The 72,089-nt window shown below is 32.1% G+C and overlaps 1 protein-coding gene and 1 pseudogene across 1 annotated transcript; one reads left to right on the top strand and one right to left on the bottom strand.

Annotated features, from left to right (window-relative positions):
- Positions 1 to 7,173: 7,173 nt before the first annotated feature.
- Positions 7,174 to 22,115, bottom strand: LOC149555864 (putative disease resistance protein At5g47280; annotated as a pseudogene).
- A 695-nt stretch (positions 22,116 to 22,810) lies between these two features.
- On the top strand, positions 22,811 to 23,815 carry LOC149555865 (putative UPF0481 protein At3g02645). Its single transcript, XM_089829591.1, has one exon. The coding sequence runs from the start codon at positions 22,811 to 22,813 to the stop codon at positions 23,813 to 23,815; it is 1,005 nt and encodes a 334-aa protein (XP_089685717.1).
- The last annotated feature ends 48,274 nt before the right edge of the window (positions 23,816 to 72,089 follow it).

Raw genomic sequence — 72,089 nt, forward strand, 5'->3', positions numbered from 1 at the left:
CATGGCGATCATGGCTACGCGGAAAACAACCATTAACTTTTTTCAGCTTGGAGCTCTCCCCTGAATAAAATGATTCAGATCGCATTGCATGCATAGTTGGAGAAGAACCACCTGTTCTCACCAACAGAGAAGAAATCTGAGGCCCTGCCATGCAAACAATAAAATCCCAATCCAAAATTGACTGCAGAAGATTTCGAAAAACACCGACGCAAATTATGTCCAGTAGCTAGCAATCCAAATAGAACAGAAAAATAGTAAAGATCCAACACCAAGAATAGGCTAGGGGAAAAACCCTAGCCCGGCCGGCAACCAACGCTTCTCCACATTCTCAGAATATCTCGAGGACTAATAATACAATAGTAAAATGCGCCTGGTAAACCTTTTATCGTGACCGGTAGCGCTGGCACGAAATGCCCACGAGTACCACGAGGACGGGAGAGACTAGAACCCGTGACCAACCCCCTGCAACAGGGAAGATTTAGGCAACCGAGCTAGGGCCCCCGCCCAATTGTTTTCTTATCGATATGCATGCAAAAGCATAAAATAAAGTAGAAATGTTTTTAAAAATAAAGAAATATAGAAAGGTAACATTTAAGTATAGATTTCAATTTTTTAGTTTTTAATTTATGTTGATTCATTTTGAGAAATAGATATAGAACTTTGTTTAGTTTTAAAATTTCAAATGATTTACAAACTAGAAGAAAAATTAAAATATATGTTACACAAATTTATTTCTATTTTAAAATAAAATCATTTCTATTTTTTAATTTAGTAAGTATTAAGATAAAAATGAAATGCATGCAATTAAATATTGTTTACATACATTTAATAAATTGAGAGATTTTATTTGTGTCTAGGTTTTAGTTGTAAAATTATAGTTTAATTTTATAATTTGAAATTTTTTACATTAAAAGGATTTGAAATTTAGAAATGTTTGTCTGTAAATTAATTTCTATTTCTTTTTTATTTTCATAATTTTCACAATTATTTATTTATTTAAAATAAATTATTTTATTTTATTTCCAACGTGATACATAATATAAGATTTATTTACCTATATTATAATAATATATTCTAAGATCATCATATTCTCACAACTTATAGAGCTATCCATTATGTAAATCCTAGCAATAACCATAATCTCAATCCTAACTATAATCATAATCCCAATTTTAAAAATAATCATTTTCCCAAACCCTTAACCCTAGGCTAAACCTTAATCCAAACTTTAACCATAATGTAACTACAATGTGACAAGTTTATATACTAGTCTAATTTGCTTGACAAGTTTATCATAATAATAAGTACATAATGAGTAGTTACAAAATGTATGCATATAGATTATAACAAGTCTATATATTCGTTTCAATTGTTTGACAAGTTTCATATAGTAATAAACGCATAGTGAGAAATTACAAAATGCATGCATATTGATTATAGAGAAGTTGAGGAAGCAAATAGAAATGGTAATACATGCATGACAAAAAATAAATATGAACAAGATTAAATCATATTAGTTTTGTTTCAATTTATATATTATTCAAATCATTTTTGATAGCCTCGATTTGATTTGCAAATATATCCATTTCTAAATATATGTACTCATAAATCTGTGTTATTTATGAAAGATCTTAAAAATCTATTATTTTTATTATCAAATATATTGGCAAAGATTCATATTTTTTTCAATAAATCTTAAAAATAATAAAGATAGTTAATTTATATACACATTTTGATTTTAAAATAAAAAAATTAAATTATCTTAAATTAAAACTTGAAATGCATAAAGTAAATAGAATACAAAATTTTAAAAGATAAAAAAAGATTGCATTTGTATCTAGATTTTATATTTAGAACTATTGATTAAGAAAAAATATTGAAAGTCAATTACAATTTGAAATTATATGCATGCAAAAATATAAAATAGAATACAAATATTTATATTGTTAAAAGATATATAAAGTTCGTATTAAGTCTAGATTTTTTAGTTTTTTGGTTTTAAATTTAAGTTGGTTCATTTTAGAAAATTGAAAATATAATTTAATACAATTCTAATTTTTTAAATAATATATCAGGAAGAAAAAAAATTAAAATATATATATCTAGCACATATATATTTATATTTTTTGGATTTAGTAATTACTAAGATAAAAATAAAATGTATGAAAAAATGTAGTTTACATATCTTCAATAAATATAGACATTTTTCCTTTGTAAGTAGATTTTAGTTTTAAATTTGTTGTTTAATGTTATCATTTGATATTTTACACAAAAATAATTTCATATTTAGAAAAGTTTGTTATATAGATAGATTACTTTCTATATTTTTTATAAATTCTAAGACAAATGTTGTTTAGAGTATAAATATAAAATAATTGTTTTCTTATCAATATGCATGCAAAAGCATAAAATAAAGTAAAAATATTTTTAAAAATAAATAAATATAGAAAGGTAACATTTAAGTATAGATTTAAATTTTTTAGTTTTTAATTTATGTTGATTCATTTTGAGAAATAGATATAGAACTTTGTTTAGTTTTAAAATTTGAAATGATTTACAAACTAGAAGAAAAATTAAAATATATGTTATACTAATTTATTTCTATTTTAAAATAAAATCATTTCTATTTTTTAATTTAGTAAGTATTAAGATAAAAATGAAATGCATGCAATTAAATATTGTTTACATACCTTTAATAAATAGAGAGATTTTATTTGTATCTAGGTTTTAGTTGTAAAATTATAGTTTAATTTTATAATTTGAAATTTTTTACATTAAAAGGATTTGAAATTTAGAAATATTTGTCATATATGTAAATTAATTTCTATTTCTTTTTTATTTTCATAATTTTTACAATTATTTGTTTATTTAAAATAAATTATCTTAATTTAATTTCAACATAATACATAATATAAGCATTTATTTACCTATATTATAATAATGTATTTTAAGATCATCATATTCTCACAACTTATAGAGCTATCCATTATGTAAATCCTAGCAATAACCATAATCATAATTCCAATTTTAACAATAATCATTTTCCCAAACCTTTAACCCTAGGCTAAAGCTTAATCCAAACTTTAACCATAATGTAACTACAATGTGACCTTAACTATGGCTTAAACCTTAAAAATAATCTTAATCCTAACTTAATTCAATATTGTCTATGGATTGAAAATTGTATTCACCTACTAAAAATATAAATCCATCTATCTTAATAAATTAACCATTAAACTTTATTGAATCATACTTAGAAATTGAACCCTTACTCTAGAAATAATGAGTTTTCAATATTGTCCAAAATCTTCTCCAATAAATTAAGCTTTTAACCTAACTTGAATACTTACACATAAACAAGTTAATCCTAATCTTACACTATGTAATTGATTTTAAGAAATGTTAGTGTACTATTGCATTAATCCTAAGTGATATTAAAAATTTAGGATATATTTAAATCATAATCCTAAATCTAATCTTGGCCAACTTGAAACATGTAACCTCAAACTTAACTCTAACCCTAATTAAATATTAAGTTAAATTGTAAACCTAATCTAATTATAATTCTAAATTTAACAATAATAGTTCTTTGTTTCTTTTCATTCAATTACAAAAATCATTCCTATCGCTAATCATTGCACGTACATAAATGCGCAACAACTAGTTAATTTCATCTTTCAAATCTAATTGAAGTATTAATTCAATTAAATCTTCTAAAATCTGAAAAATTAATTTTATGAGAAATTGAAATTTAAAAATTAGAAAATCTTCATAAACTGAAAATTCTATTTTTTCTAAAAATTAAAAATCAGAAATGATTCTGAAGTATCAATTTTCAATTTTTGGAAACTTTGTCTCTCCAAAATTGAAAATATCTCAAATTTTATCCTTTGTCTTTTTCAATTTAAAATTGGAAACTTTCCAATTTTTCCTCCAATCCCTTTCATCCTTGTCCATTCATCATGATTTTCCCAAATTGATCTCAACCATTTATGGATTTCCAAAAAATCTATATAAACAATTCTCATATATCTTAATTTCATAACTAACTTTTAGATCGAACCTATGCCATTTTGCTACCAAAATCACAGCTGTGTGCACACTTCATATGACCAAAGAGAAGTAACAAAATCTTGGAGTATTTGATTGGTTTGCATATTTTATTATGTGATTCCAATTATAGCTACTTTTGCAATTCGACAAGTACCCATTTTCTATAAAGGGATCTCATATAAGATTTTAGTCTTTAATCTTGAATTTGCTCATGGTAACTTGCTTTTGAGTTCTTTTGTCTGCCTACATTTGAGATTTGATTTTCTGCTTATCCAAACATCCCATCCATAAAGCTCCATTGACATGACAAGTAACCCATGTTCTTGGATACCTGCATGTTTTTTGAAGAGTATATAGTGTTTTCCAACCTCCTTTATCTCTCTTCATCCTCTATGATTCCCAACTAAGCTTTTATTATTTAAGATTAGTCCTATGCATAGGTGTCCTTATTATGTCATGATCTCCGTGGAGCTCCACATAAGTGTGAAAGTTTGTATGTTACCACATTATGTTCCTTTTTAAGTGAAAAGACCAACATCTTGGTTTGTTGACGTTTAGTTACATCCATGTTTCTTTGGAAAATAGATGTGTTCCTTTCAAATGGTCAAGCTTAAGCAACACACTAAGCTTTGACTGCTTAGGTGGTTGTGGGCTCGTTTCTTCCCCTTGCTTCATTTCAGTTTATAAAATAATTGTCATTAACGTTTGAGTTTGTACAATGTTTTGTTACAACCTGTTCAATTGCATAGAAAAAAGCGAATTACAATATATTGTCATCTAACTTGCCACTGAGATATTTTCAAACATTTCCTACTTAATGCAATGAATACAAGCCATGGGTGTCCTAACAATTCAATCACATCAACAGTTTGGTTGGATGCCCTGTGGTCTCATGAAAGGGTGTAGTTACAAGTTGCAGGTCATGGTTTTGGTCTTTGCATGGAGTAGCATTTATCACCTTTTTAAATATGTTTTATCATGTTTTATTCATATCTGACTAATCTAGAAATTTTTTTCTATTACAGAGTAAGTATTATATTATATTTTATTAGGAAAATGATCTAAGGTAAGGTAAGTGGAGAGATAGAGGGGTACTGAGAAATGTTGTTGGTAAGAGAGACAATATTAATTAACAACAATCAAACAAGATTACTGATCCAAGTCATAATCTAAGATTGAGGATGAAAAAAATGTCAGTGTATGAGTTGTTATTCTTAGAAGAAGCAGAGCCAAGGATTTTATTCTCTAATCAGTCAGAGCCACCAAAATTTAATAAGTGCTTGCAAAGTGTGACAATAGGAGGGAAACAATGCAAGAGAAAATGCATCCTCTAGTGGCAAATAAAACTTGTGATTTCCTTTCACTTCTCCTAAAGCGCTGAGCTTTTAAAAATAATTAGACATTTTGATTGACATAAGAAGACAGGTAAGAAAAGATACAAAACCAAATTGATTGCAGAAGGCATTGATCAGTACAAGGAAATTGACTAGGGTTCATAATTTTAAAATTAAAAATTTTGATGTTGAAAGAAGATTTCTTCCTATTAAAAAGAGAGAGTTGCACGGGGAAGCAGACGTCGTACCATAAGATTTGCTAATTGGGCCTCATATTAGAAGAAAGGACTTCTCAATTTTTAATTTACAGTGGCTAGTTTTGGGTTGAGGCTAGAAAATCCCCTACCAATTTAAGTGTTGTTTGTAAAAATGATATGATTTGAACACACCTAGTAGATTTTGGGTAAGATATAAGTCCCTAGAATAAAATGATACAGAATATCCAGATTGATGGAGGCTTTTTATTCCCAGAAAAAATACTTTTAGCCCCTAACAAAAATATAGCAATCAATAAGAATGATGAAATTAGTCAACATAAATAAATTTTAACAATAAATCATTTTCAATTTTGGACTATTAAGATATTTCTTTTTTTTAAAATTAATTGTATGCATGTACATTAATTTGCAAGGACTAATAACAATGTACAAAGCTTTCTAGAATAACAAAAAGATTAGCTCACCAACATTCAAATATATATATATATTCCACTAATTGTCAAAATAATTTAAAAATGTTAATACAAAACTATAGTATAGTATAAAATTAAAAAGTCAAATGTATTATTTATTGAAATAAAATAATAGTATATTAATTGTAAATGAATATATATACAAGTCCCTTATTCAATTAAATTATCTAAAGTAAAACAATATTATTAAATTTAGTTACATGATAATAAATTTAAAAACTTTGTACCAATCAAAAACTTAAAAATTAAAAACTATCAAACATAAATATAGTCCAAATTGATTTTAATAATATGTTAAACTTTTTATAAAAGTGGTTCCTACTTTTAGAAGGATTTTGACTTTTGTCATACATAGAGTCCCACATCAGAATTTTTTTGGCGAAGGGTGTGATAGAAATTTTGCATGGAGTATTCATTTTTGTCCTCACTATGGATCTTGTTGTTCACTTGTATCTTGATGATGGATCATGTAGTATGATCCAAACAATTGATGGTAAAAAAAATCTACACAATCCAATCCAGAAATTACGTACTTATACTGATGAATCATGTACTATGATCCAAAACATTAATGATAAAAAAACTCTACACAATCAAATCCAGAAATTACGTACTTATACTGATTCTGTTTGTTCTCCACCATCTCCCAGATGTATGTTAAGGCTTAAGAATTTATAAATTCCTTTCCATTTGCCAGACCCAAGAAAATGTAATATGCGGAAAGGAAAAATTTTGATCTACTAATTTCTTACTCTAGGAAAACACGTTAAAGCATGATCGAAAGGATTTAATTGTTGCTCAGGCACAATTTACCATGAAAAGAACATTGCAGCATGATCACTCCTGTGTCTGCTATAGCTAGGGACTAAAACCCTTAATAATTTAAAAATTAAAACATATGACATAAATACAATATTGACAGTAGTGCTAAGCACTCTGTGATCCTTCCATAAGTTTAAAGTGCATAGATAGAACTCCAACCCCAATGACAAAAATGGTCTTAATTTCTAACTTCGCTTCTAAAACTAGAAAGAAAATTACTCAACCCATGGTCCACAGTCACTGTTCACAATATAAATGATTGCCGGAGCAAAGTTATGTGTCCAGAAACTCTAAACTAAATGTTGGTTCTGCAATTATCACATTAATCGACTCACAAAAATGAGACCACTCTTTTTTCAATTTCTCGTCGCAGATCACATCTGACAAAGATGTAAGGCCATTAACCATTCTGGAAAGTTTCTTGATTTTTTTGCAGTCACCCATGCTGAGAATTTTGAGTCTCTCCAACTTTTTGAAGTCACGTGGAAGAGCGTCCAAGCCTTGACAAGGAAATGTAAATTTCCAAGTTCATAAATTGAGGATAGCAATTCTTTGAGATTCAGACAAGCAACTAAGCTCAGCACTTTAAGAGATCCTGCAAGCTTCCCTAGATTCTCAGGAATCTTCCGAAGTTGATGGCAATTTGTTATAGACAGTGTTTTCAGTGAAGTGAAATTGCAAATACCAACAGGAAATTCCTCAATATCCCCACAGCAGTCAATATTAATCTCTTCAAGTTTAAGCAGCTTTGAGCACACTTCAATGTCCAATCGTCCCTTATCAGTGCTGCAGAGACTCAGTGAGAGCTTCCTAAGATTTTCTAAATATTGAAAATAATCTAGATCAGGGACAATCAATTTTTCAAGCCGAAGGCTCTTTAGTTGAACCAATGAACTAAAGGTTGACATGCTTTCAATTTTAGCCCTACAGGATTTCTGGTTGATTATGATAAGAATTTTCAAGCGAGACATTTCCTGTATAAATGGTGGAAGGAAATATTCATTTCCATCAAATATTAATACAAGGGCACGGGCCTCTAGAAACTCCAACTTAGGCCATTTATTCTCTTTCATTGGACCTACAAAAGTATTCAAAACCTTTTAAAGAAGGAATATATATATTTTGATGGGCCTGACTCATTTTCTTGAAGCCTGATAATTGTGAATATCAATAAACCAATTTAAAGCAATCAACCTGTGCGAATGGCAATAATCTCAGCGGTGTTTATATCTCCATGTGAGGGATCTTCCCAGAAAGAGAATGGAGATAATCTCAACCTTTTCCGTATCTTGTCATTTTGGTTGTTGTCCGCAAATTATGCACAATAAATAGCCAAACGATGGAACATATCATGTTGAACTGCATATATCTCACAATTGCTAGGAAAGCAAGAGTAAAGATGCATTCAATCTTCAGTAAGACATATTTTTCAAATTTTCAAATTGAAGTAGCAACATTTCAATGGTTACAAATTTTGATTTGAAGTAAAACGATTACATGTCCAAACTCCATTTAGATCATGCTGGAAGAAATGGGAGATTTACTCTTTCCGCTTGATGATCACTATCTATATCTTTTTGCTACATATTTCAATGCAATTTCAACAAAAGAATCTAATAGAAGACACTCACCTTGAATTATGAGTTAGTTGTACCAAATTTAAGAGCCCTCTTTTTTCGAGATCAACAAGAATCATCGACGCATGCTCTAGGCTTCAGTCGTGAACATGAATCCAAATATCAAACAAAGCATCAACAGGGATTTTTTTAACTTCGGGAAACAATATCAGGTCCAAAAAGCATTTTTTGTATCATTGTCCAGATCTTCTATGCTCAGTGCTAGGCGCTTGAGAACATCCTCTTCATAAGATCTAACATTGATTCGTCTTCCTTGTGAAAGCTGCCTTTTGGCATATTCCCAATATGCATTTTCACTGTATTTATGTAAATAACATCCAATCACCTCCAATACAAGTGGTAATCCTAGACATTCTTTTGCTACCTGTTAGTACAGACTAATTAGCCCCAATATAAACTCGAAGGGTGGCCTTTAGATCTACACATATTGAACTAAACAAACCATGCTTCTTAAATTGCAAACACGGAATGGATAGCAGATCTACACAATATCAGCTAGCAAAAAATAATGTCGTATTATGGAAAATTTAGCAAACTTCAGGTTCACTAAAATCAACAAATGAGATGTAGATAGACATAGGTATACCTCTTTGACTGGTTGCTTGTTGATCCATCCATCTGGAATTCTTTCTTGTCCAAAGGCCCAATAACAAAAGAGGGATAGAGCATCTTCCTCTCCAAGAAAAGGCATATAATGAGTGCTGTCAAGGTGTATGGAATTGACACTGTCCCTGACTGTAACAAAAGTCTTGCATCCCTCTGCTTCAAACAACAATTCTTCCAGATTAACATTCGGCCCCATATCATCTAATATGACTAGAATATTTTCTCGCTTAAGCCTGAGTATTTCCTAAAGAGCCTCATGAATGCTCGAACTCTGAGAATTAGGCAATGGTTGATCCCCAGTAATCATTTTCCATATGTTCTCAAGAATCATCTTGTTATCTGGTTGCCGTGAAACTGTTTGAAAAATTATCTTGTCTCCAAAACGTTCTGAGAAGAAGAATGGAGAACGTAAGGTCAGGGAAATCAGAAAAGAACGCAAGGGTCATTTCCAATAGATAGACATGTATAAGTAAGGTCTCATTAGTAATTAATTAACAAATATAAATAAGTTTATTTTCTAAATTGCTAATTCATTGAGTCTGTATCTGTAATGCCTCGCCAAGGGATCCAAAGAATTAACCTAGAATTTCACTAAGTTTGGTAACATTTTTTTTTACATGAAAGTAAATACCATACATAACTTATTCACAATAACGGAAGCAATAAAAATGTCCATTTGAAAAGTAAACATAACATACATAACAGATTACATTCTTTAAGATCCCTTAACGTTGAATTACATACATGAATCCATCTAGTACAACAACTACATGAAATAATAATGATAAGTCCAATGTTCATACATTACATTTCCAAATGCTCAATCATCCATTGTACATGTCACAAGGTATGAAGGCTTAAAATAATATACATACGTGAAATAAGGTACATCATCCTATTCTAATCCAAGATACATCAAAGACAATCACATGATACATCATCATAGAAGACATATACATCCATCATAAAGATCAAACAAAATAAACTAAGTGCATGGTTCCTCCCAACTATAAATAGCATCATTAGACTATCGTAGATCCTAGCCATCCCTCCGTGCGTAACATCCCAAATCACCGAAGGGATCATCGGTATTAACATAGTAAGAATTTCACTCCTAACATATACAACATCATATGTAGAAAGTAATCTAACATTAAGCATAAGATAACATCATCTAACATATGCTAATCATCAACGAAAGGATACATATCCACCATTATGAAGGATGCATCAGCCACGATGTCTCGATGAATCTCAAATGATAAGAGTGGAAAATACACTACCACCCAACTACGTGGTACCTAAGTGGTCCACTCGCACCGTGCTAAGGAGATAATCTCAAGTCCCAAATAGGCTATCCATAACACATAGCACAAATCTCTATAGTCTAGGAATCCTAAAAGTATACTAACTCAAAGGTTCCAATCATGAAACTGACATCTACTTCCCAGAGGCACACAATGACATGTAGGAACCTACTATGCAAGCGGGAAAGTGTCATCGAAATTATCACGTACAAGTTACCCTGGTAGTTAGCTAAACTCCACGGGTCCATACTGATTTCATGCGGCCACTAGTATCCTCTCATACTGATGAGGCATACTATGGAATGCAAGGTCGCAACCATGTATCTCACTACTCCCATCCTAGCCTGTACAAGCACTCAAGGCATGGGCGAGAACAAAACACTTATCTTTTTAAGTTCATTTTGTTAGTATTAGGTGTGAATGTTATCACTTATTAATCCAACTTACAATGAGTTACCCTGGCAGCCTCTTAGGGCCCTGGCCCCCATTGCAAGCCACTTCCTGTCACTACATGCAGATATCCTACCCTAATGCTCATGGACTCATAAATCTCAAAATCACAAAAGATAATCTATAAAATCATCAAATATGCATAAAAGCATCGAATCTTCATGAGCAAACATCCATAGAAAAACATGAACACAATAGCTCTCTATTGGCAACTGAAGTATCCCTAATAATCAAAGTATCCAATGGTTCTCAATAACCAAAATATATACCTCAATCATATTGATCGAAGACTCCAGAAATGGTTGAGTCAAACATGTCACAACATGACATCATCAAGAATAAATCTACATCTCAGTCTCATTATGGCGACTAAAAAATAATCAAAGATAACCGATTGATAACTCAAAAATGATTAGTTCAAGTGTCTCATACACATGCATCTCAGCTTCACACATGAAGACTGATGAACAAATACAATTAGTAAATATAAACATTGCATAGAGCATACAATCACATTACCATGGTTGGGCTTATAAAGATCGAGACCAAATAAGATCAACATGCCAACACATCTCATAACTCCCGAGCCTCTGGTAACAACCTAGGACTGGTCAACACTAGTTAACCCAAAACCCAAAACAAGAAGCATATAGAATACACGATGCAAACACATGTTTTGGTTTTGCTAAGTTTTCAAATTTGAATTTAAAATTCTCAGTTTACGTATTCCCAAATTATATTAAGTGAAAAAATTTCACGTTTTTCCTAACCCATGTATTTGTTTGATAGATAAAAGTTTCTCCCCAAAACTATTAGACTCCATTTGCTAATTGTACTAATAATATTTTGTCTATGTAAACATTGTTTGAAAAAGATCCCTATCACAAACCAATAAGACTCATTGTAGATTTTAACATGAATAATCTCCAAACTCTTAACATTATCATCTTCACTAAACAACTCTAAAATTGTTTAATATATATTAAATAGTATTCAATATACCTTATAAAAATTCCACTATATTAAAATCTCTTTTCTTTTAATTTTCTCTCATTTAAAAATCCATTTACTTAGATTGACTAATAATTAATTACACTTCTTCTACTATTAACTAATCTTAATTAAATTTGATTTAATTAGATTAGATAATAAACCATATAAAACTAATGCATATTAATAAGATTCTAATAAGGGAAGATTGCAATAATATCTTTAATACATTCCATGCTTTGGTATATTATTTTTTTCTTGTGTAGTTTTAGCATAAAGAACTCTTTGTTATGGGAAATGGAGAAATATCTGTCCTTGAATAAAACAGTCTCAGCACGACGGTCATATCTCCCTAATGAACCATTGGATCGGGCTAAAATTGAAATATGTTGGAGAGGGCTAAGTTGTGCCAAGCCTGACTGGAGCGATCTAATAAATTCAATCACAATAAAAAGTTATGAATGACTGAGTTCGGGTCTATCCAAGGGGCAGCGACAAGGCAGTTTGTGATGAATTAAAAATTTTCTCTTAAAATAATTGTTCTCTAAATTTAACCATAAAAGGGTTTATTTATATGCATGTAAAAATATAATTGATAGAAAGATTACATCTAATCATTCAAATTTTCACCATAAAATTTCTATTTTAATTCCAAATCTTGTCTTTCTAATTTAGTATAAATTCGAACCTAAGTCCGATTCATATCTAATTATTTCTCCTTAATTGGATCTAAGATTTTTCTATTATTTTTTTCTCAACCAAATAGCATATCTAGATTCCAATTTCAATTACAGATTCAATCATAGAGAAGTTTCAGACACATAAAACAAACACGATGAAGACAGGAATGCATGATGCGAAAATAGCATAAGTAAAATCATAAGAATCTACTCGAATTCTGATGCTAATTCGCTCTTCCTCAGAAAACCCGCAGAGCAAACTCCCTTCTTCAAAGTTCTTGAGTCCTCCAATGCTCCAATTGCTCTCCACCCTCTCCCTAAGCTTCTATGAATGCCTGAATACAAAGAGCTCTCAAGAAACCTTTGGAATGCTTCTTGAAACCGTTGAAAGGTGTCACCAACTAAGCATGAGTCTTTTCCAATTCTTTTTGATGAGTCATAGAATTGTAGACACCTTGTGCTTAATTGATGCACTTATCCCCATGTTGTTGACACATGTTAATTCTCATGCAAGCTTATAACTCCAATAATTTCTATTTAAATTTTATAACTTTCATTTTAATCTTTTATAACTTTTATTAGTATTATTTTATTTATTACGTTATTATTATTTTATAATTATTATTAATTTTAATTTTCTAATTTTTTTTTATTTAATTCCTTTTCCCCAATAATTCACATTACAATCAAAATATCAAAGATCATGATATTTTATTAATTTTTTCAAATAAATAATTTATTAATTAAATCTATTTATTAAGACTTAATTAATGGAAAATTCACCATAGACCTTCAAGACAAAATATGAAAACCCATCATAGAACAAATCATACAAAAAATATCTAAAGGGTTAGAAATCACGAAATATGTCATCCGACACATTCCGTGGGTATTCAACTTTGATACTTGTCCTAACTCACTAGGACAAATGGTTTTTATGTTTGGGATTTGGACTTGAGAATTTATCTCCCTTCTCTTATCATCGAGATAGTATAATAGGGTACGCTCATCCTAGCAATTCAGGGAAGTCGATACCCGGTACCTGCAACTTGCAGAAAAACCATGCAAGTACATACAATATATAATGCTAAGCTAAACAGACAATGACAGGAAGTGGTGCATCGTGTAGATCCCGACTAAGCAGGTGACTACGAATCCCTTCCTAAACCACATCAGAAACGCCATACAATAATAAAACACGCACACCATACACATGCAAGTATGGGATAAGTAACCATAATAAAACACATCAGATAATAAACCATCTAATTAATCATCATTAATAACTGAAAACAATGTAATGATCATCATACATACATGAAATGTAAAGTCTAAATGATCTCATCATATATCAACTGAATTCTTATCATAATATCTGATAGTGTCAAAACAACACCACTAAACCATCAACATAAAACTAGTCTACATAGTTTGATAACAATAAGTCTAGAAAAGATGTGAACGAGGGTAGGCAAGTGCTACAGTATCGTATTTGTGTTGTTTTTCTTCCCCTACTAAGGGCAGTTTTTTCTGCGATGTGGTGGCCAATAAATTGCAAGGGTTGAGCACATATGCAGATTCGTAATCACTGCAGCAATATATGAATTCTTTCAACTCTCCCATTACTGTTGTTGTTAGAATGCATTGGGAAGTAAGTTAGGATCAAGATATTGAAATTTGACTTCTTTATTGAGAGGTTGATGGGCAAGTCTAATCACGATTCGGTGTTGTTACCAATATACACAAGTGTGAACACTAAGAGCATACTACAGTAAGTGAGATCAGGTCTTATGTTCTAGTCTCCCTTGAAGTTTAATGTAGGACTGTAGCCAGCCTAAAAATCCCCACGCAACTTTGCCAACCAGACTAGAAGCTCTAAACACACCACTTCCTCATTGGAAACATTTTCTAACTAGTCATTTTGATATCAGAGGACAAGCCCACTTCCCAGTGAAAATAAAAGTTATCCTAAGCATAAGTATTCTGCATATTGGCCACTTGACCTGATAGTAAGGTCTTGATAGATCAGGGGCTCGAATGGATGGATCAAAGATGAGAAGGGGAGGATAGATGTCTTCACAAGAGTGACCAAATAGGATAGCTTAAGAGGAATAGGAGAGCAGAGCAGAAAAGAGTATAGATTAAGGGGAAGAAGAGAGGACTACACCAAGTAAAGCAAGATGATGAATAAATGATCTTCATACATGTAAAAGAGGAGAAGAGGGGGTTATTGAAGGGAAGAGAGGAGATAAGAATGGTCGTTAAGCTCTTTAAGAATAAGGAGAGGAAGAGGATATATTGAGAAGATGGGGGAGAAGATTGCATTGACATAAGCAAGTTGAGGATTCAATTGCCTTTAAGCACTTCAATGAAGAAAAAAGAGAAAGAGGGGAAGGGGAGAGGATTTCACATCAAAGGTGGAGGCATGAATGGTGTTTAGAAACTTCGAGGAGGCGAAGATAGATCGAGGGGAAGGAGAAGAGAATCCAAAAACCACATTAAGGCACGAATCATTTTCAGGCACTGTGAGGAGGAGAGGATGGAAGAGGACTATCCAGCCTTGTCAACAGGAGATGGTTCACACAATGAAGAGCTCATCAATAGCAGACGAGACACAGTTAAAAAATACCAATGGAAAAGGATTCCCCTGCTTGACTAACTGAGGTCGAACCATAACCTATACATAGAGATCACCACAAACCAGAGGTAAATTGTCTCGTCACACCACGGTTAAGGTTGTGGGTATGATTGATGTTTTGAATATAGGCTTATCTGAGTGCGATGGAACACATACAACTCCTGCATCCAATTGCTAAAGTGATGCACATTTTACCTAGCAGCGAAATAGGTTGCCCAGCACTTGGGCAAATATAGGCCAGCATTAAAATAGCCTCCTCTTCTCAGATCTAATTCCTATCAAAGCCCAGACAATACAAAAACAAGTATTTAAAAAAACTCCTTGATTCAGCATGAATTTTTGTGTGGGTGTGTGTAAATGGTTAACTTATGGTCTCAGCATCCCTCCCGAGAGCAATTCCCAAAAAATACATTTTACGATATTACTTGATTCAAAGAGTAAATATATGGTCTACTTACATTGGACATCAAAATCCCTGCAAAGAGTAGCAACCAAGGTTGTTTTTCCACTGCCCGCAATTCCCATCACTCCGATCTTATTGAAATTATCTTCAAATAACCGCCTTTTCAAATTCCCTACTTGATTCTCCAAACCAACGCTATGTTTGGGTAGTTTTGGAATGTATGAGTCTGCAAATGAAGATGAGGGTTGCAAGCATAACAACCCCTCGCTCACCCATTGTCCCAATTTTTGACAGCGTGAGAGAAGAGTATCGACACCCGCATCAACAGACCTAGAGAGAAGCGCTCTAACAACCTCTCTAGCAGCTCCTTGAAAAATTGCAAGAACATAGGTGGAAACAATTTTGTTAGCATATCGGGGGTGATTAGGGCAGCCACTTATTTATCAATGATCCCTAGAGTGAAGTGGAAATGGCAGGATATGAAAGCTGAGAGGAAACTTCTTGCAGTGTTGATTCCACGCTGAATTGTACTCATTTAGCGAGCAAGCAAACAAATTAAATGCAGGATGTTGGAAGTAGAGTGGAAATTTCTGGCACATTTTTTCCACGATGAATTGTTTGCATTTAGGGAGCGAGCAAGAAAATTTTCCACATATGGGGCCCTTCCTCCCGCCTTTACCTCTCTTCAATTTACTGTCTAGGAAAACCCGAAGTCTTTCAAGAAAATTAGAAAAATAAAATTTTTCAAAATAGTACAAGAGAGGGAGAGTCTGTCAACCATTTTTGTAATTATTAATTAATTAAAAATTAAAAGCTAGAATAGCATCATAATTATAATAATAAATATGACATTTTGAGCACCACAATGGTTTAGTGGGTATAATTATAAACCAATTTAATCCAATAAATTTTTTTTTTGACAAATGACAAAGAAAAGAGCCTACTAATAACTTAATAAGGTCAACTGCCATGGCATTCATTTAACCTTTTGTATACCTTAGTCCTTAAAGTTAAATTCTATTAGTAGAAAATCTTTGGAAATCTTTCCCACATATGTAGGATTATAGTTTATAATTTTTCTTCCACACCGAAGAAAAAGTGAATCATTTGAAGTGAATGGTAAAGGGAATGTAATTGACAGTGATGGGACATATAATTAATGCCAACTCACATTGCAAGTGTGAACTGGAGGTGGTGGTGAGGATAGTGGACACTTCTCACCATTATGAAAATTAAAATTAGATCGATGTTTCATTTCAGGCATTCGACCCAAAATAAGACTTCCACCATTGATATGTAATCATCAAACGATATATTATTGTTCAGTACAACTCCACTGTGTTGTATTTATTACCCATTTCCATTTTGTAGTTTTTATGTAATACATTTTAATATGTTCTTTTTTCCAAACAAGGAGGACCTTTTGAGATAAAGTCTAGTAGGCAAAAAATACCTTGATCAAACATCATCCAATAAGGCATAAAATAGTTTGGATTTATACTAATTTGAAAAATATGAGTACAATCAAGCTAGAAAATTGAAATAGTTGCATAACCTTATAAATTATATTCTATGAACATTTAACAAAGTACAATAACTTATAACTGTATGTATTATATGTTGTATATCCTATAAATACAAGTCCCAAAGGGTCTTGGTACCACTTCTTATAGAAAATGAAGGGGTGCATACAAGCTTCAGTACCTTTGGTAACTAATAACTAATTTGCAGAATTTTCCCAAAAATTTTACAAAATGATTTGGGAAACAAGAAATTAATGAAGTACCCACCGCATAGCTTGAAACATTACCAATAAATTGTCAAGGTGTTCTATGTTTACAACATGTGTATTGAGCCTCGTTTGTCATCACAAATCATGAATTGCGTGGTCCAACACCTCCCTTTCTACCTCCTGCTCTAGTTCATGTTGATCACTGATATACCTAGGATAATTTATCTAGAGATTCCACATAATGTTCATCATGCTACTAATAATATCATACTGATCTTCTTCAGACCCAACCTACCCTAGGTGCACTATAGGGTCTGGTGTCTTTCCTTTTGGATGCTCATGAATATGAAGTCCTAGGATGCTCATCAAATTTCCCAACCACAGTTGTTAATCTAGAGAAAACCTTGCGCTTTGAGTATACATTCTACTTTTTGTCAACAACTTGGTTTTATAAAGCATGCACTTAATGCCAAAAGGAAATTAATTGTCATGTTTCACATGCTTTGAAAACAAGTTGTACAACATTCACCAATGTGTTACATTTGTTTGCATTAATAGCCACCAAATTGCCTCATTAATTATGTACCCTTTCCAGCTAAGGGGAAAAATTGCCTCATTAATTATGTATGTTTTTCCATCAAATGGAGAAACATCACCTCATAATTTATATATTATTTCCATTCAAGAGGGGAAAAATTGCTTCCTAAGTTATGTATTTCACTAAAAAATAGGAATTAATCACACTGATTTTATGAAATTCTTCCACATTGAAAAAAAATAGTCAATTAAAACAAAGTTTTTGTACATTGAAAATTTTTCCAAGTGAAAATATTTTTTTTCCTCTTGAAAAATGATGGATTTGCCAACATTTTATAATTTTTTTGGGTAGGGGGTTTCTTAAAGTTATCCTTGGATGAAACCCATAACTCTTTATTGTTGCAATAATAAAAGTTCACCTGTTAGGGCTACAATTTGATCATATCTAATGATCTACCCTGTTAGAGGTATGCTCAATTAAAATCTTTTAAGACTATTAGGTCATACCTTAATTGAAGGATTTAATACTTACAATAAAGTAAGGACTTTGTTAGAAGAATTCAATAGGACTACTAAAACCACTTTGTTAAGAAATTTTCCCTGACTCAGTCTATTAAAATTGATTTAGTACTTGATCCTTTGGTTTGCTCTACAAGATATTTATGGATCTCCTCTCTTCAATGTCTCTATTTGACCTCCTTATCTGATATACTATGTTTCATCCTACACTGCTTTGGTTGCTTTGTCTGATCTCTTATCTGACTTAGCTTTCCTTACTCTGGTCTAAGTTTTTTCACTCCTCCACTTCTCCATTCATCACACATAATGATTTTATGGTTAGAACCCCCCCTTAAATAGATAATTGTAGAAAGTAGTAGATCATAATCAATGATCCATATTTCATCTTTTTGTCATTTTATCCTTCTAATTTTTTGATTGGTTAATATGCTTATCTTGGGATTAATGTCTTCATCCAAAATGTGTAATTTTCTCCTTAACTATCTCTACAATCATTCAATATCATGAAGAAGTCAGCTAAAATGATTTACATAAGTGTTTGCATCATTACAAACTCATATGTCAAACCTGGTTTACTCGGCACTTGAATGTTCTAACGCTCAATCATAAATAACATTCATGTTGGCACTTAGCTTCTATATGCTCAACATATACTAATTCAATCGACTTTAATTAAATTTCCAAATTCTCAATCTCTACTATTCTACTTGGCATCCTGACACTTTCTCTACTGGGGTACTTGGCAACCTTTGACTTGTTTGGCATGTGAAGAAATATAAACAAGTCCTTTGTAGCTTGACCATCTCTAGATGGCTCAGCCATAGTGATGACTGACCAACACTACCATGGAATTGGGGTCGAAGAATCCATTTGGAAGGTGAATCACAACTAGTGTTGAATGACATCGACCAAGGTGAAATGGAAACTTGGTAATTAGATAAACATGGCATGTTGATACAAAGTTCGTTGGACAAATTTGATGAATTATATTAATCACGTGTAATAAGGGAAGCCAACGAGGTGGCATACACATTGTCAAAGTTGGGAGCTAATGTGAAAATTTGTATTTTAGAGGAGGATTTTTGCAACCTAGACCTGTACAAACTAATGCCACCATTGCATCAAAATCTCTAAAAGTACACATTCCTTATGCAAATGGAGGTAGACAAGATCGTAGATGATTACGCAGTCATAGTTTTGGCATGTGTGGTAGATTGGCAAGATTGGGTAATAATGGTAGTTAACATTAGGAGTTGTTCCTTGTCACAAAGTTTCAAATACTCACCTTCCAAATTTTATTTTTATCTAAAAATTTGAGGCACAGAAGAGAGGTGTAGTGGCAAGATGGAGGCAAACTTTTCCTTGGCTACAGATGGGAAAATCTTATGCTTCAAGGGGTTGATTTCAACCATGTGGCTCAAGAATGTGTTCATGTTCGATGGAGAATTTTTCTAGGAGGCGCTAAAGTTATTTTTTAGTGAAGAATATCTACAAAAAGATTAACGTCCAAGGTCAAATTTGGAGATTTCATCTCTGTTTTTGGCTTTATCACTTACGGTGGTTGATTTGAAACTAGAGGTGATGTATTTGGTGAGAGAATGTGTAGAGCCGAAGTGGGGTGGCAGAATTGAAGATATTTTCATAATGGCGGAGTTGGGGTTTATTATCCACATGGAAAATCAACCTCGATGGATGATTGGTGGTGCCCCAAGTGAGTTGCAACCCTTACCAGTGTGGTCAGCTAGCACTCTTGTTGAAGTACGTCTCCCATTTTCTTGAAAAGGGTGGTGCAAGTTTCTGGAGTTCTTGCATGCTATGGAGTTGGATCAGGTTTTCATTAGGTACTGAGTGGTGAGGAAGTGCAAAGTGACAACCTAGAAGTCAAATGCACTTATGGGTGAGGATAGGAAGTTGAGAATCTGAAGGCAAATTTTGGTAAGATAGAGTAAGAGGAGCTTTGAGCGGGATGGTGTTGGTTCTGTTGGGGCCAAACTTAAAGACTTTATTAATGATTAAAATAATTAATTACAATTTAATTTATTCACATTAAATTATATCTAAAAAATAATTGTATTATTAAAAATATACTAGTTTATCATTGTAAGCACAAAATAACGATATAATAATTTTTAATGATACTATATTCTTCATGTACTACCAATTTTAATTAATTGATAAGGAATTCCCTATGTGGGCACTACCCTCTGGGTTTGTCTCACATTGGAGATAAACAATATTTTTCAAACCTCTTTCACACTGCTGACAAAAGCAAAGGGTTTTTTTTCGACTTGTTTAACTCTCCCTACAGATGTTCGGGCTGCTAAAGTTGGGTTTCGCACCAGAAATGTAATTTCCTAGTTGTTGGGAAAGGTTTTTCGATTTATCTTATCCAACTAATATTGGTTTTTTGTTTTCAAGGATTTTGAACATTCCACAAGTCGATACTCATGCATGGTCGATCTTCATTAAAATGAGAAGTTGCTTGAGGAGATTGTAGTGATTTGTATCTGCAATAGTTTTTACATGAAGGAGAAATGTTGCCATGAAGAAGAAGTTTGTCACATGATTTCTCACGGCATGGGCTTTGCTTCTCTGATATTTTTTTAATTCCCTTTATTGTTTAGATTAATCATGCATACTTTAAAATTATTTATTATACATGAGGTAAATGAGATTAATATTTTCAATATAATATTCCACCTCATTTGTTGCGTGGAATTTAATTTCGATTGTCGCCAACCCATCCAAGAATCCCTGGATTCAGCTACAAATTCATCATTTGTCTTTCAACATTCCTCTCTGCTTTTGAGTCACTTGCTTTCGACCAAGTTAACTGGATTCTTATTATAATAAAAAGGTGTTCCCAGGAGAAGCAGCACGAGTATTCTTCTCACAGAATATGAGGCTAAGAGTCCGTTTGGTTCCTGGAAGATGACAGGAATTAGTTTTTCTAAATCCGGATTTGAATTTTTTTGTGTTTGTTTCAAAATTGGCAAAATGGAATTAACGACCCGGACTTCCAATTTTGCCTCAAAACTAGGTTTTCCAACTTCCTACTAGCAAGTAGGAATTGAAAATCAAAACCTGGTTATGTCTTTTAAGGAGCGTGAAAACAATAGTTTGGACTACCTTTTGAAATTTGTCTTCAACTCTAAGCTTACTCATAAAAATGTGCCTTCACATGCATCTTCCAAGTGAAACAAACCATTTAAGTAAAATCCCAAAAATTAGAATGAAAATTTGCAAAACCTTGATTTGTCTAAACCAAGATTCGTAGAAATTTTGGTTTTTTAAATTCCACGAACCAAACAGACCTTCAGCATAAAGCCACAGAATACGATTTTCCATAAAACAACATAATAAATATGTGATTATTTCGCAAGCTAAGTAAAAGACAACAGAATATCATTTGTGAGCGTTCCAAAACAAAGTACAGTATTTCGACAAACCGAAAGAAAGGAATTTGAAGTCTCTGTTATTAATAAATTTAGAATGACTTGACTTCAAAGATAAAATCAAAGAGATAATCTAGTGAGGGAGAAGGTAATTGTAATATTCACAACTATGGGGGTGTTGAAAAAATAAATACAGAATGAACGTGCCTTTCAATAGAGCGAAGTAATCAAATAATTGCTGTTACTTGTGTCGAGATTGTGAGAACTGCACTGGGGCAAAATGGAATCATTTCTTGAAGCCGGTAAGGATATTCTCGCCATCTATGTGTTTTTTAGCATTTTCTCTTGATGCCGACATCAATTAAAGATTATAAAGAGAGGTTCTTATATTTTATTTGAATCAGTTGTTCCACATTTAGGTCTCTGTGCCTGTCAGTCACTATCCAAGCAACACAGGCGATGGATAGGAACGTTTCTATGGTCATGCCAATGATGTACAAAATTATCCACCGTTAGATGGAAAAATCAGCTTCTTCAAATAGAAAAATGCGTTGGGCATAATAACCTTAATCCTGTTACTGCATCCTGGTGAAGTTTGTGCACATCTAAGCTGAAAGGTATCATGGACAGTCAAGATCCCATTGACGTTTCACAATGGTTGGCCAAAAACCAAGAAGATTCATACATATTACAAGTGGGTAGCGATAAAGTGCTTGCTAGCATTTTCATGGTGCCAATTACTCTCAGAGAAAATGATGCCATCTTCATTCCTCAGGCGGTATTGTTAGGGCCCTATCACTTCCTCAAACCACACCTTGCTGATATGCAGTCTGAGAAATTTCAAGTCATTGCACGGATGGTTATCAGTAAGCTTCCCAGAGATTTCTTTGACCCACTTTAAAAAGTTCAAAATGGCGGGAGTCTTTCAGATCTTAAGGATGACAATTTCTTTGCAAGTGCAGTCCCTCGTTGCAGGGACTTCTACGGGGAGGCTCATTTATTCAAAAATTTGAACGATGAGGCTTTCGCCACGATGTTGTTTAGGGATGCTTCCTTCCTCCTCCTTTTCCTCTCACACCATCGACCAAAAACAAATCTCAGATAAGTATAGCAACCCATTCCATGATCTAAAGTCAGGTGAAGGTCTGTGGTTTGCTGTGATGACAGATGTCTTCAAATTGGAGAATCAAATCCCTCTGGTTGCCTTAGAGTCGCTCTATGCTTTTATTTGTGGTCCACTAAATCAGTCTAATTTCAAGAACTTTGTTGAAGGCATATGCTCTAGCTACTCCCCCTTGTGGATTGAACACAGACATGAAGAGCCACTAGATGTAGATAGCTTTCGACATCTCCTGCATTCCATCCATGCGAGGCTCTATAGGAAGCATCATCATGAGGGCTCTGACCAACGCCCTACTCAAAATGGCTGGTCTCCTCTTGCACGGCTTAGAAACATAAATCACAAGGAGCGACAATCGAAAGAGGTCAGGCTTCGCAACCAACGAAAGATTGGTATTCTGTCCGCTTCAGACTTGAGCAAAATCGGAGTAAAATTCAGCCGTTTCGATGGAGGCATTGAGCTCATATGGTTTGACACCACTCATTCTACTTTATATCTTCCCATGCTAAAGATTGGTATTATGACTAAGACGATCGTTAGAAACTTGATAGCATTTGAGGTATGCTCACCAGAGATTAAAGAAAATGTTGTTACTGCTTTTATTCGGCTGTTGAAGGAGCTAATCCACGACACCAATGACGTGGAGTTGCTGAGGAAAAACGAAATCTTTTCAACCTTGGGCATGGACGATGAGGAGATTGTGGAGATTGTGAAAAGATTGAGCAGATCAACATGGAATCCAATCTGTGAACCTGTCAACAATGCCAGGAAAGGCCTCTATAACTACTATACGAGAAATTTGGGTTTTGGTAACAGCTTCGTTCGCAGGATCAGTGGCGCTTCTTATGACTGCGGTGCATGTTTTTTCCAAACAAGGAGGGCCTTTCGAGATAAAGTCTAGTAGGCAAAAAATATCTTGATCAAACATCATCCAGTAAGGCATAAAATAGTCTGGATTGATATTAATTTGAAAAATATGAGTACAATCAAGCTAGAAAATTGAAATAGTTGCATAACCTTATAAATTATATTCTATGAACATTTAACAAAGTACAATAACTTATAACTATATGTATTATATGTTTTATATCCTATAAATACAAGTCCCAAAGGGTCTTGGTACCCCTTCTTATAGAAAATGAAGGGGTGCATACAAGCTTCAGTACCTTTGGTAACTAATAATTGATTTGCAGAATTTTCCAAAAAATTTTACAAAATGATTTGGGAAACAAGAAATTAATGAAGTACCCACCACATAGCTTGAAACATTACCAATAATTTGTCAAGGCATTCTATGTTTGCAGCATGTGGATTGAGCCTCTTTTGTCATCACAAATCATGAATTGCCTAGTCCAACACCTCCCTTTCTACCTCCTGCTCTAGTTCATGTTGGTCACTGATATACCTAGGATAATTTACCTAGAGATTCCACATAATGTTCATCATGCTACTAATAATATCATATTGATCTTTTTCATACCCAACCTACCCTAGGTGCACTATAGGGTCTGGTACCTTTCCTTTTGGATGCTCATGAATATGAAGTCCTGGGATGCTCATCAAATTTCCCAACCGCAGTTGTTAATCTAGAGAAAACCTATGCTTTGAGTACACGTTCTCATTTTTGTCAGCAACTTGGTTTTATAAATCATGCATTTAATGCCAAAAGGAAATTAATTGTCATATTTCACATGCTTTGAAAACAAGTTGTACAACATTCACCAATGTGTTACATTTGTTTGCATTAATAGCCACCAAATTGCCTCATTAATTTTGTATTTTTTTCCATCAAATGGGGAAACATCACCTCATAATTTATATATTATTTCCATTCAAGAGGGAAAAAATTGCTTCCTAAGTTATGTATTTCACTAAAAAAAGGAATTAATCACACTGATTTTATGAAATTCTTCCACATCGGAAAAAAATAGTCAATTAAAACAAAGTTTTTGTACATTGAAAATTTTTCCAAGTGAAAATATTTTTTTTCCTCTTGAAAAATGATGGATTTGCCAACATTTTATAATTTTTTTGGGTAGGGGGTTTCTTAAAGTTATCCTTGGATGAAACCCATAACTCTTTATTGTTGCAATAATAAAAGTTCACCTGTTAGGGCTACAATTTGATCATATCTAATGATCTACCCTGTTAGAGGTATTCTCTATTAAAATCTTTTAAGACTATTAGGTCATACCTTAATTGAAGGATTTAATACTTACAATAAAGTAAGGACTCTGTTAGAAGAATTAAATAGGCCTACTAAAACCACTTTGTTAAGAAATGTTCCCTGACTCAGTCTATTAAAATTGATTTCGTACTTGATCCTTTGGTTTTCTCTACAAGATATTTATGGATCTCCTCTCTTCAATATCTCTATTTGACCTCCTTATCTGATATACTCTATTTCATCCTTCACTGCTTTGGTTGCTTTGTTTGATCTCTTATCTGACTTAGCTTTCCTTACTCTGGTCTAAGTTTTTTCACTCCTCTGCTTCTCCATTCATCACACATAATGATTTTATGGTTAGAACCCCCTCTTAAATAGATAATTGTAGAAAGTTGTACATCATAATCAACGATCCATATTTCATCTTTTTGTCATTTTATTCATCTAATTTTTTGATTGGTTAATATGCTTATCTTGGGATTAATGTCTTCATCCAAAATGTGTAATTTTCTCCTTAACTATCTCTACACTCATTCAATATCATGTAGAAGTCAGCTAAAATGATTTACATAAGTGTTTGCATCATTACAAACTCATATGTCAAACCTGGTTTACTCGGCACTTGAATGTTCTAACACTCAATCATAACTAACATTCATGTTGGCACTCGGCTTCTATATGCTCGACATATACTAATTCAATCGACATTAATTAACTTTCCAAATTCTCAATCTCTACTATTCTACTTGGCATCCTGACACTTTCTCTACTGGGGTACTTGACAACCTTTGACTTGTTCGGCATGTGAAGAAATATAAACAAGTCCTTTGTAGCTTGACCTTCTCTAGATAGCTCAGCCATAGTGATGACTGACCAATAGTACCATGGAAATGACTAAGTGTTAGACACTGATAGGAAACTTGGGCTTAGAGATCAACACGATGTGCATCCATGCTTGAGACCCATTTTTGTCCCCCTCTCAAGCCCTGTTCAAGGATTGATTTAAGGAGTTATTTAAGGTTTAGTCAACTTGTGGGATAAAGTTCACTTTGAACCCTTTATAAGCCCATCCATTTGCTCCATTTTGCATCATGCATTCATGACATCATCCCACACACACTAGCACTCAAGCACTCAAGCCTTCAAGTCTTTAGTTCTTAGTTTTTGTAATTATTTGAGTTTATTTTCTTACTTTTATTTGTGTTGATTTTGCTAATTAATTTAATTTTTTGATTTCAAAATTAATTTAGTTTCTTTCTTAGATTATTTTAATTCTAATTTTTAAACTATTTTAATTTTTAATTTTTATAATTATTTTTTTCTCTTATCTTTCTTTGTGCTATTTTGTTCATTTTATTTTTCTATTAATTTTTTGGAACAATTTTTTTACATAGAGGTTTTTTAAATGGTCATTTTACTCATATAAAAAAATAAATAATTAAATAACATATTTAATCTATTTAAAATATATTTTAGAAGTAAATTTTTTACTTAAATTGAAAATTATAAATTACTTATAATTTTTGTGTTAATGGATCTTGTGGGGTTAATCCTCTTAGATTCAACAAGAAAAGAATTTGTGGAAGGTCCCAGAGGAAGGTTGGATCAAAGTCAATTTGGAAAGGACTTCCAAAGGAAACCTGGGACCCTCTGGGATTGGTGTAGTTGTCAGGGATGAGACTGGCAATACTAGCAATAGCGATAAAAAGGATAGTAGAAAAACCAATAATAAGGCTGAGTGTCTAGTTGTTAGATGACTAAGTACCCATAGTTTTGGCATGTGTGGTAGATTGCCAAGATTGGGTAATAATGGTAGTTAACATTAGGAGTTGTTCCTTGTCACAAACTTTCAAATACTCACCTTCCAAATTTTATTTTTATCTAAAAATTTGAGGCACGGAAGAGAGGTGTAGTGGCAAGATGGAGGCAAACTTTTCCTTAGCTACAGATGGGAAAATCCTATGCTTCAAGGGGTTGATTTCAACCATGTGGCTATAGAATGTGTTCATGTTGGATGGAGAATTTTTCTAGGAGGCACTAAAGTTATTTTTTAGTGAAGAATATCTACAAAAAGATTAATGTCCAAGGTAAAATTTGGAGATTTCATCTCTTTTTTTGGCTTTATCACTTACGGTGGTTGATTTGAAACTAGAGGTGATTTATCTGGTGAGAGAATGTGTAGAGCCAAAGTGGGGTGGCAGAATTGAAGATATTTTCATAATGGGGGAGTTGGGGGTTATTATCCACATGGAAAATCAACCTCGGTGGATGATTGGTGGTGCCCCAAGTGAGTTGTAACCCTTACCAGTGTGGTCGGCTAGCGCTCTTGTTGAAGTACCTCTCCCATTTTCTCAAAAAGGGTGGTGCAAGTTGCTGGAGTTTTTCCATGCTATGGAGTTGGATCAGGTTTTCATTAGGTACTGAGTGGAGAAGAAGTGCAAAGTGACAACCTAGAAGTCAAATGCGCTTATGGGTGAGGATAGGAAGTTGAGAATATGAAGGAAAATTTTGGTAAGATAGAGTAAGAGGAGCTTTGAGCGGGATGGTGTTGGTTCTGTTGGGGCCAGGCTTAATCGACTCATACGAACATGGGCCTAGCCACTCTTAGCCAATAGCATAGGGCCACTGTTATGCATTAGGCTCAGGCTATTGGCTAAGATTGGGCTGAGCTGACTCTTAGCCAGTATTAGTCAATTGTTCAAGTGTGTCAGTTAAGCCCCTTGTTTTGGGGGTGGTTTTTTGTCTATGGATTCAAATGCCTCTAGTTAGCAGGGAGTTGGGCCAGGTGTTGATCTAGTAATGGGTTCCCTAGCTAAGTTTATAGATGTCTCTAGAACAAGCATTGATGTGTCTTTGCTTCTTCTCATATGAAAGATTCTGGTGGGAGGTAGGCTTATTGCGAGGCTGGTGTTGTTAGGGCAAGCATTGGGTTTCTAAATTTTACGAAAAAAGATGTAGGGAAGTGGTTTTAATAAGTTTAGGTTGAGTAGCGTTTGGTTTTCTTTTTGAAGTCTAGGTGTATGGATCATATTTATGTAAATTATGTGGTCATTTTGCTATGATGTATGTAAAGGGTTGGCTGGCAATTTTTGTTGGCAAGTTTTTTTTTTCACTGGGTTGGCATGGATATGTCCATGACATATGGAAGAGTCTTCTTGCCTCTAATGGCATATCGTGATATATAATTTCTTTTTTAGTATTAATATAAAGACTTTATTAATGATTAAAAAAATTAATTACAATTTCATTTATTCACATTAAATTATATCTAAAAAATAATTGTATTATTAAAAACGTACTAGTTTATCATTGTAAGCACAAAATAATGATATAATAATTTTTAATGATACTATATTCTTCATGTACTAACAATTTTAATTAATTGATAAGGAATTCCCTATGTGGGCACTACCCACTGGATTTGTCTCGCGTTGGAGATAAACAATGTTTTTCGACCTCTTCCACATTGCCGACAAAAGCAAAGGGTTTTTTTTTTACTTGTTTAACTCTCCCTACAGATGTTCGAGCTACTAAAGTTGGGTTTCGCACCAGAAATGCCATTTCCTGGTTGTTGGGAAAGGTTTTCCGATTTATCTTATCCAACTAATAGTGGTTTTTTGTTTTGAAGGATTTTGAATGTTCCACAGGTCGAACCTCATGCATGGTCGAGCTTCATTAAAATGAGAAGTTGGTTGAGGAGATTGTAGTGATTTGTATCAGCAATAGTTTTTACATGAAGGAGAAATATTGCCATGAAGAAGAAATTCGTCACATGATTTCTCACGGCATAGGCTTTGCTTCTTTGATATTTTTTTAATTCCCTTTAATGTTTGGATTAATCATGCATACTTTAAAATTGTTTATTATACATGAGATAAATGAGATTAATATTTTGAATATAATATTCCACCTGATTTTTTGCATGGGATTTAATTTCGATTGTCGCCAACCCGTTCGAGAATCCCTGGATTTGGCTACAAATTCATCATTTGTCTTTCAACATTCCTCTTTGCTTTTGAGTCTCTTGCTTTCGACCAAGTTAACCGGATTCTTATTATAATAAAAAGGTGTTCCCAGGAGAAGCAACACGAGTATTCTTCTCACAGAATATGATGCTAAGAGTCCGTTTGGTTCCTTGAAGATGACAGGAATTGGTTTTTCTAAATCCGGATTTGAAATTTTTTGTGTTTGTTTCAAAATTGGCAAAATGGAATTAACGAACTGGACTTCCAATTTTTCCTCAAAACCAGATTTTCCAACTTCCTACTAGCAAGTAGGAATTGAAAATCAAAACCTGGTTATATCTTTTAAGGAGTGTGAAAACAATAGATTGGACTACTTTTTGAAATTTGTCTTCAACTCTAAGCTTACTAATAAAAATGTGCCTTCACATGCATCTTCCAAGTGAAACAAACCGTTTAAGTAAAATCCCAAAAATTAGAATGAAGATTTGCAAAACATTGATTTGTCTAAACCAAGATTCATAGAAATTCTGGTTTTTTAAATTCCACGAACCAAACAGACCTTAAGCATAAAGCCACAAATACGATTTTCCATAAAACAACATAATAACTATGCGATTATTTCACAAGCTAAGTAAAAGACAACAGAATATCATTTGCGAGCGTTCCAAAACAAAGTACAGTATTCTGACAAACCGAAAGAAAGGAATTTGAAGTCTCTGTTATTAATAAATTTAGAATGACTTGACTTCAAAGATAAAATCAAAGAGATAATCTAGTGAGGGAGAAGGTAATGGTAATATTCACAACTATTGGGGTGTTTAAAAAATAAATACAGAATGAACGTGCCTTTCAATAGAGTGAAGTAATCAAATAATTACTGCTGCTTGTGTCGAGATTGTGAGAACTGCGCTGGGGCAAAATAGAATCCAGTCTTGAAGTCGGTAAAGCTTTTCTCGCCATCTGTGTGTTTTTAGCATTTTCTCTAGATGCCGACATCAATTAAAGATTGTAAAGAGAGGTTCTTATATTTTCTTTGAATCAGCTGTTCCACATTTAGGTCTTTGTGCCTGCCAGTCACTATCCAGGCAAGACACGCGTTGGATAGGATCGTTTCTATGGTCATGCCGATGATGTATAACATTATCGGCCGTTAGATGGAAAAATCAGCTTCTTCAAATAGAAAAAAGCCTCGGGCATAATAACCTTAAAAGCCCGTTACTGCATCCTGGTCTAGTTTGTGCACATCTAAGCTGAAAGGTATCATGGACAGTCAAGATCCCATTGACGTTTCACAATGGTTGGCCAAAAACCAAGAAGATTCATACATCTTACAAGTGGGTAGCGATAAAGGGCTTGCTAGCATTTTCATGGTGCCAATTACTCTCAAAGAAAACGATGCCATCTTCATTCCTCAGGCGATATGGTTAGGGCCCTATCACTTCCTCAAACAACACCTTGCCGAAATGGAGTCTGAGAAATCTCAAGTCATTGCACGGACGGTTATCAGCAAGCTTCCCGGAGATTTCTTTGACCCACTTTAAAAAGTTTGAAATGGCGGGAGTCTTTCAGATCTTAAGGATGACAATTTCTTTGCAAGTGCAGTCCCTCGTTGCAGGGACTTCTACGGGGAGGCTCATTTATTCAAAAATCTGAACGATGAGGCATTCGCCACGATGTTGTTTAGGGATTCTTCCTTCCTCCTCCTTTTCCTCTCACACCATCGACCAGAAACAAATCCTAGATAAGTATAGCAACCCATTCCATGATCTAAAGTCAGGTGAAGGTCTGTGGTTTGCTGTGATGACAGATGTCTTCAAATTGGAGAATCAAATCCCTCTGGTTGCCTTAGAGTCACTCTATGCTTTTATTTGTGGTCCACTAAATCAGTCTAATTTCAAGAACTTTGTTGAAGGCATATGCTCTAGATACTCCCCCTTGTGGATTGAAGACAAACATGAAGAGCCAGTAGATGTAGATAGCTGTCGACATCTCCTATGTTCCATCCATGCGAGGCTCTATAAGAAGCATCATAATGAGTGCTCTGACCAACGCGATACTCAAAATGGCTGGTCTCCTCTTGCACGGCTTAGAAACAGAAATCACAAGGAGCGACAATCGGAAGAGGTCAGGCTTCGCAACTAACGAAAGATTGGTATTCCATCCGCTTCAGACTTGAGCAAAATCAGAGTAAAATTAAGCTGTTTCAATGGAGGGATTGAGCTGATACGGTTTGACACCACTCATTCTACTTTATATCTTCCCGTGCTAAAGATTTGTATTATGACTGAGACAATCATTAGAAACTTGATAGCATTTGAGGTATGCTCACCAGAGATTAAAGAAAATGTTTTTACTACTTTTATTCGGCTGTTGAAGGAGCTAATCCACGACACCAATGACGTGGAGTTGCTAAGGAAAAATGAAATCTTTTCAACCTTGGGCATGGATGATGAGGAGATTGTGGAGATTGTGAAAAGATTGAGCAGATCAACATGGAATCCAATCTGTGAACCTGTCAACAATGCCAGGAAAGGCCTCTATAACTACTATATGAGAAATTTGGGTTTTGATCATAGCTTCGTTCGCAGGGTCAGTGGCGCTTCTTACGACTGTGGTGCAAGTTTTTGGTCTGTTCTACACTTGCAGTATATAATAGTAGTTTTTAGGGGTATGCAATAAGTGTTTTTTTAATAAAACTATTAGTGCATTTCTACGGTCATGTCTACTTACTGTAGGCCTTTTGAGTCTTACACCTATTGTATTAGATTGTTGTGCGTGCAGCACTAGTCCCTGTCTGCGGTGGGGTTAGCACTAGTCCACTAGTCCCTGAATGATATCGTACTCTGGTTTCTTTGTTTATGCTACATCTGTTAGTGGTTTCTATGAAATTTTCTTTGTGAAGGAAAATGATCTTTGTAATGTGGTTAAATTTTAGAACAAAGCACCCTCCTCCAGATGGATGATTTGCAAGTTTTGGTAATGGTTTTAGTGGTTTCCTTGGTGCTCTTCTTGATTGTTATTTGATATCATACTAGATGCTCTATCCTACACTGTAAAATGGTCTCACACCTTTGAATCTCTTTTATTGCTTAATAAACTATTATCATAATAGAAAAATAGATGTTTGAATTACTATTTAAAAGACAATTTTCTTCCACTTTTTAAAAACCATGTGCCTCGTCTTCTGCTTCCACATTTTCCAAGCATTCTGTTCGAATAATTTTAGGGTCATTCCTGTGCGTTTTAAAGGTAACAGTGCAGTTTGACCATTGTTTCATGGACTCTTTTTGCACGCAAAGCTTCCATGTCCAGCTCCACTTCAAACTAGAGTCTTATAATAAGGAACAATAAGCATCGTTTCCATAGGAATCATTCATTTCATTTCACCAGAAAATATATTATTATTATTTCTAGGTTTTTCTTTTCGTTCCCCATTTCTCTAGTATAGAGAACGAGTTATTACCAGTGTAAAATTCGTAATATTCGTATTGGGGTACAACGGGATGTTTTTGGACAAGTTTTTGGGATGGCAACAGCAGGTCTCAATTTTGGAGGGGATGGTGACAGGGTCATTGATCATTTAACATGGTAAAATATTACATATCCATTAGTAACATTCAAAAATTCAAATTCAAATAGATATTCAAGTACTTATCCTAGTTGCACCATGGTTGTAGAATAGCAGAGGTGGGAGTAGTCCAATGCTCCAAGTATCTAGCGTGGTGATGTCTCGGGATGGGTACTTTGAGGTTTAGGGTGGAGTCCACATGTTTCACTAGTTATTACATCAAGCAATAAGATGTTATTGAAACATCTCTTTCACAAGGTATCGATCATCTCATTTAAGGTTTTTTTTTGTTCAATTTTTTTCCATTGTCATTATGATTTTTTAGACATTCAAAAATTTTAAATAATGTTTATTCAATTTTTATTTTTTCACGGCCGATATTTTTTTTTAAATCTATGCTAATTTTTCTCAAATTTAGTGCTTTTATTATATTTTTCCTCAAGAAGAGGGCCTTCAAAAACATTGCCAAAGTGTGAAAAATAATGATTGCAATCATTGATTATTAATCTCCTATCTTGAAAGATTATTTACCTCTCAAAAACTAATTCACAACCAAACATTAAACAACAACACAATTGCAACTTCACAAATATTCTGCAAAAAGAAATTTGAACACAATGACACAATTTTTGTACAAAATTTTCCATTGAAAAACTCTAAGGGAAAACCAATTCTTCAAATGAAAAATATATTAATCTTCAGCAATATAAGAGTTACAAAAGAATTCCTTGCCTCTCACCGGTAAAACTCTGACAAACTCCCAATATCTCCCATTGATATCCCCCACTATTATCCCAATGCTAACATTGTGCCCTCATCCCACTGCAACGTTATTCTCTTTTAGTATGAATGCATTTTCTATCACTACAAATGATTTCACAAAATTTGATCAACTACTTGATTTGCTAACACTACAAATACATTTTTTATTGCTACAAATGTGTCTTCAAGACTTGATGATTACAAATGCCCCCTAGCCCTCCTTTTATACTACTCTCTTTGAAAAGAAAATAATGAACGCCATTAGCTGAGATAAAATAAATCTTAACAACCATAATTAAATTGGTTGTAAGCATTTAATAATTAAACAATTATTTAATTAACCAAGGTTCTCGGTAAAATAAATAATTATTTAATTAGGATTGGACAACTTTCTTGCTACAAAAATTAATACTCCCTCTTACCAAGGAAGTTTTTCTACATGATACCCAACTTATCCCTGAAGAAGATGAATTTAGCCTTCCCCAATGCCTTAGTCAAAATGTTTGCTACCTGCCCATCTATAGGTATGCATTGTATCTGGACAACCTATCTATGTACACAATCTATGATGAAGTAATATCTAATGTCTATAAGTTTAGACCCATCATGAAACATTGGATTCTCAAACAACTTGATGCAACTCTAATTGTCACAATGTACCATAGTAGTTTCAACTCTCTAACTAAACAAGGCTACTAGAAACTTCTGAAGCCATATAGCTTCGCATTTCACTGTGCTAGCTGCAACTCTGATTGTCACAATGTACCACAGTAGTTTCAACTCTCTAACCAAACAAGGCTGCCAACAACTTTTGAAGCCATATAGCTTCACATGTCACAGTGCTAGTTGCTATGTATTCTACTTCTGCTGAACTTAAAGCCACAAACTTTTGTTTGCCACTGAACTAAGAAACAACTACTAATCCCAAATTGAAAAAACAGCTCGAAGTTGTAATGCCCCACCATGTGACCCAAAAGAAGTTAACCTAAAGTTTTGCTAAGTTTGTCAAACATTTTTTTTTTAAAAGTTAAAGATAATAACTTAAGAACAACAGTTATAACATAGCAGAAGCAATTAACATACATCAACAACACATAAACAAATTACAACTCTTAAGGTTTCCATGACATTGAATTGCATTTAAGTTTAATTAATAATAAATCTACATCAAATAATAGTATACTAGTATGAATCCATTTAAATAATATACAATTATATATGATGCCACTTATTAATTAGTGTAAGCACTATTTAAAGCATAGTTTATTATTTAAATTAATAAGAATAATTAGCGCTCATTATTTAAATGCAACTCTAATTTAATATTTATTAATTAAATAATCATAATAAAATAATATCTAATATTTAATCTTTTAATCTTTTAATTCTATTTTTATCCAACTTCTTAAATTAGACTTTTAAAATAAATATTTTAAACTGAAGCACATATTTAATTAATTTCTAATTAATTTAAAAACATCATATTCTAATCTTTCTTTAACCAATTTTCTTAATTTAGACTTTTTATTTAAATCATAAATTTAATTAGCTTTTAATTAATCAAATATTCACATATTCTAATTTTTCTTTTTAATCAAATAATTTTTATTACTCAACTAATAATCATATTTAGATTTTATTATTAAAATAGAACTCCTAAATAATTATCATTAAATTAAATACATATAAATACATCAAAAATAAAACTTTAATAAAATATTTAAATTTAATTTTTTTATTTAATTAATCCACGAGATAGTTTTAATAATATATTTATTAACTTAATTATTAATATTATTTAGAGTTTATTATTAAAATAAAACACCTAAATAATTATCATTAAATTAAATAAATATAAATACGTCAAAATAGAACTTTAATAAAATCTTTAAATTTAATTCTTTTATTTAATTAATTTCTCAATTAATTAAAATATAATTGAATGTCAGATTTATTTATAAATTTTTTATTAAATTAAATCATTAAATTATATTTTAATTTGATTTAATTATAACAGAAAATCACCACATACCCATAAAACAAAAAATGACAACTGAACTGAAGGCAAAGAACACTTGAATGAAACACCAGGTTCAAAATCATGAATTCACGTCACTTGACAAATTCAAATGGGTAAACTAACTTGAATATTCGTCCTATTTTCTAAGATAATTAGCTTAGGGTTTAGGATTTGGACTCAAGAGTTATATCCCCACTTATACCATTGAAATACTATGATAAGGTGTGCTCATCTTGGCAATTCAGGGAAGTCGATACCTACTACCTATAATCTGCATAAAATTCACACATGTACAAACACAATATTCTAAACTAAACAAGCAATGGCAGGAAGTGGTTTATCCTGTTGATCTCGACTAGCAGGTGACTACGACTCCCTTCCTCAACCACATCAGAAACATCAAACATAAAGAAAACATACACGCACACCAAACACATGCAACTATGGGATAAGTATCCCTAGAAATTGCATAAAAATCATTCGTCTAACTAACATCATTCAATAACTAAAATAATTGGCACTAAGTACCTCAATATATATATATACATAGATAGATAGATAGATAGATAGATAGATAGATAGATAGATAGATATCAACTGAATATGAAATACAACTAATCAATTCCAATAATCTAACACCGCTAATCATAAAACATAATAATAGCACATGCCTGAAAGAATCCAATCAAAACAAATCAGAAAAGTCAAGTAGGGGTAGGCATTAGAGAAGTGCTCCTTATGTCTGTCACACTGCCTATCAGATCTATGTCAATATAGCCCATCAACTTGATACCTTCACCTTGAACATATCTAGTCCCATACTCAACTTGATGTTGTGCAAGCTCCTGATAACTAGAAGGCTCATTGTCTATCAACTGACTAACTAATCCCACATAGTCATTGAGCTTGGATGGTTGCCTCCAATGTATAGTACTCTTCCTAGGAGATCCCACAAACTCCTGAGTATCCCTTTGTGCCTCTTGAACCTCATGGTTCCTATTGCCAACTATAGAGGATGAAATATCAACCTCTAAGTCTTCTAAATGCATTTCCTATTGCGCATGTTACTCCATACTCTGTGAATCTTCACCACCTAAGTCTATGCTCGTAATAGTAACTATACTTGAGCTTTGTTACCCTTGACTAAAGGTCTTGGAGCTTCTTTTGGTTGCTCACTCTGATCATCTACAAGCAAAAATTTAGACCTTCTAAATATCTTGTCCTCCATGAACTTAACATCACGTCTAACTATAATTATTCTGATCCATAGATTAAAAATCCTATATGCCTTTGAGGTTTCAATGTACCCAAAAAAGTATGCCCTCTCTATTGTCTAATCTAACTTCGTACGTGTATCACCTGGAATATCAGAATATGCCAAACTCTAAAATATTCTAAAGTGACCAACATTTGGTTTCTTTCCTGTGAAAGCTTCCTTTAGTATCATCTTCCCTAGCACCTTGCGTTGAACCCTATTCTGAATGTAAAGTGTTGTACTACATGCTTTTGCCCATTAATAGTCAAACATGTACTAGTCATGTAGCATAGCCCTTGCCACCTCTAATATAGAATGGCTCTCCCTCTCAGCAACTCCCTTATATTGTGGATTGTAAGGAACAATCCACACTCTCTTGATTCCTTCCTTAGTACAAAACTCTTGGAAGATGTTTCCTTTGTACTTGTCACCATTGTCTGACTAGAGAACCTTTATCTTCTTTCTGTCAGATTCTCCACAAGAGCCTTGAACTCTTAGAATCAACTAAAAACCTCATCTTTGGTCTTCAAGAACTATATCTAGGTCTTCTTGGAGAAATCATCAATAAATGAAACATAGTACTCATATCCTTTGAGAGACTTCATCCACATCGGTCCACATACATCTAAATGCACTAGATCAAGAACACCCTCAAATTTGGTATCGCTCCTTGGAAAAGATTCTTTCACAAACTTTTCCAACACACATCCCTTGCATACATCATCATGCTTTGTGCTCACCTCTATAACACCTATCACTATCTCACAAAGAAATTTAAGTGCTCCACAATGAATATGGCCCATCCTGCTATGTCATAACTCTCAAAGATCTCAAGGATTATTTCTACTTATGAGTTCCTTAGGAGTATCAAACTACAACCTATAAAGGCGACCACTCCTAATTCTAATAGTTATGGGTGATTTCCAATCCTTATGCTTAATCAACACATGAGTCCCTCTAAAGAGTACACTATACCGCTTATCTTGAAGAACATATACAGAAATCAGATTCATACCTAAGCTAAGAACATGCAACAAACCATGAAGTGGAATTATCTTTCCATTCTCCCTTTAAAACTAAACAATCCCTTTCCCAACTGGGTTGAGTTTGGACAAGTTTCCCATAGAAATCTGGATATTGGTGTTCTCCTTATAATTTGAGAAGTACTCTCTAACTCGTATCACATGAAATAATGCATCATCTATATATCAAAAACACTGTGAGGTTGAACTAACCAAACAAGCTATGAGTGCAAACTCATCTTCCATTCTACTAGAGAGTTCTTTTGCACTTGTTGAAGTTGCTACTCGCTTCTTTGCCTGCTTCTTTTTTGAGCAATCACTGACTTAGTGACCATACTCATGACAACCAAACCACTTGACTTTACAAAGGTCCTTTTTATTCTCACTTTGTGAATTCGATCCTTTGCTAGACCCCTTCTTTTCTTTCCCTTTTCCAGCTAGGGAAACACTTTCATGTTCCACCTCATTTTTCTAACTCTTGTTGGCCTCATTGACAAGACATAGTCTAAAATCCTCCCAAGTGAAATCAATCCATAGTCGATCCCAACTTGATAAGGTGCATCGTCCACTAACAACTTGAACAAATACACACCACTACTTAGTAAACCCATTTAGGGCTATTCTCACTAGCTCGTCATCACTAAGACTATCTCCAACAACTATTAACTCATCCTTGACAAGTCTAATCCTGGTGAGGTAGCTTGTGACATCTTCTCCTTGGTTCATCAGGGTATTCTTCAACTTTTCTGTAAGAATCATCTTCATGTTGGTGGTAGCATTTTGGTACATATTCAAAACGACACCCCACATCTTCTTCGATGTATCTAGCTCTAAGATATGTGGAACAATATGATCCTTGACACCATCAAGGATTATCGTCCTCACCTTAGCATCGTCCTTCTTGTATGCTGCAAGTTGTGTCACATTTGTAGGTATAGGTACAACACTGGTAACATAATTGTTAATACCATTCTCTTAAAACAATAAAGAAAGTCTAGCCTTCCAGACACCAAAATTTGATGCACCATCCAATCTATCTTGATCCCTCACAAAAGCTGAAGCCATCTTAAGGGATTAAAGCAATAATAAATCTAAAGAGATCAGGTTTTAATAAACCCTTAATTTCTTTACTAGGATAGATTATTTCTATGGGGGGTTGGGGGTAGCGCCCCTGCAAGGTCCTAGGGGAGCACCCCAAGTGTGCTCCCTATCACATTACAGGGTGGGGTCAAGAGGCAATGCCCGCCAAAAACCAAAAATGCCCTTATATTGTAAAAGGCATAGGTTACTATTTTTCTATTATTCTAGCACTAATTTTGTAAACAACAAAAGCTTGTATAAAAATGCTTAGGGTTAGGGATTTCATGATGAATGGTGATATTGTAGCTTCTTGCGGTGGTATTGATCTGTAAGGGATCACGAATCATAATCAATTTGTAATCACTGGATAATAATAATATTGGACTTCTTGTTGGTGGACATAGCCCAAGGATTGGGTGAACCACGTTAACTCTTGGTGTCTTGTGTTCTTTTTTATGCAATCTACTATTTTTTGGTATTGGTTATATTTGCATGTAATTGTTATTTATGTCTGAGGTTAATCCTAACATTCTTTACCCTCGACATTTCTCTAATACTCTATGAACAAGAGCTATTGAAATCATTGATTATTAATCTCCTATCTTGAAAGATTATTTAATTGTTGAAAACTAATTCACAACCAAATATTGAATAATAACACAATTCCAAGTTCACAAAAATTATGTGAAAAGAAATTTGAACACAGTGACACAATATTTTTGAACAAAATTGTCCTTGGAAAAACCCCTAAGGGAAAACCAGTTCTTCAGATGGAAAATATATTAATCTTGAACAATATAAGATTTACAAAAGAATCCCTTGCCTCTCACTGGCAGAACTTTGACAAACTCCCAATGTCTCCCGCTGATATCCCCCACCACTATCCCAACGCTAGCATTGTGCCCACACTTCTGCTATAAGATTATTCACTTTCACTGCAAATGATTTCACAGAACTTGATCTTCTACTTGATCTGCTAATAGTGCAAATACATATGCTATTACTACAAATTTGTCTTCAAGACTTGATCTTCAAACTTGATGATTACAAATACCACCTAGCCCTCCTTTTATTCTACTCTCATTGAAAAGAAATTAATGACTGACATTGGCTAAGACAAAATAAATCTTAACAACCATAATTAAATCGGTTGTAAGCATCTAATAATTAAACAATTATTTAATTAACCAAGGTTCTCGATAAAATAAATAATTATTTAAGTAGGGCTACACAACTTTCTCACTACAAAATTTAACACAGGGTCATGGGGAATGTGAGGACCCTAGGCAATGTGAGGTAAAAGGCAGAGTTATCAAGAAATTAAAAAAAGTTAAGGATTTGGGCATCCTTAAATCACTTCTATTTCTTTTCGGTACATGTGTATGTATACAATTATTTTTTTCACTAATATGGGGTCTAACTGTAGACACCCAAAAATGGACAGACTTGCAAATTTACATTTAACACGCTTTTTATTCTTCTATTAATTATTAATTAATCATCTTATTTCTTCTATAATCAAATCTTTACATCATTTAATCATTCCCTAATTTTAATTAAATTTATTAAATTTATTTAATTATTTAACCTTTAATTAATTGATCATTATCAGTTAATTAAATTCAATTTTCCACAATTTCAATAATAATTATTGATTTTTTAAATTAACTAATCTATTCCTTTATTAAATTTAATTTAATTTCATCTTCATTTCACATCAATTTCAATTTCTAATTAAGTCGATAGGCTTATTGTGGCAGCTTTGCTCCTCAATTTTCTTTTTTTGCACGGAAATGTTGTAAGACTAGACGGAAATACTGTAAGACTTCACGGTTTTATGATTTTCCATTGATCTAAAAGACTCAGTTAAAAAAATTTGGAGTTTCCTTTATCATTGTTACTTTTGTAGGAAAGTTTCTAACTTTTATTTCTTCTTCAAAATTCTTTATTTCTTCTTCTATTTAACTTAAATGTTTATCAATTAACCTATTTTTTCTCTCATTTTTGACATTTTGTAGGTTCTATTGGATTTCCTATCAACAATTTTGGTTATTTTATCTTCTGTGCATGTTCAATTTTTTTTTTTCATATATGCAGTTATTATAATGCCATAAGTTTATATACTGGTTTGAATTGCTTGACAAGTTTATCATAATAATATGTACATAATGAGTAGTTACAAAATGTATGCATATAGATTATAACAAGTTTATATATTCATTTGAATTGTTTGACAAGTTTCATATAGTAATAAATGCATAGTGAGCAATTACAAAATGCATGCATATTGATTATAGAGAAGTTGAGGAAGCAAATAGAAATGGTAATACGTGCATGACAAAAAATAAATATGAACAAGATTAAATCATATTACTTTTGTTTCAATTTATATATTGTTCAAATCATTTTTGATAGCCTCAATTTGATTTGCAAATATATTCATTTCTAAATATATGTACTCATAAATTTGTGTTATTTATGAAAGATCTTAAAAATCTATTATTTTTATTATCAAATATATTGGCAATGATTCATATTTTTTTCAATAAATCTTAAAAATAATAAAGATAGTTAATTTATATGCACATTTTGATTTTAAAATGAAAAAATTAAATTATCTTAAATTAAAACTTGAAATGAATAAAGTAAATAGAATACAAGATTTTAAAAGATAAAAAAAGATTGCATTTGTATCTAGATTTTATATTTAGAACTGTTGATTAAGAAAAAAATATTGAAAGATTATTTTCATATCAATTACAATTTGAAATTATATGCATCCAAAAATATAAAATAGAATACAAATATTTATATTGTTAAAAAATATATAAAGTTTGCATTAAGTCTAGATTTTTACTTTTTTGGTTTTAAATTTAAGTAGATTCATTTTAGAAAATTGAAAATATAATTTAATATAATTCTAATTTTTTAAATAATATATAAGGAAGAATAAAAATTAAAATATATATATCTAGCACATATATATTTATATTTTTTGGATTTAGTAATTATTAAGATAAAAATAAAATGTAGTTTACATATCTTCAATAAATATAGACATATTTCCTTTGTAAGTAGATTTTAGTTTTAAATTTGTAGTTTAATGTTATCATTTGATTTTTTACACAAAAATAATTTCAAATTTAGAAAAGTTTGTTATATACATAGATTACTTTCTATAATTTTTATAAATTCTAATACAAGTGTTGTTTAGAGTATAAATATAAAATAATTGTTTTCTTATCAATATGCATGCAAAAGCATAAAATAAAGGTGAAATGTTTTTAAAAATAAATAAATATAGAAAGGTAACATTTAAGTATAGATTTCAATTTTTTAGTATTTAATTATGTTGATTCATTTTGAAAAATAGATATAGAACTTTGTTTAGTTTTAAAATTTCAATTGATTTACAAACTAGAAGAAAAATTAAAATATATGTTATACTAATTTATTTCTATTTTAAAATAAAAAAAATTCTATTTTTTAATTTAGTAAGTATTAAGATAAAAATGAAATGCATGCAATTAAATATTGTTTGCATACCTTTAATAAATAGAGAGATTTTATTTGTATCTAGGTTTTAGTTGTAAAATTATAGTTTAATTTTATAATTTGAAATTTTTTACATTAAAAGGATTTGAAATTTAGAAATGTTTGTCATATATGTAAATTAATTTCTATTTCTTTTTTATTTTCATAATTTTCACAATTATTTATTTATTTAAAATAAATTATTTTATTTTAATTCCAACATAATACATAATATAAGCATTTATTTACCTATATTATAATAATGTATTCTAAGATCATCATATTCTCAAAACTTATAGAGCTGTCCATTATGTAAATCCTAGCAATAACCATAATCTCAACCCTAACTATAATCATAATCCCAATTTTAACAATAATCATTTTCCCAAACCCTTAACCCTAGGCTAAACCTTAATCCAAACTTTAACCATAATGTAACTACAATGTGACCTTAACTATGGCTTAAACCTTAAACGTAAACTTAATCCTAACTTAATTCAATATTGTCTATGGATTGAAAATTGTATTCACCTGCTAAAAATATAAATTCATCTATCTTAATAAATTAACCATTAACCTAAAATTAAGCTTTATTAAATCATACTTAGAAATTGAACCCTTACTCTAGAAATAATGAGTTTTCAATATTGTCCAAAATCTTCTCCAATAAATTAAGCTTTTAACCTAACTTGAATACTTACACATAAACAAGTTAACCCTAATCTTACACTATGTAATTGATTTTAAGAAATGTTAGTGTACTATTGCATTAATCCTAAGTGATATTAAAAATTTAAGATATATTTAAATCATAATCCTACATCTAATCTTGGCCAACTTGAAACATGTAACCTCAAACTTAACTCTAACCCTAATTAAATATTAAGTTAAATTGTAAACCTAATCTAATTATAATTCTAAATTTAACCATAATAGTTCTTTGTTTCCTTTGATTCAATTACACAAATCATTCCTATCGCTAATCGTTGCATGCACATAAATGTGCATCTGCTAGTTAATTTCATCTTTCAAATCTAATTGAAGTTTTAATTCAATTAAATCTTCTAAAATCTGAAAAATTAATTTTATGAGAAATTGAAATTTAAAAATTAGAAAATCTTCATAAACTGAAAGATCTATTTTTTCTAAAAATCAAAAATCAAAAATGATTCTGAAGTATCAATTTTCAATTTTTGGAAACTTTATCTCTCCAAAATTGAAAATATCTCAAATTTTATCCTTTGTCTTTTTCAATTTAAAATTGGAAACTTTCCAATTTTTCCTCCAGTCTCTTTCATCCTTGTCCATTCATCATGATTTTTTCAAATTGATCTCAACCATTTATGGATTTCCAAAAAATCTATATAAACAATTCTCATATATCTTAATTTCATAACTAACTTTCAGATCTAACCTATCTCATTTTCCTATCATTTGAAATCCTATCTTTTTATCATATTTCTTGGAGCTCGGAGTCTAAGTGCTACCAAAATCACAGCTTTGTGCACACTTCATACGACCAAAGAGAAGTAACAAAATCTTGGAGTATTTGATTGGTTTGCATATTTTATTATGTGCTTCGAATTATTTAATGCTTCTTATTTTGTTGAACATTCATAGGCTCATGTTTGGTAGCTTATGTGATTTCATTATTAGATCATTTGGTGCTACTAATCCTCATTTATTGAGTGTGTAGATTTAAGCCTATACACTAACTAGTTTTTTTATAGAGGTCTAAATACAGAGGGGATTGGGGAAGTTTTGTCTGAACTAAAGTACAAATTATTTTTATGAAAACTTGAGCCTCCTACTAACACCGAGTTAATCAATATTTTCCCCAACACACTAAAATAGCCCAGTCGCTACAGTATCAATATATTGTCACTTCCATTTATAGTTATAGTCTTCATGTTTGTCAATCTAGCAATCTCATAACTAAATTTTGAATAGCTAATCTATAGCTAGACTAGTGAGTATCTTCATTTTCGACCTGATTTTCGTACCCATGTAAACATTTTGGTCATGTTCATATGGCTTGCCACTTCCTCCCAAGTTGTTTTGGTCTGCATGATTAGTTTAATTTTATATGATTAGTTTGATGTTTTCATTGTACTTTATCTCTTGATCATTCCATGGGCCTTTTAATGACTTGGTAAAAAATCCACCACTTATTTTGGTTCATCCAAGTTTTATTTATTCTATTCAACTTTCGTTCCATACTAGAATGAGCCACTTGTCAGCTTTCATGATCTTTCTGAGATACCCTAGTAGGTGAACTATAGCTACTTCTACAATTCGACAAGTACCCATTTTCTATACAGGGATCTCATATAAGATTTTAGTCTTTAATCTTGAATCTGCTCATGGTAACTTGCTTTTGAGTTCTTTTGTCTGCCAATATTTGAGATTCGATTTGCTGGTTATCCAAACATCCCATCCATAAAGCTCCATTGACATGACAAGTAACCCATGCTCTTGGATACCTACATGTGTTTTGAAGAGTATATAGTGTTTTCCAACCTCCTTTATCTCTCTTCATCCTCTATGATTCCCAACTAAGCTTTTATTATTTAAGATTAGTCCTATGCATAGGTATCCTTATTATGTCATGATCTCCGTGGAGCTCCACATAAGTGTGAAAGTTTGTATGTTACCACATTATGTTCCTTTTTAATTGAAAAGACCAACATCTTGGTTTGTTGACGTTTAGTTACATCCATGTTTCTTTGGAAAATAGATGTGTTCCTTTCAAATGGTCGAGCTTAAGCAACACACTAAGCTTTGACTGCTTAGGTGGTTGTGGGCTCATTTCTTCCCCTTGCTTCATTTCAGTTTATAAAATAATTGTCATTAACGTTTGAGTTTGTACAATTTTTTGTTCCAACCTGTTCAATTGCATAGAAAAAAGTGAATGACAATATATTGTCATCTAACTTGCCACTGAGATATTTTCAAACATTTCCTACTTAATGCAAGGAATACAAGCCATGGGCATCCTAACAATTTAGTCACATCAACAGTTTGGTTGGATGCCCCGTGGTCTCATGAAATGGTGTAGTTACAGGTTGCATGTCATGGTTTTGGTCTTTGCACGGAGTAGCATTTATCGCCTTTTTAAATATGTTTTATCATGTTTTATTCATATCTGACTAATCTAGAAATTTGTTTCTATTACAGAGTAAGTATTATATTATATTTTATTAGGAAAATGATCTAAGGTAAGGTAAGTGGAGAGATAGAGGGGTACTGAGAAATGTTGTTGGTAAGAGAGACAATATTAATTAATAGCAATCAAACCAGAGTACTGATCCAAGTCATAATCTAAGATTGAGGATGAAAAAAATGTCAATGTATGAGTTGTTATTCTTAGAAGAAGTAGAGCCAAGGCTTTTATTCTCTAATCAGTTAGAGCCACCAAAATTTAATAAGTGATTGCAAAGTGTGACAATAGGAGGGAAACAATGCAAGAGAAAATGCACCCTCTAGTGGCAAATAAAACTTGTGATTTCCTTTCACTTCTCCTAAAGCACTAAGCTTTTAAAAATCAATAGACATTTTGATTGCCATAAGAGGACAGGTAAGAAAAGATACAAAACCAAATTGATTGCAGAAGGGATTGATCAGTACAAGGAAATTGACTAGGGTTCATAATTTTAAAATTAAAAATTTTGATGTTGAAAGAAGATTTCTTCCAATTGAAAAGAGAGAGTTGCACGGGGAAGCAGATGTCGTACCATAAGATTTGCTAATTGGGCCTCATATTAGAAGAAAGGACTTCTCAATTTTCAATTTACAGTGGCTGGTTTTGGGTTGAGGCTAGAAAATCCCCTACCAATTTAAGTGTTGTTTGTAAAAATGATTTGATTTGAACACACCTAGTAGATTTTGGGTAAGATGTAAGTCCCTAGAATAAAATGATACAGAATATCCAAATTGATGGAGGCTTTTTAGTCCCAGAAAAAATACTTTTAGCCCCTAACAAAAATATAACAATCAATAAGAATGATGAAATTAGTAAACATAAATATATTTTAAAAATAAATCATTTTCAATTTTGGACTATTAAGATATTTTATTTTATTTTAAATTAATTGTATGCCCATACATTAATTTGCAAGGACTAATAACAATGTACAAAGCTTTCTAGAATAACAAAAAGATTAGATCACCAACATTGAAATATATATATATATATATATATATTCCACTAATTGTCAAAATTATTTAAAAATGTTAATACAAAATTATACTATACTATAAAATTAAAAAGTCAAATGTATTATTTATTGAAATAAAATAATAGTATATTAATTGTAAATGAATATATATACAAGTCCCTTATTCAATTAAATTATTAAAAGTAAAACAATATTATTAAATTTAGTTACATGATAATAAATTTAAAAACTATGTACCAATCAAAAAATAAAAAATTAAAAACTGTCTAACATAAATATAGTCCAAATTGATTTTAATAATATGTTAAACTTTTTATCAAAGTGGTTCCTACTTTTAGAAGGATTTTGACTTCTGTCATACATAGAGTCCCACGTCAGAATTTTTTTGGCAAAGGGCATGATAGAAATTTTGCAGGGAGTATTCATTTTTGTCCTCACTATGGATCTTCTTGTTCTCTTGTATCTTGATGATGGATCATGTAGTATGATCCAAAACATTGATGGTAAAAAAACTCTACACAATCAAATCCAGAAATTACGTACTTATACTGATGAATCATGTACTATGATCCAAAACATTAATGATAAAAAAAACTCTACACAATCAAATCCAAAAATTACGTACTTATACTGATTCTGTTTGTTCTCCACCATCTCCCAGATGTATGTTAAGGCTTAAGAATTTATAAATTCCTTTCCATTTGCCAGGCCTAGGAAAATTTAATACGCGGAAAAGAAAAATTTTGATCTGCTAATTTCTTACTCTAGGAAAACATGTTAAAGCACGATCGAAAGGATTTAATTGTTGCTCAGGCACAATTTACCATGAAAAGAACATTGCAGCATGATCACTCATGTGTCTGTTGTAGCTAGGCACTAAAACCCTTAATAATTTAAAAATTAAAACATATGACATAAATACAATATTGACGGTAGTGCTAAGCACTCTGTGATTCTGCCATAAGTTTAAAGTGCATAGATAGAACTCCAACCCCAATGACACAAATGGTCTTAATTTCTAACTCCGCTTCTAAAACTAGAAAGAAAATTACTCAACCCATGGTCCACAGTCACTGTTCACAATATAAATGATTGTCGGAGCAAAGTTATGTGTCCAAAAACTCTAAACTAAATGTTGGTTCTGCAATTATCACATTACTCAACTCACGGAAACGAGACCACTCTTTTTTCAATTGCTCGTCGCAGATCACATCTGACAAAGACGTAAGGCCATTAACCATTCTAGGAAGTTTCTTGATTTTTTTGCAGTCACCCATGTTGAGAATTTTGAGTCTCTCCAACTTCTTGAAGTCGCGTGGAAGAGCCTCCAAGGCTTGACAAGGAAATGCAAATTTCCAATTTCATAAATTGAGGCTGGCAGTTCTTTGAGATTCAGACAAGCAACTAAGCTCAGCACTTGAAGAGATCCTGCAAGCTTCCCCAGATTCTCAGGAATCTTGCGAAGTTGATGGCAATTTGTTATAGACAGTGTTTTCAGTGAAGTGAAATTGCAAATACCAACAGGAAATTCCTCAATATCCTCACAGCAGTCAATATTAATCTCTTCAAGTTTAAGCAGCTTTGAGCACACTTCAATGTCCAATCGTCCCTTATCAGTACTGCAGAGACTCAGTGAGAGCTTCCTGAGATTTTCTAAATATTGAAAATAATCTAGATCAGGGACAATCAATTTTTCAAGCTAAAGGCTCTTCAGTTGAACCAATGAACTAAAGGTTGACATGCCGTCAATTTTAGCCCTACAGGATTTTTGGTTGATTATGATAAGAATTTTCAACCGAGACATTTCCTGCACAAATGGTGGAAGGAAATATTCATTTCCATCAAATATCAATACAAGAGCACGGGCCTCCGGAAACTCCAACTTAGGCCATTTATTCTCTTTCATTGGACCTGCAATAGTATTCAAAACTTTTTAAAGAAGAAATATATATATTTTGATGGGCCTCACTCATTTGCTTGAAGCCTAATACTTGTGAATATCAATAAACCAATTTAAAGCAATCAACCTGTGCGAATGGCAATAATCTCAGCAGCTTTTATATCTCCATGTGAGGGACCTTCCCAGCAAGATAATGGAGATAATCTCAACCTTTTGCATATCTTGTCATTTTGGTTGTTGTCCGCAGATTCCGCACAATAAATAGCCAAACGCTGCAACATATCATGTTGAACTGAATATATCTTACAATTGCTGGGAAAGCAAGAGTTAAGATGCATTCAATCTTCAGTGAGACATCTTTTTCAAGTTCTCAAAATGAAGTAGCAACATCTCAATGATTACAAATTTTGAGTTGAAGTAAAACGATTACATGTCCAAACTCCATTTAGATCATGCTGGAAGAAATGGGAGATTTACTCTTTCGGATTGATGATCACTATCTATATCTTTCTGCTACATATTTCAACGCAATTTCAACAAAAGAATCTAAAAGAAGACACTCACCTTGAATTATGAGTTAGTTGTACCAAATTCAAGAGCATCAACAGGGATTTTTTTAACTTCAGGAAACAATATCAGGTCCAAAAAGCATTTTTTTGTATCATTGTCCAGATAGACATAGGTATACCTCTTTGGCTAGTTGCTTGTTGAACCATCCATCTGGAATGCTTTCTTATCCAAAGGCCCAATAACGAAAGAGGGACAGAGCATATTCCTCTCCAAGTGAAGACATATAATGAGTGCTATCAAGGTGTATGGAATTGGCACTGTCCCTGACTGTAACAACAATCTTGATTCCTTTTGCTTCAAACAACAATTCTTCAAGATTAAGATTTGGCCCCACATCATGTAATATGACTAGAATATTTTCTCGCTTAAGCCTGAGTATTTCCTGAAGAGCCTCATGAATGCTCTCACTCTGAGAATCAGGCAACGGTTGATCCCCAGTAATCATTTTCCATATGTTCTCAAGAATCGTCTTGTTATCTGGTAGCTGTGAAACTGTTTGAAAAATTATCTTGTCTCCAAAACATTCTGAAAAGAAGAATGGAGAACGTGAGGTCAGGGAAATCAGAAAAGAACGCAAGGGTCATTTCCAATAGATAGACAAGTATACGTAAAGTCTCATTAGTAATTAATTAACAAACATAAATAAGTTTATTTGCTAAATTGCTAATTCATTGAGTCTGTATCGTATTTGTGTTGTTTTTCTTCTCCTACTAAGAGCAGTTTTTTCTGCGATGTGGTGGCCAATAAATTGCAAGGGTTGAGCACATATGTAGATTTGTAATCACCGCAGCAATATATGAATTCCTTTAACTCTCCCATTACCATTGTCATTAGAATGCATTGGGAAGTAAGTTTAGGATCAAGATATTGAAATTTGACTTCTTTATTGAGAGGTTGACAGGCAAGTCTAATCACGATTCGGTGATGTTACCAATATACACAAGTGTGAACACAAAGAGCATACTACAGTAAGAGAGATCAGGTCTTATATTCTAGTCTCCCTAGAAGTTTAACGTAGGATTGTAGCCAGGCTAAAAATCCCCACGCAACTTTGCCAAACAGACTAGAAGCTCTAAACAGACCACTTCCTCATTGGAAACATTTTCTAACTTGTCATTTTGATATCAGAGGACAAGCCCACTTCCCAGTGAAAATAAAAGCTACCCTAAGCATAAGTATTCCGCATATTGGCCACTTGACCTGATAGTAAGGTCTTGATAGATCAGGGGCTCGAATGGATGGATCAAAGATGAGAAGGGGAGGACAGATGTCTTCACAGGAGTGACCAAACAGGATAGCTTAAGAGGAAGAGGAGAGCAGACCAGAAAAGAGTACAGATTAAGGGGAAGAAGAGAGGACTACACCAAGTAAAGCAAGATGATGAATAAATGCTCTTCATACGCGTAAAAGAGGAGAGGAGGGGGTTATTGAAGGGAATAGAGGAGATATGAATGGCCGTTAAGCTCTTTAAGAAGAAGGAGAGGAAGAGGATATATTGAGAAGATGGGGGAGAAGATTGCATTGACATAAGCAAGTTCAGGATTCAATTGCCTTTAAGAACTTCAATGAAGACAGAAGAGAAAGAGGGGAAGGGGAGAGGATTTCACATCAAAGGTGGAGGCATGAATGGTGTTCAGAAACTTCAAGGAGGCGAAGACAGATCGAGGGGAAGGAGAAGAGAATCCAGAAACCACATTAAGGCATGAATCATTTTCAGGCACTGTGAGGAGGAGAGGATGGAAGAGGACTATCCAGCCTTGTCAATAGGAGATGGTTCACACAATGAAGAGCTCATCAATAGCAGACGAGACATAGTTAACAAATACCAATGGAAAAGGATTCCCCTGCTTGACTAACTAAGGAAGATTTCCATGCTAGAGCAGCTCCCTAACTTAAGCATGAGATTATATACTTAAAAAGGAGGTTGAACCATAACCTATACACAGAGATCGCCACAAACCAGAGGTAAATTGTCTCATCACACCACGGTTAAGGTTGTGGGTATGATTGATGTTTTTAATATAGGCTTATCTGAGTGCAATGGAACACATACAGTTCCTGCATCCGATTGCTAAAGTGATGCACATTTTACCTAGTAGCGAAATAGGTTGCCCAGCACTTGGGCGAATATAGGCCAGCATTAAAATAGCCTCCTCTTCTCAGATCTAATTCCTATTAAAGCCCAAACAATACAAAAACAAGTATTTAACAAAATTCCTTGATTCAGCATCCCTCCCGAGAGCAACTCCCAAAAAATGCATTTTACGAGATTACTTGATTCAAAGAGTAAATATATGGTCTACTTACGTTGGACATCAGAATCCCTGCAGAGAGCAGCAACCAAGGTTGTTTTGCCACTGCCCGCAATTCCCATCACTCCGATCTTATTGAAATTATCTTCGAATAACCGCCTTTTCAAATCCCCTACTTGATTGTCCAAACCCACGCTATGTTTGGGTAGTTTTGGAATGTATGAGTCTGCAAATGAAGATGAGGGTTGCAAGCATAAAAACCCCTCGCTCACCCATTGTCCCAATTTTTGACAGCTTGAGAGAAGGGTATCGACACCCGCATCAACAGGCCTAAAGAGAAACGCTCTAACAACCTCTCCAGCAGCTCCTTGAACAAGCGCGAGAACATAGGCAGAAACCATTTTGTTAGCATATCGGCGGTGATTAGGGCAGCCACTTATTTATCAATGACTCCTAGAGTGAAGTGGAAATTGCGGGATATGAAAGCTGAGAGGAAACTTCTTGCAGTCTTGATTCCATGTTGAATTGTACTCATTTAGCGAGCAAGCAAACAAATTGAACGCGGGATGTTGGAAGCAAAGTGGAAATTTCTCGCACATTTTTTCCACGATGAATTGTCTGCATTTAGGGAGCGAGCAAGCAAATTTTCCACATATGGGGCCCTTCTTCCCACCTTTACCTCTCTTCAGTTTACTGTCTAGGAAAACCCAAAGTCTTTCAAGAATATTAGAAAAATAAAAGTTTTCAAAATAGTACAAGAGAGGGAGAGTCAGTCAACCATTTTTGTAATTATTAATTAATTAAAAATTAAAAGTTAGAATAGAATCATAATTATAATAATAAATATGACATTTTGAGCACTACAATGGTTTAGTGGGTATAATTATAAACCAATTTAATCCAATGAAATTGTTTTTTGACAAATGACAAAGAAAAGATCCTACTAATAACTTAATAAGGTTGACTGCCATGGCATTCATTTAACCTTTTGTATACCTTAGTCCTTAAAGTTAAATTCTATTAGTAGAAAATCTTTGGAAATCTTTCCCACATATGTAGGATTATAGTTTATAATTTTTCTTCAACACTGAAGAAAAAGTGAATCATTTGAAGTGAATGGTAAAGGGAATGTAATTGACAGTGATGGGACATATAATTAATGCCAACTCACATTGCAAGTGTGAAGTGGAGGTGGTGGTGAGGATAGTGGACACTTCTCACCATTATGGAAATTAAAATTAGATCGATGTTTCATTTCAGGCATTCGACCCGAAATAAGACTTCCACCATTGATATGTAATTATCAAATGATATATTATTGTTCGGTACAACTCCACTGTGTTGTATTTATTGACCATTTCCATTTTGTAGTTGTTACGTAATACATTTTAATATGTACTTTTTTCCAAACAAGGAGGGCCTTTCGAGATAAAGTCTAGTAGGCAAAAAATACCTTGATCAAACATCGTCCAGTAAGGCATAAAATAGTCTGGATTTATATTAATTTGAAAAATATGAGTACAATCAAGCCAGAAAATTGAAATAGTTGCATAACCTTATAAATTATATTCTATGAACATTTAACAAAGTACAATAACTTATAATTGTATGTATTATATGTTGTATATCCTATAAATACAAGTCCCAAAGGGTCTTGGTACCCCTTCTTATAGAAAATGAAGGGGTGCATACAAGCTTTAGTACCTTTGGTAACTAATAACTAATTTGCAGAATTTTCCCAAAAATTTTACAAAATGATTTGGGAAACAAGAAATTAATGAAGTACCCACCGCATAGCTTGAAACATTACCAATAAATTGTCAAGGTGTTCTATGTTTGCAGCATGTGGATTGAGCCTCTTTTGTCATCACAAATCGTTAATTGCCTAGTCCAACACCTCCCTTTCTACCTCGTGCTCTAGTTCATGTTGGTCACTGATATACCTAGGATAATTTATCTAGAGATTCCACATAATGTTCATCATGCTACTAATAATATCATATTGATCTTCTTCAGACCCAACCTACCCTAGGTGCACTATAGGGTATGGTGCCTTTCCTTTTGGATGCTCATGAATATGAAGTCCTGGGATGCTCATAAAATTTCCCAACCACAGTTGTTAATCTAGAGAAAACCTATGCTTTGAGTACACGTTCTCATTTTTGTCAGCAACTTGGTTTTATAAAGCATGCATTTAATGCCAACAGGAAATTAATTATCATGTTTCACATGCTTTGAAAAAAAGTTGTACAACATTCACCAATGTGTTACATTTGTTTGCATTAATAGCCACCAAATTGCCTCATTAATTATGTATTTTTTTCAATCAAATGGGGAAACATCACCTCATAATTTATATATTATTTCCATTCAAGAGGGAAAGAATTGCTTCCTAAGTTATGTATTTCACTAAAAAAAAGGAATTAATCACACTGATTTTATGAAATTCTTCCACATCGGAAAAAAATAGTCAATTAAAAAAAAGTTTTTGTACATTGAAAATTTTTCCAAGTGAAAATATGTTTTTTCCTCTTGAAAAATGATGGATTTGCCAACATTTTATAATTTTTTTGGGTAGGGGGTTTCTTAAAGTTATCCTTGGATGAAACCCATAACTCTTTATTGTTGCAATAATAAAAGTTCACCTGTTAGGGCTACAATTTGATCATATCTAATGATCTACCCCGTTAGAGGTATGCTCTATTAAAATCTTTTAAGACTATTAGGTCATACCTTAATTGAAGGATTTAATACTTACAATAAAGTAAGAACTCTGTTAGAAGAATTAAATAGGACTACTAAAACCACTTTGTTAAGAAATTTTCCCTGACTCGGTCTATTAAAATTGATTTAGTACTTGATCCTTTGGTTTGCTTTACAAGATATTTATGGATCTCCTCTCTTCAATATCTCTATTTGACCTCCTTATCTGATATACTCTGTTTCATCCTTCACTGCTTTGGTTGCTTTTTCTGATCTCTTATTTGACTTAGCTTTCCTTACTCTGGTCTAAGTTTTTTCACTCCTCCGCTTCTCCATTCATCACACATAATGATTTTACGGTTAGAACCCCCTCTTAAATAGATAATTGTAGAAAGTTGTAGATCATAATCAACGATCCATATTTCATCTTTTTGTCATTTTATCCATCTAATTTTTTGATTGGTTAATATGCTTATCTTGGGATTAATGTCTTCATCCAAAATGTGTAATTTTCTTCTTAACTATCTCTACAATCATTCAATATCATGTAGAATTCAGCTAAAATGATTTACATAAGTGTTTGCATCATTACAAACTCATATGTCAAACCTGGTTTACTTGGCACTTGAATATTCTAACGCTCAATAATAACTAACATTCATGTTGGCACTCAGCTTCTATATGTTCGACATATACTAATTCAATCAACATTAATTAACTTTCCAAATTCTCAATCTCTACTATTCTACTTGGCATCCTAACACTTTCTCTACTGGGGTACTTGACAACCTTTGACTTGTTCGGCATGTGAAGAAATATAAACAAGTCCTTTGTAGCTTGACCTTCTCTAGATGGCTCAGCCATAGTGATGACTGACCAACACTACCATGGAAATGACTAAGTGTTAGACACTAATAGGAAACTTTGGCTTAGAGATCAACACGATGTGCATCCATGCTTGAGACCCATTTTTGTCCCCCTCTCAAGCCCTGTTCAAGGATTGATTTAAGGAGTTATTTAAGGTTTAGTCAACTTGTGTGATAAAGTTCACTTTGAACCCTTTATAAGCCCATCCATTTACTCCATTTTGCATCATGAATTCATGACATCATCCCACACACACTAGCACTCAAGCACTCAAGCCTTCAAGTCTTTAGTTCTTAGTTTTTGTAATTATTTGAGTTTATTTTCTTACTTTTATTCGTGTTGATTTTGCTAATTAATTTAATTTTTTGATTTCAAAATTAATTTAGTTTCTTTGTTAGATTATTTTAATTCTAATTTTTAAACTAGTTTAATTTTTAATTTTTATAATTATTTTTTTCTCTTATCTTTATTTGTGCTATTTTGTTCATTTTATTTTTCTATTAATTTTTTGAAACAATTTTTTTACATAGAGGTTTTTTAAATGGTCATTTTATTCATATAAAAAAATAATAATTAAATAACATATTTAATCTATTTAAAATATATTTTAGAAGTAAAATTTTTACTTAAATTGAAAATTATAAATTACTTATAATTTTCATGTTAATGGATCCCGTGGGGTTAATCATCTTACATTCAACAAGAAAAGAATTTGTGGAAGGTCCTAGAGGAAAGTTGGATCAAAGTCAATTTGGAAAGGACTTCCAAAGGAAACCTGGGACCCTTTGGGATTGGTGTAGTTGTTAGGGATGAGACTGGCAATACTAGCAATAGCGATAAAAAGGATAGTAGAAAAACCAATAATCAGGCTGAGTGTCTAGTTATAGTAGAACTATTATTGTTGGGCATGAGAATTGGGGTCGAAGAATCCATTTGGAAGGTGAATCGCAACTAGTGTTGAATGACATAGCCCAAGGTGAAATGGAAACTTGGTAATTAGATAAACATGGCATGTTGATACAAAGTTCATTTGAAAAATTTGATGAATTATATTAATCACGTGTATTAAGGGAAGCCAACGAGGTGGCATAAACATTGTCAAAGTTGGGAGCTAATGTGAAAATTTGTATTTTTGAGGAGGATTTTTGCAACCTAGACCTGTACAAACTGATGCCACCATTGCATCAAAATCTCTAAAATTACACATTCCTTATGCAAATGGAGGTAGACGAGATCGTAGATGACTAAGTACCCATAGTTTTGGCATGTGTGGTAGATTGCCAAGATTGGGTAATAATGGTAGTTAACATTAGGAGTTGTTCCTTGTCACAAACTTTCAAATACTCACCTTCCAAATTTTATTTTTATCTAAAAATTTGAGGCACGGAAGAGAGCTGTAGTGGCAAGATGGAGGCAAACTTTTCCTTGGCTATAGATGGGAAAATCCTATGCTTCAAGGGGTTGATTTCAACCATGTGGCTCAAGAATGTGTTCATGTTTGATGGAGAATTTTTCTAGGAGGCGCTAAAGTTATTTTTTAGTGAAGAATATCTACAAAAAGATTAATGTCCAAGGTAAAATTTGGAGATTTCATCTCTGTTTTTGGCTTTATCACTTACGGTGGTTGATTTGAAACTAGAGGTGATGTATTTGGTGAGAGAATGTGTAGAGCCAAAGTGGGGTGGCAGAATTGAAGATATTTTCATAATGGTGGAGTTGGGGGTTATTATCCACATGGAAAATCAACCTCAGTGGATGATTGGTGGTGCCCCAAGTGAGTTGCAACCCTTACCAGTGTGGTCAGCTAGTGCTCTTGTTGAAGTACATCTCCCATTTTCTCAAAAAGGGTGGTGCAAGTTGCTAGAGTTCTTGCATGCTATGGAGTTGGATCAGGTTTTCATTAGGTACTGAGTGGTGAAGAAGTGGAAAGTGACAACCTAGAAGTCAAATGCGCTTATGGTTGAGGATAGGAAGTTTGGAATCTGAAGGCGAATTTTGGTAAGATAGAGTAAGAGAAGCTTTGAGCGGGATGGTGTTGGTTCTGATGGTGCCAGGCTTAATTGACTCATACGAACATGGGCCTAGCCACTCTTAGCCAATAGCCTAGGGCCACTGTTATGCATTAGGCTCAGGCTATTGGCTAAGAGTGGGCTGAGCCTACTCTTAGCCAGTATTAGTCAATGGTTCGAGTGCGTCAGTTAAGCCCCTTGTTCTCGGGATGGTTTTTTGTCTATGGATTCAAATACCTCTAGTTAGCAGGGAGTTGGGCCAGGTGTTGATCTGGTGATGGGTTCCCTAGCTAAGTTTATAGATGTCTCTGGAACAAGCATTGATGTGTCTTTGCTTCTTCTCGTATGAAAGATTCTGGTGGGAGTTAGGCTTATTGCAAGGCTGGTGTTGTTAGGGCAAGCATTGGGTTTCTAAATTTTACCAAAAAAGATGTAGGGAAGTGGTTTTAATAAGTTTAGGTTGAGTAGCGTTTGGTTTGCTTTTGGAAGTCTAGGTGTATGGATCATATTTATGTAAATTATGTGGTCATTTCGCTATGATGTATGTAAAGGGTTGGGTGGCAATTTTTGTTCGGAAGGTTTTTTTTTCACTGGGTTGGCATGGATATGTCCATGACATATGGAAGGGTCTTCTTGCCTCTAATGGCATATCTTGATATATAATTTCTTTTTTAGTATTAATATAAAGACTATATTAATGATTAAAAAAATTAATTACAATTTAATTTATTCACATTAAATTATATCTAAAAAATAATTGTATTATTAAAAACATACTAGTTTATCATTGTAAGCACAAAATAATGATATAATAATTTTTAATGATACTATATTCTTCATGTACTAACAATTTTAATTAATTGATAAGGAATTCCCTATGTGGGCACTACCCACTGGATTTGTCTCGCGTTGGAGATAAACAATGTTTTTCGACCTCTTTCACACTGCCGACAAATGCAAAGGGTTTTTTTCGACTTGTTTAACTCTCCCTATAGATGTTCGGGCTGCTAAAGTTGGGTTTCGCACCAGAAATTCGATTTCTTGGTTGTTGGGAAAGGTTTTCCAATTTATCTTATCCAATTGATAGTGGTTTTTTGTTTTCAAGGATTTTGGACGTTCCACAGGTCGAACCTCATGCATGGTCGATCTTCATTAAAATGAGAAGTTGCTTGAGGAGATTGTAGTGATTTGTATCAGCAATAGTTTTTACATGAAGGAGAAATATTGCCATGAAGAAGAAGTTCGTCACATGATTTCTCACGGCATAGGGTTTGCTTCTCTGATAATTTTTTAATTCCCTTTAATGTTTAGAATAATCATGCATACTTTAAAATTGTTTATTATACATGAGGTAAATGAGATTAATATTTTCAATATAATATTCCACCTCATTTGTTGCATGGGATTTAATTTCAATTGTCGCCAACCCGTCCGAGAATCCCTGGATTCGGCTACAAATTCATCATTTGTCTTTCAACATTCCTCTCTGCTTTTGAGTCGCTTGCTTTCGACCAAGTTAACCGGATTCTTATTATAATAAAAAGGTGTTCCCAGGAGAAGCAGCATGAGTATTCCTCTCCCAGAATATGAGGCTGAGAGTCTGTTTGGTTCCTCGAAGATGACAGGAATTGGTTTTTCTAAATCTGGATTTGAAATTTTTTGTGTTTGTTTCAAAATTGGCAAAATGGAATTAACATACCAGACTTCCAATTTTGCCTCAAAACCAAGTTTTCCAACTTCCTACTAGCAAGTAGGAATTGAAAACTAAAACCTGGTTATGTCTTTTAAGGAGTGTGAAAACAATAGATTGGACTACTTTTTGAAATTTGTCTTCAACTCTAAGCTTACTCATAAAAATGTGCCTTCACATGCATCTTCCAAGTGAAACAAACCGTTTAAGTAAAATCCCAAAAATTAGAATGAAGATTTGCAAAACCTTGATTTGTCTAAACCAAGATTCATAGAAATTTTGGTTTTTGAAATTCCACGAACCAAATAGACCTTAAGCATAAAGCCACAGAATACGATTTGCCATAAAACAACATAATAACTATGCGATTAGTTCACAAGCTAAGTAAAAGACAATAGAATATCATTTGCGAGCGTTCCAAAACAAAGTACAGTATTTCGACAAACCGAAAGAAAGGAATTTGAAGTCTCTGTTATTAATAAATTTAGAATGACTTGACTTCAAAGATAAAATTAAAGAGATAATCTAGTGAGGGAGAAGGTAATTGTAATATTCACAACTATGGGGGTGTTTAAAAAATAAATACAGAATGAACGTGCCTTTCAATAGAGCGAAGTAATCAAATAATTGCTGCTGCTTGTGTCGAGATTGTTAGAACTACGCTGGGGCAAAATGGAATCTAGTCTTGAAGTCGGTAAGGCTTTTCTCGCCGTCTGTGTGTTTTTAGCATTTTCTCTTGATGCCGACATCAATTAATAGTATACTAGTATGAATCCATTGAAATAATATACAATTATATATGATGCCACTTGGCAATAAACAAAATGCACAATCATCCATTGTACATGCCATAGGGTATGAAAGGCTGAAATAATATACATCATGAAATAAAATACATCATCTCTTAAGATCTTATAAAATCAAATGCAATACAATAGTACAACCATCCATCATAGAAATACAAGAATAGATAGAAAGGAACATTTGCACAAACACATCCACCAGCGAAATTTGACAGTCAGATCTCAATGGTATAAGAAAAAGTACTACCACCCGACCTTGTGGAACCCAAAAAGGCCCACTCCCACCATGCTGAGGAGATAGTCTCAAGTCCTAAACATGATATCAAACTCAATAATCAAATCCAACATCTAGGTTCAAGGAATCACCTAAAAGCAATCTAACTCAAAGGTATCGAGACACAAGTATCAATTAATCCTAGAGGCAACACAGACACGTAAGAAATCTACTATGCAAGTGGGCAAGTGTCATCGCACGAATCAATGCTAGAGTTACCCTAGCAATCCTTTCGTACTGACAAGGCATACTAACAATGCATGGTCATAACCAAGCGTCCTCTCTACTCCCATCCTAGTCTGTACTAGAACTCGAGGCATGGGTGAGGAAATACAAAGACTCTTATTAGGTTCATTTTATTCCCATTTATTGTAATGTTTTCACTTATTAAACAACTTACAATGGGTTACCCTAGTAGTCACTTTGGGTCCTCACCTCCATTGTAAGCCACTTCTAGACATGACATTATAGATAACCTACTCTAAGCTCAATAAAATCAAAAGATCACAAAAGACCACATACCATACATCAGTTCTTAAACAAGGAACTGACAAGTAATAAAAAAACACTGATCATAATCACGAATTCCACCAATACGATCATCCTAACAGGACTGATCCCAAAATCAAGTATATAGAAACCAATCCATGTCATAACATGACATCACCAAGAACAAATCATACAAATACCTCAGTCCTATAAAAGTGACTAGAAAGCAATCCAAATATAACTGATCGAAGACTCAAAGGTTATATTAAATAAGTCACACCATTCACCTCAGTTTCACATAAGAACATTGGAAAGCAACAATCAATGCATCAAAACATCTCATAGAGCATACCAGACACATTATTGTGGTTGAGTATAAAAGATCGAGATCAAAACATCATCATGACATCAAAAAATAGAACTCTCGAGCCTCTGGTAAACATCTTGACTGGCCAAATCTAAGTTAAACCTAAAAACCCAAACACCAGTAAATCACACGTTACATAAAGTGCATACAAAAGTGAATTTCATAATTCATTAGGTTTTGAAAACCCTAAAGTTCAATATTTACTAAAAGTTTTTAGATTAAATCACAAACAATTCTATAATAGAAATCAATTTTCTCAAACAAGAGTTTCAACCCAAAGAACTTCTGAAAATAGAAACACAACAGACATGAAGAAGACATGAATTTGAAAAATGAGCAACTATTGCACAAACCCACATTATCCTACATGGATCTAATGCTAAAACAATGAACGCACAAACACATAAGAATCTTCCTTTTCCTTTGAAAACCCTATGTTTAAAAATTGGCTCCTCCAAACCTGTGCATCTAGAAATGAGCTCTAATTTCTTTAATAAAGAGTTTTTCCCCCAAATCAAGGCTTTGATCATGCAATCATGTGAAAAGCCTTTGTCTTTAATTACTATATTTTAATTTTCATGCACACACATTATCCAATTTAATTAAAATAAACTTTATTAAATTAAAGCTTTCTCTCCCTTATCAAATCATGCAACGATTTTTTATATAATATTTATTAATTTAACTAATAATATTATTTAGAGTTTATTAAAAATAAAACTCCTAAATAAATTATTATCAAATTTTTAATTTTTTTAATTTTTTAAAATTTTTTTAAATGTTTTTAAATTTTTTTTTTTTTTTTTGTTTTTTTATTTTGTTTTTAAAGAAAACAATAATGAATTATATTGGTTAGTATATGAGTTTTAGTTTATATTTATTATGGAGGAGACCTTGCTGGAGGCACATACTATTGCAATCACTTGTACATAACGAGTGATTAATTCTTCCTATTTCAACCAATGAAATGTAAGTATTTTTATAATTAATTTAATCCTTTGATTTTTTCTAATGTTTATATGTCAAATTTTTATTTCTAAAATAATGAAAAATATTTTACTTTAGTTTGATTAAATAAATATAAATACGCCTAAATTAGAACTTTAATCAAATCTTTTAAATTTAATTCTTTCATGCACATTTAACGAAATTTTTAATTAAAATATTCTTTTATATTTTCTTTTCCTCCACTTATTAATTAGTGTAAGCATTATTTAAAGCATAGTTTATTATTTAAATTAATAAGAATAATTAGCGCTCATTATTTAAATGTAACTCTAATTTAATATTTATTAATTAAATAATCATAATAAAATAATATTTAATCTTTAATCTTTTAATTCTATTTTTATCCAACTTCTTAAATTAGACTTCTAAAACAAATATTTTAAACTGAAATACATATTTAATTAATTTCTAATTAATTTAAAAACATCATATTCTAATCTTTCTTTAACCAATTTTCTAAATTTAGACTTTTAATTTAAATCATAAATTTAATTAGCTTTTAATTAATCAAATATTCACATATTCTAATTTTTCTTTTAAATCAAATAATATTTATTACTCAACTAATAATATTATTTAGAGTTTATTATTAAAATAAAACTCTGAAATAATTATTAATAAATTGAATAAATATAAATATGCTAAAATTAGAACTTTAATTTAATCTTTTAAATTTAATTATTTTATCAATTAATTAAATATTGAATTTTCTATATACAATTTTCATGCAACAACTTTAAGAAATTTAAATTACAATATATTTATTAAATTAATTTTTTATATCACTTTAATTAACCATGAGACGTTTTTAATATCATATTTATTAATTTAACTAATAATATTATTTAGAGTTTAATAATAAAACTCCTAAATAAATTATTATTGAATTAAATATTTGTAAATATGCCAAAATTAGAACTATAACTTTATCTTTAAATTTTATTCTTTTATTTAAGTAATTCACAAGACATTTTTAATAATATATTTATTAACTTAATTAATAACATTATTTAGAGTTTATTATTAAAATAAAACTCCTAAATAATTATCATTAAATTAAATAAATATAAATACAGCAAAAATAAAACTTTAATAAAATATTTAAATTTAATTTTTTTATTTAGTTAATCTACGAGACACTTTTAATAATATATTTATTAACTTAATTATTAATATTATTTAGAGTTTATTATTAAAATAAAACTCCTAAATAATTATATTTAAATTAAATAAATATATTTAAATTAAATAAATATAAATACGTCAAAATAGAACTTTAATAAAATCTTTAAATTTAATTCTTTTATTTAATTAATTTCTCAATTAAAGAAATATAAGTGAATATCAAATTTATTTATAAATTTTTTATTAAATTATATTTTAATTTGATTTAATTATAACAAAAAATCACCACATACCCATAAAACAAAAAATGACAACTCAACTGAAGGGAAAGAACACTTGAATCAAACACCAGGGTCAAAATCATGAATTCACGTCACTTGACAAATTTAGATTGGTAAAATAACTCGAATATTTGTCCTATTTTCTAGGATAATTAGCTTAGGGTTTATGATTTGGACTCAAGAGTTATATCCCCACTTATACCATTGAAATACTATGATAAGGTGCGCTCATCTTGGCAATTAAGGGAAGTCGATACCCGGTACCTATAATCTGCATAAAATCCACACATGTACAAACACAATATTCTAAACTAAACAAGCAATGGTAGGAAGTGGTTCATCGTGTCGATCTCGACTAGCAGGTGACTACGACTCCCTTCCTCAACCACATCAGAAACATCAAACATAAAGAAAACATACACGCACACCATACACATGCAACTATGGGATAAGTATCCCTAGAAACTGCATAAAAATCATTCGTCTAACTAACATCATTCAATAACTAAAATAATTGGCACTAAGTACCTCAATATATATATATATATAAATATATATATATATATAGATAGATAGATAGATAGATAGATAGATAGATAGATAGATAGATAGATAGATAGATAGTATATATATATATATATATATAGATAGATAGATAGATAGATAGATAGATAGATAGATAGATAGATAGATAGATAGATAGATAGATAGATAGATATCAACTGAATATGAAATACAACTAATCAATTCTGTTAATCTAACACTGCTAATCGTAAAACATAATAGTAGAACATGCCTACAAGAATCCAATCAAAACAAATCAGAAAATTCATGTAGGGGTAGGCATTACAGAAGTGCTCCTGATGTCTGTCGCACTGCCTATCAAATCTGTGTCAATATAGCCCATCAACTTGATACCTTAACCTTGAACATATCTAGTCCCATACTCAACTTGATGTTGTGCAACCTCCTGATAAATGGAAGGCTCATTGTCTATCAACTAACTAACTAATGCCACATAGTCATTGAACTTGGATGGTTGCCTCCATTGTATAGTTCTCTTCCTAGGAGATTCCACAAACTCTTGAGTATCCCTTTGTGTCTCTTGAACCTCATGGTTCCTATTGCAAACTATAGAGGATGAAATATCAACCTCTAAGTCTTTTAGATGCATTTCCTATTGCGCATGTTACTCCATACTCTGTGAATCTTCACCACCTAAGTCTATGCTCGTACTAGTAACTATACTTGAGCTTTGTTACCGTGGACTAGAGGTCTTGGAGCTTCTATTGGTTGCTCACTCTGATCATCTACAAGAAAAAATTTGGACCTTCTAAATATCTTGTCCTCCATGAACTTAACATGATGTCTAACTATAATTATTCTGATCCATAGATTAAAAATCGTATATGCCTTTGAGGTTTCATTTTACCCAATAAAGTACCCCCTCTCTATTGTCTGATCTAACTTGGTACGTGTATCACCTGGAATATGAGAATATGCCAAACTCTAAAATATTCTAAAGTGACCAACATTTGGTTTCTTTCCTGTGAAAGCTTCCTCTAGTATCATTTTCGCTAGCACCTTGTGTTGAACCCTATTCTGAATGTAAAGTGTTGTACTACATGCTTTTTCCCATTAATAGTCAAGCATGTCCCTGTCATGTAGCATAGCCCTTGCCACCTCTGATATAAAATAGTTCTCCCTCTCAAAAACTCCCTTCTATTGTGATTGTAAGGAACAATTCACTCTCTCTTGATTCCTTCCTTAGTACAGAACTCTTGGAAGATGTTTCCTTTGTACTTGTTGCCATTGTCTAACTAAAGAACCTTTATCTTCTTTCTATCACATTCTCCACAAGAGCCTTGAACTCTTAGAATCAACTAAAAACCTCATCTTTGGTCTTCAAGAACTATATCTAGGTCTTCTTGGAGAAATCATCAATAAAAGAAACATAGTACTCATATCCTTTGAGAGACTTCATCGACATTGGTCCACATACATCTAAATGCACTAGATCAAGAACACCCTCAAATTTGCTATCGCTCCTTGGAAAGGATTCTTTCACAAACTTTTCCAACACACATCCCTTGCATACATCATCATGCTTTGTGCTCACCTCTATAACACCTATCACTATCTCACAAAGAAATTTAAGTGCTCCACAATGAATATGGCCCATCCTCCTATGTCATAACTCTCAAAGATCTCTAGGATTATTTCTACTTATGACTGCCTTAGCAGTATCAAACTACAACCTATAAAGGTGACCACTCCTAATTATAATAGTTATGGGTGATTTCCAATCCTTATGCTTAATCAACACATGAGTCCCTCTAAAGAGTACACTATACCCCTTATCTTGAAGAACATATACAGAAATTAGATTCATACCTAAGCTAAGAACATGCAACAAACCATGAAGTGGAATTATCTTTCCATTCTCCCTTTAAAACTAAACAATCCCTTTCCCAACTCTTTCCTTATGATTGGAGAAGTACTCTCTAACTCCTATCACATGAAATAATGCCTCATCTATATATCAAAAACACTGTGAGGTTGAACTAACCAAACAAGCTATGAGTGCAAACTCATCTTCCATTCTACTAGCGAGTTCTTTTGCACTTATTGAAGTTTCTACCCACTTCTTTGCCTTCTTCTTTTTTGAGCAATCATTGACTTAGTGACCATACTCATGAGAACTAAAGCACTTGACTTTAGAAAGGTCCTATTTCTTCTCACTTTGTGAATTCGATCCTATGCTAGACCCCTTCTTTTCTTTCCCTTTTCCTGCTAGGGTAACACTTTCATGTTCCGCCTCATTTTTCTGACTCTTGTTGGCCTCATTGAAAAGAAATAGCCTAAAATCCTCCTGAGTGAAATCAATCCATAGTCGATCCCAACATGATAAGGTGCATCGTCCACTAACAACTTGAACAAACACACTCCACTACTTAGTAAACCCATTTAGAGTTATTCTCACTAGCTCGTCATCACTAAGACTATCTCCAACAACTGTTAACTCATCCTTGACAAGTCTAATCCTAGTGAGGTAACTTGTGAAATATTCTCCTTGGTTCATCATGGTATTCTTCAACTTTTCTCTAAGAATCATCTTCATGTTGGTGGTAGCATTCTGGTACATGTTCAAAATGGCACCCCACATCTTCTTTGATGTATCTAGCTCTAAGATATGTGGAACAATATGATCCTTGACACCATCAAGGATTATCGTCCTCACCTTGGCATCGTCCTTCTTGTATGTTGCAAGTTGTGTCACATTTGTAGGTATAGGTAAAACACTGGTAACATAATTGTTAATACCATTCTCTTCCAACATTAAAGAAAATCTAGCCTTCTAGACACCAAAATTTGAGGCACCATCCAATCTATCTCGATCTCTCACAAAAGCTGAAGCCATCTTAAGGGATTAAAGGAATAATAAATCTAAAGAGATCAGGTTTTAATAAACCCTTAATTTCTTTACTAGGATAGATTATTTCTACGGGGGTTTGGGGTTAGCGCCCCTACAAGGTCCTAGGGTAGCACCCCAAGTGTGCTCCCTATCACATTACAGGGTGGGGTCAAGAGGCAATGCCCCCCAAAAACCAAAAATGCCCTTATATTGTAAAAGGCATAGGCTACTATTTTTCTATTATTCTAGCACTAATTTTGTAAACAACAAAAGCTTGTATAAAAATGTTTAGGATTAGGGATTTCATGATGAATGGTAATATTGGACCTTCTTGTGGCGGTATTGATCTGTAAGGGATCACGAATCATAATCAATTTGTAATCACTGGATAATAATAATATTCGACTTCTTGTTGGTGGACATAGCCCAAGGATTGGGTGAACCACGTTAACTCTTGGTGTCTTGTGTTGTCTTTTATGCAATCTACTATTTTCTGGTATTGGTTATATTTGCATGTAATTGTTATTTAAGTCTAAGGTTAATCCTAACATTCTTTACCCTCAACATTTCTCTAATACTCTATGAAAAAGAGCTATTGCAATCATTGATTATTAATCTCCTATCTTGAAAGATTATTTAATTGTCGAAAAACTAATTCACAACCAAATATTGAATAACAACACAATTGCAAGTTCGCAAAAATTATGTGAAAAGAAATTTGAACATAGCGACACAATATTTTTGAACAAAATTGTCCTTGGAAAAACCCCTAAGGGAAAACCAGTTCTTCAGATGGAAATTATATTAATCTTCAACAATATAAGATTTACAAAAGAATCCCTTACCTCTCACTGGCAGAACTTTGACAAACCCCCAATGTCTCGTGCTGATATCCCCCACTACTATCCATAATTAAATTGGTTGTAAGCATCTAATAATTAAACAAGTATTTAATTAACCAAGGTTCTTGGTAAAATAAATAATTATTTAAGTAGGGCTAGACAACTTTCTCGCTACAAAATTTAACACTAGGGTCATGGGGAATGTGAGCACCCTAGGCAATGTGAGGTAAAAGGCAGAGTTATCAAGACTTGCAAATTTACATTTAATACGCTTATTATTCTTCTATTAATCATTAATTCTTTAATTATTAATTAATCATCTTATTTCTTCTATAATCAAATTTTTGCAACATTTAATCATTCTCTAATTTTAATTAAATTAATTAATTTAATTTAATTATTTAACCTTTAATTAATTGATCATTATCAGTTAATTAAATTCAATTTCCCACAATTTCAATAATAATTATTGATTTTTTAAATTAACTAATCTATTCCTCTTTATTAAATTAAATTTAATTTCATCTTCATTTCACATCAGTTTCAATTTATAATTAAGCCGATAGGCTTATTGTGAGAGCTTTGCTCCTCAATTTGCTTTTTTTGCACGGAAATGTTGTAAGACTGGATGGAAAAGTTTCTATTTCTTCTTCTATGTAACTTAAATTTTTATCAATTAACCTATTTTTTCTCTCATTTCTAATATTGTGTAGGTTCTATTGGATTTCCTATCAACAATTTTGGTTATTTTATCTTTTGTGCATGTTCAATTTTTTTTTTTCATATATGCAGTTATTATAATGCCATAAGTTTATATACTGGTTTGAATTGCTTGACAAGTTTATCATAATAATAAGTACATAATGAGTAGTTACAAAATGTATGCATATAGATTATAACAAGTTTATATATTCGCTTGAATTATTTGACAAGTTTCATATAGTAATAAATGCATAGTGAGCAATTACAAAATGCATGCATATTGATTATAGAGAAGTTGAGGAAGCAAATAGAAATGGTAATACATCCATGACAAAAAATAAATATGAACAAGATTAAATCATATTAGTTTTGTGTCAATTTATATATTGTTCAAATCATTTTTGATGGCCTCGATTTGATTTGCAAATATATCCATTTCTAAATATATGTACTCATAAATCTGTGTTATTTATGAAAGATCTTAAAAATCTATTATTTTTATTATCAAATATATTGGCCATGATTCATTTTTTTTTCAATAAATCTTAAAAATAATAAAGATAGTTAATTTATATACACATTTTGATTTTAAAATTAAAAAATTAAATTATCTCAAATTAAAACTTGAAATGCATAAAGTAAATAGAATACAAAATTTTAAAAGATAAAAAAAGATAGCATTTGTATCTAGATTTTATATTAAGAACTGTTGATTAAGAAAAAAATATTGAAGGATTGTTTTCATATCAATTACAATTTGAAATTATATGCATCCAAAAATATAAAATAGAATACAAATATTTATATTGTTAAAATATATATAAAGTTCGCATTGAAAACATAATTTAATATAATTCTAATTGTTTAAGAAATATATGAGGAAGAAGAAAAATTAAAATATATATATCTAGCACATATATATTTATATTTTTTGGATTTAGTAATTATTAAGATAAAAATATAATGTATGAAAAAATGTAGTTTACATATCTTCAATAGATATAGACATATTTCCTTTGTAAGTAGATTTTAAGTTTCAAATTTGTAGTTTAATGTTATCATTTGATTTTTTACACAAAAATAATTTCAAATTTAGAAAAGTTTGTTATATACATAGATTACTTTCTATATTTTTTATAAATTCTAATACAAGTGTTGTTCAGAGTATAAATATAAAATAATTGTTTTCTTATCAATATGCATGCAAAAGCATAAAATAAAGTAGAAATATTTTTAAAAATAAATAAATATAGAAAGGTGACATTTAAGTATAGATTTCAATTTTTTAGTTTTTAATTTATGTTGATTCATTTTGAGAAATAGATATAGAACTTTGTTTAGCTTTAAAATTTGAAATGATTTACAAACTAGAAGAAAAATTAAAATATATGTTATACAAATTGATTTCTATTTTAAAATAAAATCATTTCTATTTTTTAATTTAGTAAGTATTAAGATAAAAATGAAATGCATGCAATTAAATATTGTTTACATACCTTTAATAAATAGAGACATTTTATTTTTATCTAGGTTTTAGTTGTAAAATTATAGTTTAATTTTATAATTTGAAATTTTTTACATTTAAAGGATTTGAAATTTAGAAATGTTTGTCATATATGTAAATTAATTTCTATTTCTTTTTTATTTTCATAATTTTCACAATTATTTATTTATTTAAAATAAATTATTTTATTTTAATTTCAACATAATACATAATATAAGCATTTATTTACCTATATTATAATAATGTATTCTAAGATCATCATATTCTCACAACTTATAGAGCTATCCATTATGTAAATCCTTGCAATAACCATAATCTCAATACTAACTATAATCATAATCCCAATTTTAACAATAATCATTTTCCCAAACCCTTAGCCCTAGGCTAAACCTTAATCCAAACTTTAACCATAATGTAACTACAATGCGACCTTAACTATGGCTTAAACCTTAAACATAATCTTAATCCTAACTTGATTCAATATTATCTATGGATTGAAAATTGTATTCACCTGCTAAAAATATTAATCCATCTATCTTGATAAATTAACCATTAACCTAAAATTAAGCTGTATTAAATCATACTTAGAAATTGAACCCTTACTCTAGAAATAATGAGTTTTCAATACTGTCCAAAATCTTCTCCAATAAATTAAGCTTTTAACCTAACTTGAATACTTACACATAAACAAGTTAACCCTAATCTTACACTATGTAATTAATTTTAAGAAATGTTAGTGTACTATTGCATTAATCCTAAGTGATATTAAAAATTTAAGATATATTTAAATCATAATCCTAAATCTAATCTTGGCCAACTTGAAACATGTAACCTCAAACTTAACTCTAACCTTAATTAAATATTAAGTTAAATTGTAAACCTAATCTAATTATAATTCTAAATTTAACCATAATAGTTCTTTGTTTCCTTTCATTCAATAACACAAATCATTCCTATTGCTAATCATTGCACGTACATAAATGCGGAAGTGCTAGTTAATTTCATCCTTCAAATCTAATTGAAGTTTTAATTCAATTAAATATTCTAAAATTGAAGTGTTCTCTTTTATGCAATCTACTATTTTTTGGTATTGGTTATATTTGCATGTAATTGTTATTTATGTCTGAGGTTAATCCTAACATTCTTTACCCTCAACATTGCTCTAATACTCTATGAAAAAGAGCTATTGCAATCATTGATTATTAATTTCCTATCTTGAAAGATTATTTAATTGTCGAAAACTAATTCACAACCAAATATTGAATAAAAACACAATTGCAAGTTCACAAAAATTATGTGAAAAGAAATTTGAATACAGTGACACAATATTTTTGAATAAAATTGTGCTTGGAAAAACCCCTAAGGGAAAACCAGTTCTTCAGATGGAAAATATATTAATCTTCAACAATATAATATTTAAAAAAGAATCCCTTGCCTCTCACTGGTAGAACTTTGACAAACTCCCAATGTCTCCCGCTGATATCCCCCACTACTATCCCAAAACTAGCATTGCGCCCTAACTTCCGCTATAAGATTATTCACTTTCACTGCAAATGATTTCAAAAAACTTGATCTTCTACTTGATCTACTAACAGTGCAAATACATATGCTATTACTACAAATCTGTCTTCAAGACTTGATCTTCAAACTTGATGATTACAAATACCACCTAGCCCTCCTTTTATTCTACTCTCATTGAAAAGAAAATAACGACTGACATTGGCTGAGATAAAATAAATCTTAACAACCATAATTAAATTGGTTATAAGAATCTAATAATTAATACAAGTATTTAATTAACCAAGATTCTTGGTAAAATAAATAATTATTTAAGTAGGGCTAGACAACTTTCTCGCTACAAAATTTAACACTAGGGTCACGGGGAATGTGAGGACCCTAGGAAATGTGAGGTAAAAGGCAGAGTTATCAAGAAATTAATAAAAGTTAAGGATTTGGGCATCCTTAAATCACTTCTATTTCTTTTCGGTACATGTGTATGTATATAATTACTTTTTTCACTAATATGGGGTCTAATTGTAGACACCCAAAAATGGACAGACTTGCAAATTTAAATTTAACACGCTTATTATTCTTCTATTAATTATTAATTAATCATCTTATTTCTCCTATAATCAAATCTTTGCATCATTTAATCATTCCCTAATTTTAATTAAATTAATTAAATTTATTTAATTATTTAACATTTAATTAATTGATCATTATCAGTTAATTAAATTCAATTTCCCACAATTTCAATAATAATTATTGATTTTTTAAATTAACTAATCTATTCCTCTTTATTAAATTTAATTTAATTTCATCTTCATTTCACATCAATTTCAATTTCTAATTAAGCCGATAGGCTTATTGTGGGAGCTTTGCTCCTCAATTTGCTTTTTTTGCACGGAAATGTTGTAAGACTGGATGGAAATATTGTAAGACTTCACGGTTTTATGATTTTCCGTTAATCTAAAAGACCCAGTTCAAAAAATTTGGAGTTTCCTTTATCATTGTTACTTTTGTAGGAAAGTTTGTAACTTTTATTTGTTCTTCAAAAGTTTCTATTTCATCTTCTATTTAACTTAAATGTTTATCAATTAACCTATTTTTTCTCTCATTTCTGACATTGTGTAGGTTCTATTGGATTTCCTATCAACAATTTTGGTTATTTTATCTTCTGTGCATGTTCAATTTTTTTTTTCATATATGCAGTTATTATAATGCCATAATTTTATATACTGGTTTGAATTGCTTGACAAGTTTATCATAATAATAAGTACATAATTAGTAGTTACAAAATGTATGCATATAGATTATAACAAG

This window comes from Cupressus sempervirens, chromosome 5 (genome assembly GCF_028749045.1).
Source record: "Cupressus sempervirens isolate cs-2001-9-10 chromosome 5, ASM2874904v1, whole genome shotgun sequence".
In the NCBI taxonomy this organism is placed as follows: Eukaryota; Viridiplantae; Streptophyta; class Pinopsida; order Cupressales; family Cupressaceae; genus Cupressus; species Cupressus sempervirens.

Coding starts and splice junctions, on each gene's coding strand:
- LOC149555865 (XM_089829591.1), top strand. CDS start 22,811: ATGAGGCTTTCGCCACGATGTTGTTTAGGGATGCTTCCTTCCTCCTCC.